Source organism: Amblyraja radiata, chromosome 9 (assembly GCF_010909765.2).
Source record: "Amblyraja radiata isolate CabotCenter1 chromosome 9, sAmbRad1.1.pri, whole genome shotgun sequence".
Classification (NCBI taxonomy): domain Eukaryota; kingdom Metazoa; phylum Chordata; class Chondrichthyes; order Rajiformes; family Rajidae; genus Amblyraja; species Amblyraja radiata.
Window position 1 is genome coordinate 13,770,112 of NC_045964.1, and position 59,298 is coordinate 13,829,409.

A 59,298-nucleotide genomic window follows, 5' to 3' on the forward strand; every position below is an offset into this window, starting at 1 on the left:
AGGGGTGGATGTGCTGTCCGCTGGGGGAGCGGGGAGGGGAGGGGTCGGGTCCATTGCCCGGTGTGGGGCTGTTGTTAGGGGGTGGATGTGCTGTCCGCTGGGGGAGCGGGGAGGGGAGGGGTCGGGTCAGTGCCCGGTGTGGGGCTGTTGTTAGGGGGTGGGTGTGCTGCCCGCTTGGGGAGCAGGGAGGGGGTCCATTGCAATCACCCGTTGCCGGGACGATGGGGGAGAAGCCGGTGGGCGTGGTCTCTATGGCCCCCGTCACGTGAGGAGGGTGGTGTTCCTGTCACGTGAGGAGGGGGCGGGCGGGGCGCCGTCACGTATCGGGCGTGACGCTACGCCGGGCGGTGCGTGGGTCGAGGAGGCGCTGATCGGCCGGAGCATCGGCGGCTCGTTGTGAGTGAGTGAGTGTGGGGCCGGGGCGGCGGTCAGGCGGGCTGGCTGGGCCTCGCTCGGTACCGCGGCGTTTCCCAGCCGTGATCGCTTCGTGCTGGGTGCTGCGGCTCAGACCCGGAGCGGGGCCTCTCCCGGCCGGCAGCTTGGTCGCCGCGGCCCGCGGGGAAGGCGCTCCACCTCCACCGCGCTGCAGTGGGACGTGAGCCGGTGGGCTCGCTGCTTCCCCACTACCCACACTCTCTCCCACCCCCACCTCACACAACGCCCCGTCTCTCTCTCTCTACCCCATAACGCACCGTCTCTCTGCCCCACCGCCCCTCTCCTTCCTCCCCCACCCCCTGCAACACCCTTCCTCTCTGCCCCACCGCCCCTCTCCTTCCTCCCCCACCTCTCCCTCTTGCGGAGAAGGCAGGAGAGTGAGGAATAAGTGGAAACGTTAAATCACCATGATTGAAATGCGGAGTGGACTCACTGGGCCGAATGACCTAATTCTGCTCCTATGATTTATGAACTAAATCTTGCCTTGAATTTTTCATTCATTGACTATTCACCTCTGACTATAAACAAATAATCTCGGTAGATATGTTCTAAGTGTTTTGAATTGAGTGATCAAGCCTGTTGCGGGTGTAGGGACAGTGTTGTTACCTAGTTTTATGTCAACATGGAATGTAAACAAGGTACACAAAATTGCTGGGGAAACTCAGCGGGTGCAGCAGCATCTATGGAGCGAAGGAAATAGGCGACGTTTCGGGCCGAAACCCTTCTTCAGACTCCGTCTGGAATGTAAACAATTGGGTTTGGATATTACAGATTGGCACCAATTTTGAATGATGCGTGTTGAGATTTAGTTATTATTTTAAGGGTACAATTTTTGCACGGCTTTGCCCATGTCATTTTTACACATGTTACTGGCTGGTGTGCTCAGGAAACAGAATAATGAAACATTGATTGTTTCTTTTGTTCCTGTTGTAGCAGGATGTTCTGAATTGATAAAGTGAAGCACTTGCTTTCACATAACCTGTGTTCCATATTCTGTTGTGTAGGAAGGAACTGCAGATGCTGTTTTAAACCGAAGATGGAAGCAAAAAACTGGAGTAACTTAGTTGGACAGACAGCATCTCTGGAGAAAAGGAATAGGTGACGTTTCGGGTCGAGACCCTTCTTCAGTCTCTGAGCCTGTTCTCCAGAGATGCTGTCTGACCAGCTGAGTTACTTCAGCTTTTTGTGTTTATCTTCCATACACTGTTGCCTGCCGTGTGCCTTTAATGTGCTCCAGGGAGACTGGAGGAAAACTGAAACCTTGTCTATCCATTCCCTCCATATATGTCCTGTGATCTGCATTTTGTTTTGATCAAGATTCCAATATCTGCAGTTCCTTATGCCACTATTTTCCTCTTGGAGATTTATCCTTGAGCATTCTGCCACTCCAAATTCCTGCCCCCTCCACAACTTCCTTTTCCTTAAACCCTTGGATTTAGTGCTTCCCAAAGTCCCAGTAATCCTCTCCTACCTGGTTCAGTCATCCCCTTCATGTTGTTTCACCTGTCGCCTACCAGCCTCTGCCCCCTGTCCAAACTGGTTCTGTCTTCCCATCATCCCTGCCCCATCAGTTTCCATGTATTGGCTAAGAGTCTCTGTTCCCCCACTTAATCCACACACTGCCTCTTTTATTTCCTGTCCAGATGGGTCTTTACCTGAATGGAGAAAAACCATACACCTTTTTCCTCCACGGATGCTGCTTGATCTGCTAAGTTCCTCCAGCCTTCTGTTTTTATTCTAGATTCCAGCATCTATGGTCTCCCTTGCCTTCCCAAATCCACTGGAATGATGGACGTTTCCTTGAAGCAGATGGGGGACAGTACCAGGCTGAGATGCAACCTGTCAGAATGCTTTCTGTGTGTAGGAAGGAGCCGTGGATGCTGGTTTATACTGAAAATAGACACAAAAAGCTGGAGTAACTCAGTGGGACAGTCAGCATCTCTGGAGAGAAGGAATGGGTGATGTTTCGGGATGAGACCCTTGTTCAGACTGAAAGTCAGGGTAGAGGGAGTCTAGAGATATGCTTTTTGCACCCTTCCCTATCTCTAGTCTTTCCCTCTCCCCTGACTCTCAGTCTGAAGAAGGGTCTCGACCTGAAATGTTACCCATTCCTTCTCTCTAGGGAATATTTTCAATAGTGCATCTGTAGAAGTACAAGAGAATCCTTGTGAGCAAATATCATTGGTGAATTTAAAGATCAATTGATGCTCTGCATAGCTGCACAGTCATGGGTTTGTCATGCCATTAACAGTTCTTCAAAGCACTTTGTTCTGGTTAATGTTAGACCTACTGTAGTCATTGAGGCACCACCTCTTTATGGAGACTGGAATGATGGATGTTTCTTGAAGTGGATGGGAACAGTAGACTTATAGTGTGAGGTTGCAGATAGCGATGAAGCTTGGGGCCAGTTGATTGCATGATTTCAGAACCTGGTCAGGGCCTCCATCCGGGCCGGCTGTTTTCCTAGAGTCTTCCCTAGTGAAAGTGGATCGGACCTGCCACTGAGATGCGAGGGACAGAACTGGCAGAGAGAATGAGGATACACCTTGGTGGAACTTTGCCTGTTCAAAACAGACAAAAGGGATTGAGCTCATTCGTAGAGATGTATTTTGTCAGTGGTAACCCCTAATTTTAGCTAATAGTTCATGATGGCATCCACTTGACTGAATTGATCGACTCTCTTCTGGAATCATCACACAGATCAGCCCTTACCCCATCTACACTTCATGCTGCTTTGGGAAAGCAGCCAACATAATTTAGGACCATTCACACCCCAGTCATTCCCTATCGCCTCTCTCCTGTGGGAAGAAGATAGAAGAACACTAAAGCACGCACCACTAGATTCAGGAATGGCTTCTCCGCTGTTATCACACTTCCGAACATTCTTCCCATAAGCTGGGATCTAGTCCCAATTTTCAAACCTTATTTTTTTTCATCTGCATTCTCTGTAACTAATGTTATAATGCTGCAACACTGTGCTCTGCACTCTGGTACTTTTCGGTTTGCACTACTATTGTATTTGTGTATGGCTTGATTTTACTTATGATATAGTGTATAGTGTGATTTGGACTAGGCAGCACGCAAATAAAGTGAAAAAGCTTCTCGCTGTATCTCGGTACATGTGACAATTATAAGCCAATGCTGTGATTGATTGAGAAAACTTTGAACAAAATGGTCTCCCCACCCCTGTTTGTAAACTGAGTGCCCCTAAATTCAATCAATCTTATTTTATGTGCACTTTCAAGCTTTTTGTAATACACTGTCTTTCCAAATTTTCAATTAATTAGTTTGTTTTAGGTAATTCCAGGTATTTTAAGGCATGCAGACTAATTCTCACTAAGATCCTGTGTTGCTTTTGCTTTGTATTTGTCCACTTGGGCATAAGTCATTGCAGTAACGGACCAACGAGAACAGCCTTGTTATACCTTTTCAGGATGAATAGCACCAATAGCACACTTCTGAGGCATTGATTCCTTGCCTGTGGATTTGGAGATGATCTGACTGTCTTTGGTGCATCTGTCTATGCCAACGAGTTATTGCAGATAGACATAAAATGTGGGGGTAACTCAGCGGGCCAGCTGAGTCCCGATCTCATAGAAGTGTGTAAGGTCATGAGATGAATAGATCGGGTAGATGCACAGTCTCTTGCCCAGAGTGGGTGGATCAAGGACCAGAGGGCATAGTTTAAGGTGAAGGGGAAAAGATTTAATAGGAATCTGAGGGATAACTTTTTCACACAGGTGGATGTATGGAACAATCTGCTAGAGGAGGTAATTGGGGCAGGGACTATCCCAACATTTAAGAAACAGACCGTTACATGGATAGGACAAGTTTGGAGGGATATGGACCAAATGCTGGCAGGTGGGACTAGTGTAGATGGGACATGTTGGCCGGTGTGGGCAAGTTGGGCCGAAGCGCATGTTTCCACAGTGAAGAAGGTCTGAAGAAAGGAATCGACCTGAAACGTCACCCATTCCTTCTCTCCAGAGTTGCTGCCTGTTACTCCAGTTACTGAGTTACTCCAGCATTTTGTGTCGATTTTCGGTTTAAACCAGCACCTGCAGTTCCTTCCTATGCATACGAGTTATTGCAGATACTTACAGTGGCTTGCAAAAGTATTCATACCCCTTGAACTTTTCCACATTTTGTCACGTTACAACCACAAACGTAAATGTATTTTATTGGGATTTTATGTGATAGATCAACACAAAGTGGTGCATAATTGTGAAGTGGAAGGAAAATGATACATGGTTTTCAAATTTTTTTACAAATAAAAAACTGAAAAGTGTGGCGTGCAAAAGTATTCAGCCCCCTTCACTCTGATACCCCTAAATAAAATCCAGTGCAACCAATTGCCTTCAGAAGTCACCTAATTAGTAAATAGAGTCCACTTGTGTGTAATCTAATCTCAGTATAAATACAGCTGTTCTGTGAAGGCCTCAGAGGTTTGTTAGAGAACATTAGTGAACAAACAGCATCATGAAGCCCAAGGAACACACCAGACAGGTCAGGGATAAAGTTGTGGAGAAGTTTAAAGCAGGGTAAGATTATAAAAAAATATCCCAAGCTTTGAACATCTCACGGAGCACTGTTCAATCCATCATCCGAAAATAGAAAGAGTATGGCACAACTGCAAACCTACCAAGACATGGCCGTCCACCTAAACTGACAGGCCGGGCAAGGAGAGCATTGATCAGAGAAGCAGCCAAGAGGCCTATGGTAACTCTGGAGGAGCTGCAGAGATCCACAGCTCAGGTAGGAGAATCTGTGCACAGGACAACTATTAGTCGTGGACTCCACAAATCGGGCCTTTATGGAAGAGTGTCAAGAAGAAAGCCATTGTTGAAAAAAAAGCCATAAGAAGTCCCGTTTGCAGTTTGCCACAAGCCATGTGGGGGACACAGCAAACATGTGGAGGAAGGTGCTCTGGTCAGATGAGACCAAAATTGAAGTTTTTGGCCTAAATGCAAAATGCTATGTGTGGCGGAAAACTAACACTGCACATCACCCTGAACACACCATCCCCACTGTGAAACATGGTGGTGGCAGAATCATGCTGTGGGGATGCTTTTCTTCAGCAGGGACAGGGAAGCTGGTCAGAGTTGATGGGAAGATGGATGGAGCCAAATACAGGGCAATCTTGGAAGAAAACCTGTTAGAGTCTGCAAAAGACTTGAGACTGGGGCGGAGGTTCACCTTCCAGCAGGACAACGACCCTAAACATACAGCCAGAGCTACAATGGAATGGTTTAGATCAATGCATTTTCATGTGTTAGAATGGCCCAGTCAAAGTCCAGACCTAAATCCAATTGAGAATCTCTGGCAAGACTTGAAAATTGCTGTTCACAGATGCTCTCCGTCCAATCTGACTGAGCTTGAGCTATTTTGCAAAGAAGAATGGGCAAAAATTTCAGTCTCTAGATGTGCAAAACTGGTAGAGATATACCCCAAAAGACTTGCAGCTGTAATTGCAGCGAAAGGTGGTTCTACAAAGTATTGACTCAGGGGGGCTGAATACTTTTGCGCGCCACACTTTTCAGTTTTTTATTTGTAAATAAATTTGAAAACCATGTATCATTTTCCTTCCACTTCACAATTACGCACCACTTTGTGTTGGTCTATCACATAAAATCCCAATAAAATACATTTACATTTGTGGTTGTAACGTGACAAAATGTGGAAAAGTTCAAGGGGTATGAAAACTTTTGCAAGCCACTGTAAATCATTAGGAAAGGTTAAATTTATTGTACATCTTAATGGTGGGTAGATAATTTATTGTATGATTTTCCTGGGTCTCATACAAACAAGGTTTTTCATTATCTGAGTGCATGTGACAATAATAAACCAATATCAATTTACAGATGAAGTAGTATTGATGGATAACTAATCATTGGTATTTTTCCATATGTTTCAGTGAGAAGGTGTTGCACACACTTTGACGCGGAAGACTGATTTGTTGCAAAGGATATCCTAAATGTCGGAACTATCTGCTCAAATTGTGCCTGCCTTTCAGGCTGGGCAACCAAAGGAAGCTACCTCAGAAAGCACTCAGAACAATTCGGTGAGATCCCTCCTTCCTGATTTAACGCTTTGTTTCCAGCAGTCGCCAGCTTAAGACAGTGAACAGAAAATGCTCTGTCGTCCATTCCTTCTCTCCGGAGATGCTGCCTGTCTCACTGAGTTACTCCAGCATTTTCTTTCTATCTTTGGTGTAAACCAGCATTTGCAGTTCCTTCCCACACTAAACAGAAAATAGGTGGTCGAGGTGGGTGGTGACTGTGAAGATGAGAAGAACTTGTATCTTCAATGATCTGGAATGCACTGCCTTGCAAGTGTTAGAAGCTGATTCAGTGGAGGGTTACATAAATAATTGATGGACAAATATTTTAAATATTGTGTGGAAAGAGTGGGACAAGAGTTGCCCCAAATGCTTATTACTAGTGTGAATGGGTGGTTGGCATGAGCCAAAGGGCCTGTTTTCATGCTGTATCTTTCAATCAATCTATTATTTAATATTTCTACGTCCCAGTGCATGTGCTAAGATTTATTCCTCCACGCGCATTTACATGCGTTATGTTGTGTATGGTTAAATTAATAGACTGCTTATTCAGAGACACTAGTTTTAAATTCCAATGTGGCATCTGTCGATTTCACATTTTGTTAATAAGCTAGAATTTTTAAAGAAAAAAACATAAACACCGATGACACGAATACACCTGACTGTTATAAAACCAGATGCAATTCACGAATGGCTTTCAGGAAAGAAAATCTGACTTCTTAAACCTGGTACATAGTAAGTCCAGACCTACCAGTGTGGTCAACTGTTAAGCACAGATAGTCTCCAAGTTACGACAGGGTTCTATTCCTGGGAACTGTTTGTAATCTGAACTGGTAGTAAATTGGACAGTAATAGTAAAAACAGCGTGTTAGAAAGGATCACAGAAACTGCTATAGCTGACAAGGTGAGGGCAGCGGTCATATGTGATGGGAATAGAATTAGGCCATTCGGCTCAACAATTCTATTCCGCCATTCGATCGCGGCTGATCTACCTCTCCTTCCTAACCCCATTCTCCTGCCTTCTCCCCATAACCTCTGACATCTGTACTAATCAAAAATCTATCTATCTTTGCCATAAATAATATCCACTGACTTGGTCTCCACAGCCTTCTGTGGCCAAGAATTCCACTAGCTAGATGCAGGAAGATTGTTCCCGATGTTGGGGAAGTCCAGGACAAGGGGGGGTCATAGTTTAAGGATAAAGGGGAAAGCCTTTAGGACCGAGATGAGAAAAACATTTTTCACACAGAGAGTGGTGAATCTCTGGAACTCTCTGCCACAGAAGGTAGTTGAGGCCAGTTCATTGGCTATATTTAAGAGGGAGTTAGATGTGGCCCTTGTGGCTAAAGGGATCAGGGGGTATGGAGAGAAGGCAGGTACAGGATACTGAGTTGGATGATCAGCCATGATCATATTGAATGGCGGTGCAGGCTCGAAGGGCCGAATGGCCTACTCCTGCACCTATTTTCTGTGTTAGCGGTGAGCCACTGGCCTGTCTCATTGACTTGGCGAGTCTGCTTAACACTCCCAGCTCTGGTCGGTTTGACCCAGCCCTCGATTGTCCACGGGAGGGTGGGGAGAGAAGACGTACAAAAATGCTTTGTTCCCACCCGGCAGAAGATGCCCGCAGCCCCACAACAGCTGGCAAATCCATCCTGCTGGTCTCGCAAACGCTCACTTGTATATATGACTGTCTATAATTTGAGAGCTTGAAACTCTCCAAATTGACCTAGCAAACCACATGATTCAAGGGCTATTAGGGATGGGCAATAAATGCTGGCCTAGCCAGTAACGGCATTGTCAAAATAATGAATATATCAGTTGTAGCTTTACACAACAACAGAATTCCTGTGCGTGCATATTTTACCTGGATCTTACCTGGACCCAGTATGCCGATGCAATTATAAAGAAGGCACTCTACTTCCTGAAAAGATTACGGAGATTCGGCATGTGGAAGAGGATTCTTCTAAACTTCTACATGTGCACGGTTGAGAGCATTCTGACTGGTTGCATCGTGGTCTGGTTCGGCAACTTAAATGTCCAGGAGCGGAAAAGACTACAAAAGATTGTGACCCTTGCCCAGTCCATCACTGGCTTTGACCTCCCCACCGTAGAAGGGTCTCGACCCGAAACGTCGCCTATTCCTCCGCTCCGTAGATGCTGCCTCACCCGCTGAGTCTCCAGCATTTTTATCTACCTTCGATTTTTCCAGCATCTGTTGTTCTTTCTTAAATAAGGGATCTATCAAAGTCGCTGCCTCCAATGCAGCCAAAATCATCAAAGACCCACACCATCCTGGCCACACACTCATTTCACCATTGCCATCAGGAAGAAGGTACAGGAGACTGAAAACTGTAACGTCCAGGTTCAGGAACAGCTTCTTCCCTACAGCCATCAGGCTATTAAACATGACAATAAATAAGCTCTGAGCTCTGAACTGCAAAATACTATTATTATTGCACTATATTTGTTATTTATTGACCTTTTTTTCTCTCTTCCCCCGTTATGTACTATGTTTACATATTCACATATTCTGTTGTGCTGCAGCAAGTAAGAATCTCATTGTCCCATCTGGGACATATGACAATAAAAACACTCTTGAAGGTACACAAAATGCTGGAGAAACTCAGCGGGTGCAGCAGCATCTATGGAGATATTCTTCAGAAAGGTTTCGGCCCAAAACGTTGCCTATCTCCTTCGCTCCATAGATGCTGCTGCACCCGCTGAGTTTCTCCAGCATTTTTGTGTACCTTCGATTTTCCAGCACCTGCAGTTCCTTCTTAAAAACACTTTTGACTTGACTCTTAACTGTGAAGCAGTTTAATCAAATGGATAGAAATGATGTGTACACCTCTCATATTACTGGTCTGGCATCGCTCAATCTGCCTTGGTTTACGTGATCTCCCAGTTGCAAACGCTTGAACTCCCCATCCCATTTCCATACTGACTTTTCTGTCCTGGGCTGCCTACATTGTCAAAGTGAGGCCAAATGTAAATTGGAAGAACAGCATTTCGTATTTTGCTTGGGGAGCTTCCAACCCAGCGGTATGAGATTTGATTTCTCTAACTTCAAGTAACCCATGCATCCCCTCTATCTTTGTCCCGCCCCTACCCTAGTCTTCATACTAGTTTTATTGTCGTCCTGTTGAGTTCCACTCTGTATAACTCGTTATCGCCTATCCAGCAACAAACAATGGACCATTGTGAGCTCCACATTTCCTTCATTATTGTTGCTTTTTGCACATTTTCCATTCATTTGTCCTAAGTACCGTCTATATCTCTAGTTCCCCTTTCCCCTGACTCAGTCTGAAGAAAGGTCCTGACCCGAAATATCACCTATTCCTTTTCTCCAGAGATGCTGTCTGACCCGCTGAGTTACTGGAGCTTTTTGTGCCTGTTACTGGTATGGCAGTACTTTGCCAGTACTCAGTTACACTGAGAGAACTTTGTGCTTGTTGTGCCACGTCTGTGGTTGGTGTTATCAATTAATGGCTCTCCAGGTGATTGGGCTTGAAATGTTTGCTTTGATGAAGAATGGTTTTATGAAACAACCAGCTCGTTTCCTTGACTGCTCCCTGATTATTTTTGGTTTCTCTGTTTATCGGATCTCTTCTCCAACCAACCTTTGACCCTTAGCGAAGTCTTGTTTAGTATGGTAAATAATGTCACATTCTGTCTCGGACTTTTCTGCACTAAACTCCACATTGGGAGTAGAACCCAGGAGTTTTTTGTTCAAGTCCTTTACATTTATAAAGACAGTAAACTAATCAAACAGCACAGCAACAGACCATTTGACACATTGAGTCTGTGCAGGTCATCAAAGACGCATTTCCACTAATCCCACTATATTCTCCCCACATTCCCATCCACTCTACCCAGATTCTGCCATTTGCTCACACTAGGAGCAGCTCACAGTGGCCAATCAACACATCTCCGGTATGTGGGATGAAACGCATTTTTGTAAGGAGTGTGTGCAAACTCCACACAGATAGCAGCCAAGGTCAGGATTGAAAGCTGCATTGCTGGTGTTTAGGCAGCAGATTCACCAACTGCCCACTTACACATGGATTTACAAGGGAGCAGCAATGCTATCTGAAATTTTGCCACTTAAATTGAGACTTGGGGGTTGGGCAGCTTAATGCCAAAATGTAGTTTGAACCCTTGTCTTTTTTGAGAATGTTTGTACCGACTCAACTGTTGCGGAAAATCGGTGCAATGTTCTGGAGTGCTCTTAATGTGCAGGATTAAATTGCTTTTGTTTCCCAGTTAAGTGCTTGCTGTACTCCCGTGCCCTGTTTTGTTACCTGACTGATGAAATGGGGTCAGTTGTTGAGATCTCGCTCTAAATATATATCGAGAACTTGTCCCTGCAAGCAAGGCACGGGAGTACAGCAAGCACTTAACTGGGAAACAAAAGCAATTTAATCCTGCACATTAAGAGCACTCCAGAACATTGCACCGATTTTCCGCAACAGTCGAGTCGGTACAAACATTCTCAAAAAAGACAAGGGTTCAAATTACATTTTGGCATTAAGCTGCCCAACCCCCAAGTCTCAATTTAAGTGGCAACATTTCAGATAGCATTGCTGCTCCCTTGTAAATCCATGTGGCTCAGAACAGTTATCCCCAGTGTCTGGATTCAGTGAGAGAACTAGGTTTTGTTTATGGAGCTGTGTGCACATCCTTGAGACATTGAATGCCCATGTAGTAGAAATTGACTCGATGACGCCAATAACTTTTCTGGGGCTTGCAGTGTGAACTTTCCTTGAAATGTCTGAGAGCTAGCTTTCTTCAAAAACTTGTGCTGAATGCTTACATACATATTTAACACTTTTACACTTGTCTTCACTTTTCTCCATTATCCATGATTTCCATTCATTCTGAGCCCAGTTGTAAGTGCTGGCCCAGCCTCTGGAAAGAAGTGTTTTAACCTGCTTTCTCCTTTTCCCACCTCAGAATGTTGAGGTCTATGTTGGGTTGCAACTAATTGTATTACAAGGAATATCTCGTAAATCACAGTGTCTGTTTTGGTGGCTGCTCAGGATAAACTGACAAGGATGCTTGCATCTTTCACCAGACCCTATGAACAAAGACTTTCTTCACAGAGGTAGGCAACCATCTCCTCTCTCTAGCAGCCACCCTGGCAGTGTGCATTGTGAGTGAGATTCCAATAGTACTGAAAGGATCTGACTGGCTCCTCATCACCAGCCATACAAGGCCGTAGTGTTTGTTGGTGAGTTCTAGCGATGAGGCATTCTGCCAGGTGATCTGGGCAGTCTGCTGAGTGAACTACCTCACTGATCTATTGACTCCTTGTACTGCAGTGCCTGCTGGATATTCTTACTGGACACTAGTGCAACAATGGCCAGAAGACTGGCACATTGCGCGGCAACAGTGCCAGGCCCACACTTGGCATCACCGGGGGCAGGTAGAACGTCACCATAAAGTGACACTTAGTGCCCATGTACCTTGTCTCTAAGCACAGCCATACACATTTCGGATCAGGACCCTGCAAGCCAAATAGCTAGGAGAAGAGGTGAGGGGAAAGGATGAGTCAAGAGCTGGAAAGTGATGGGTGAATCCAGGTGAGAAGGGGTTGATTGGTAGATGGATCGGGGGGGAGAGAGAAGGGTGGAGATGGTAGCCAAGGCTGGAGGTGATAGCTGGAGAAGACAAAGGGCTGTAGATGGTGGAAACATAGAAACATAGAAAATAGGTGCAGGAGTAGGCCATTCGGCCCTTCGAGCCTGCACCGCCATTCGATATGATCATGGCTGATCATCCAACTCAGTATCCTGTACCTGCCTTCTCTCCATACCCCCTGATCCCCTCAAGGGCCTCAAGGGCCACATCTAACTCCCTCTTAAATATAGCCAATGAACTGGCTTCAACTACCTTCTGTGGCAGAGAATTCCAGAGATTCACCACTCTGTGTGAAAAATGTTTTCCTCATCTCGGTCCTAAAAGATTTCCCCCTTATCCTTAAACTGTGACCCCTTGTTCTGGACTTCCCCAACATCGGGAACAATCTTCCTGCATCTAGCCTGTCCAACCCCTTAAGAATTTTGTAAGTTTCTATAAGATCCCCCCTCAATCTTCTAAATTCTAGCGAGTACAAACCGAGTCTATCCAGTCTTTCTTCATATGAAAGTCCTGACATCCCAGGAATCAGTCTAGTGAACCTTCTCTGTACCCCCTCTATGGCAAGAATGTCCTTCCTCAGATTAGGAGACCAAAATATCTGAATACAAAATTAAGAGTAAAATGTAGGATCTGAATACGAAATTAAGAGTAAACTGTAGAACCACCAGTCTGAAGAAGGGTCTCGACCCAAAATGTCACATTCCTTTTCTCCCGAGATGCAGGCTGACCCACTGAGTCACTCCAACCTTTTGGGCCTGTTCCTGTGTTATACTTTTCTATGGTAACGACCCAGAGGAGGGTCAGAGTGCAAGGTAGCCAAGTTTGATAAAAAATAGGTGGAAGAACATATTGTAATGAGGACATTATATTTCTACACAAGATATAGATTGAATGAGCAAGTGAAAACTTGAAGCGCTGATGTTTAGAAATAGGCTTTGTTACCATTGTACAAGACTACACATGGAGGCTGTGCATAGTTTTGGTTCCCTTAAGAACAGAGTTTATGTTGGTATTCTGGACAATCCAGAAGAGATTTGCTTGGCAAGTTCTTGGAATGAGAGGATTCTCCAATCACAAGTGGCTAACAAAATCAGATGTGAATTCTTTGGAGTGTAGAAGAATGCAGGGTGATCCCACTGTAACAGAAGAATCTTAGGGGGCTTGATAACTTAAAGGTTGAGATTTCAATTTGTGGATGAGATATAAGTGAGCAGACATAGAAAATAAGTAACTTGTCATTTAAAACTGAAGTGTGGAGAAATAACCTTGCAGAATGTAGTGATTCTCTGAAATTCTGTCCTTCCAAGGGTTGTGGAGATAGAGGTTCGTGTAAAGAGGGAGGAGATAAGTCTGAAGTAGGGCTTCGACCCGAAACGTTGCCTATTTCCTTCGCTCCATAGATGCTGCCTCACCCGCTGAGTTTCTCCAGCATTTTCGTCGACTGGAGATAAGTCTTAGAAAGGTCTGCACTAATTGAGGGCTCCAGGGAGCTGAAATAGAAGAGATGGAGCTGAGAGAGGTCAGCCATTGAATGGCGGCTCTGGCTTGTGCTCAGCGGCATATTCTTGTTTTTGTGTGAGTCAACATCTATAAATATTACCAGCTACTGGGAGAGTTACCAGCTTCTGCCCTACCCAGAAAATACCTTTATTGTGCAGTTACACAATTGGAAGGGGGCAAGTCTACACTGGTCAGAAACTGAAGTTGTTCAGCTTGTAGAACGGAGAGCTTTTCTGTTGAAAGGTGTTCGCAGACTCTCTTTGATTGCCAATTTAATTCTATCAGTGCTAAATAGTGTAACAGCTAGCTAACATTGAACTTTGATATCTGTCTGTGTTGCAGGGGCAGTGCTTGGTCCACAGTGAACTGCGCTTGTTAATTTATGTCTTTTAAGTCTTTGTCAGAACAGTTTGTTTAATGCTCATCCAAAGGTTTGATGAATTTGATATAATTTGTGTTTATGTTCATGAAGTTTGCTTGATTTTGTCTTCTAATTCCAAACTCTTTCTGTGAACATGTTAATTATTATCCCTCTGTGCTGTGTTTTTGCAATAGGATGTTAAATACAAAATCCCAGTTGAAGTGCTAATTGCTTGCATTGCTTGTCTGAGCAAGAAATGTTAAACATGCAATTTTGATCTTGGTTCTATTTATGGTCATGTGTAAGGTTACTGAGGAGATTTCAGTTTTGAGTGACTTCATTCTGGATTACTGACTACTGCAGAACTAGAAACTGGCAAAGAACGCGTTGCTGGAAATGTTGTGTAACTCAACAAGTCTCTGATGGCAAACACTGGATTGTACGGATGGGAAATTTATAACTGAGAGAGGTATTTGGTCCAGTGTATCAATGAGCTATCCAGCCTCTCCCCACTGTCCATCACTTGGTCCACAACCCCGCAGGGCACGGGACTTCCAGGTACATGCCCAGCTCAAGGTGTGGTGAGGTATCTGCACCACTGCTCATAAGGCTGCGAGATCCCGAACTTCCAGCATCTACTATGTGAAAATATATTTCCTTTTCTCTTCCCCCCTCAATCTACCAAATACTTTAAATCTATGCATCTGTTACTATGATCCTCGGCTTAAGGTGTCTCAGCCTTTCAACATTTTACACACCCATATCACGTCTCCTGTGCTCCACAGAAATCTACCCCAGTCTATCCAAATTTCCGTTTTATCTGCAATTTCCCAGTCCTGGCAGCAACCCCATAAATCTTTCCTGCAACATCTTGTGTGTGGTTATACCCTTTCCGTGATGTGACTGGAACTCAAGCACTAGCAGCTCTGGCATAACCTCCCTGTTCTTATATTCTGTACCTTGGTTAAAATGTAAAGCATCGTGTTTGCCTTTTAACCAACTAGTTGATTGACCTGTCATACCAGCAATGATTTGCGGATATACACTAAAAGGTTTGTTTGTTTCTTCTAGCCCTTCAGTATTATGTGTACCCCCTTGCATGGTACCTATTTAAATGCATTATCAGACACTTATCTGCCTTAACATCAGTTTGCCACGTTCGGCCCAAGTAACTGGTATGTTGTCTTGCATTCCCTAGCTGTCATCTTCATTTTCAGCCACACCGCCAATTGTAGTATAATTTTCACACCGGTTTCTCACGCCTTCTACATTTGGATCTACATCACTCATTTGCACTGTAGAAAACAAGGGACCAAGTACTGGGTCCAAGTACAATGGATTTTACTGCTAATAGTTGTCCAGCCGAGAAACATCTGTAAGCTGCCATTCATTCTTCTCTTTCTGCTTTAGCCAGTTTTGGATCCGTCTAATTTAAATCTCATGGAGTTTTACTGTGCCCCAGCTGTCAAAACCCTTTTGTGGTATTGTGCCAAACTCTTTCATACTTTTCCAGTTCAGCTGCCAAAACTAGTACATGCTGTGTTTACATTTGTGCCCATCTGTTGGAGGGCAGTATGAAATGGAAGAATAACACACCTTAATTAATGATCTGATCAGCCAAAATTCGCATGCTCATTCCTGGGCGATCGGACCCATAGGTCGAGAGGGTTTTGTGGAACCACGCACACTAGCCATAACAGATTGAATCGCTGGGCACCAGGGCAGTGTTCCGCCGTGAAACAGAGATAGTCAGAAAAGTATTTTATTCCTGGGTTAATGTGGTTAAGATGGAATCATTAACCTCACCTCCTATCTTTCCTCCTTCTGTGATAGCTGTGTCTCACCCCCACCCCTCCTGCAGGTTTTCTATCCCCACCCTCCCCACTTCCCTTCCATCTCTGCCTCTTCTCCCCTCCCACTCCTCGCCCTTCTCTCTTCCCAACCCTGCCAATTCTTGCAATCGCCCTTAATGAGCCCCTCTCTGCAGGCCCTCACCCCACTGTCCCCACCACCACCACCTGCCATCAAGAAGCAGGCTGTCGTGCTAACTGGAAACTGTATTTTGTCATTTGAGGGTGAGTAATTGCCTGTTCACATTTCCTCCTTCCCCAAATCTCTTCCAGTCCAACCTGGCCCGCAGGGGTCCAGATGAAGATGATCGTTGTATGGAGAGTAACGGTCAGTCACAGAATGACACACGGCAGACCCAGGAGGAGTTTGGCGATGAAGAGGAGCTGTCCCTTAAATACGGAGCCAAGCACGTCATCATGCTCTTTGTTCCTGTCACTCTGTGCATGGTGGTGGTGGTGGCCACAATCAAGTCGGTCACTTTCTACACTCGGAAGGACGGACAATTGTAAGTATTTATTTGCTCTTCAATATCTAGCATTGTTCTTCAATATCTAGCATTGCTCTTCAATATCTAGCATCTAGGCGGTGCTGGCTCAAAGGGCCGAATGGCCTCCTCCTGCACCTATTTTCTATGTTCCTTTTGTAAAATTTTCCCCACCTCTGCTCTCAAACTCTTGGCAATGAAGTTGCAGAAGCAGCATCTTTAACTTTGTGAAGCACTGCAGAGTGTACAGACCCAAGCAGAAGCATATTGTTTTTTTTATCTTCTGGAGGAGTCCCCTCTCACTCCTCCTAACATCCCTTTCCTATTTGTGTTTATCTTCACTTGATCTATCTATTAATACACCTATACATGCTTCCTTTTCTTTCATAAACTTCCCCTGTCTTGCTACTGAATGAAGTTTCTCTTGAATCCGTCATTGGTCTTATTAATGTTGAAGTCAAGTACCTGACTTGATTTTGGAAACCAAGTAAAAAATCACAACTGTCTATAGGTGAATGCATGGCCCGGTGCATTGTGAAAATCATTCTTCTGCTCTTATTTTGCAAACACTGGCACCAAGCTGACTTCCAACATCACAGCCTGGTCTGGGGAAGTTGAACGAAGCGGTGAAATTGAATGTGAATTATGTTTGACTTCGAGGATTCATAAAGCTGCTTGCAGTGTGGGAATGGACCAAGTTGTGAAATGTGAACCTAGCTTTATTCCGAACATGCTTGGCATGTTAAATTAGATTAAAGAAAACTGGAGATAGACACTAAAAGCTGGAGTAACTCAGCAGGACAGCCAGCTTTTCTGGAGGGAAGGAATGGGTGATATTTCGGGTCGAGGCGCATGTATTTTAAACTATGTGACACTCATCAAAACAAAGCAAAACACACACATACTCAATGCTTAAAAAAGTGGAAAAATTATATTATGGGGACTCTGTTTTAAAATTACCATTAGATCAATCAGGCCTAATGATAGGAGTCGCCTCTAACTGCAAAGATTGTAGATTTTGTATGCCCTCCTTCACCTTTACCCAGTCCACCGAATAAAGCTGGAAATTTCCAACCTGATATGAGAATATTGCGTAAGGGTGGTATGGGCGTCTATTGGTGGGGATAGCACCCATCAGGTAATGGAAATGAGAAGGCAATCAGATGTGAAGGCTGGTGAAAAACTCTTATTTTCATACATACCGCAGTCCCCATCACAGATCTTCCTTTTTGTGCCGTGTCCATCTTTCTCCTGGCTTAGCAGTGATTACAATTCTCACCTGGCAACTTTGATGAAACGCATTAACTTGAAATATTTAAGTCATTAATCACACTCAGGCCATTTTTTTTTTGGGCGACTACAGGCGACTGCCGCAAAATGTTCAACATGTTGAAATTTGTCCGGCGACAGTGGCGACAATTTTTGCTGTCGTAGGTGAATTCCATTGAAACTAATCCCTGGCAGTCGCCTAAAGAGTTGCCCAAGTGGGACAGGCCCTTAACTTTGTTTCTTTTCGTCTCTATCACTGCTGGACACCTGAGTGCAACCATTTGCATTTCCGACACCCAAATACTTTTCATTCAGTCCGCGATTTAATCTATTAAATGAAATATAAAGTAAAATGAAATATAAAAATAAAATAAAAACATGTAGTCTTCTGATCTATTGGATTTTTTTGGTCCTTTGTTAGATAGCACAGGATATATTTTTACTCCCTTTCCAAATGCTACCAGGAGATGGCACACTTGTATCATGTAGAACTTGTAAGAGCAAGATAATTAAAGATAATTAATGAGGAATGGGAGAGATGAGAGTCAGGTGAAATAAACCAGAAACATTTACAGATAAAATAGAGTACAGTGGGAAGCTGTGAGGACAGTTCTAGTCCAGGAGAAATATATCCCATTTAAAAGCCAGAACAAGCTAGGCAGCAATAAATTAAGAGACTTCTTGTGGTGAAGCCTAAACTAATGAAAATACCATGCACCGAGTCCATTGGCAGTAAATAATTATCAAGAAAGGAGGGAGAGAGAAAATGGAGAACCATAAATGAGTTTGCCTGGCTTCAGTTAGTACCGGAATTGCTACAGAGGCAGGATCAGGATATTTGGAAAGCAATAACATTTATTCACTTGTCAACATTCGTACCACTGACGCGCGAACCCTAACAAATCATTGGAATAGGAATGGTGCTGGCTGAGAAGGATTTATTTAAATACTCCAAAATAACGAAGAACAAGATAAGCATATCGTGCACCGGCTTGCTTAATGTGACGAGGAGGATAATGGAGAGATGCAGTCAAGTTGTCAGGGCAAGGACTCTTCATAAGAACAAGGGGCAGCACGGTGGTGCAGTGGTAGAGTTGCAGCAGTTACACCCAGTCCTCATTCAGTTTTCCCCAATGCAGAGCAACCACATCTTGAGCACTGAATGCAATTCACTGAACCAATGAATGGCCCTTGTGCTCTGTCCTGAGTTAGTGTCAGCTGCTTTAACTCTTCAAACCACTCCCATTCTCATCCCTCTGGACTCATTTCATTGCTCCATTGATAGCCATTGTAAGCTCAGGAAATACTACCTCACCTTCTATCTGGGTGCATTTTTGGACTCATTGTCAACTTCAGGTCACCATACTGTACCTCTATTTCACTCTTTCTTTTTCTTTACCATCTTCAACTGCTGGTTGTCATTGATTTGCACCTTATCAAAGACATGCAACTCTTTGCAACTTAAAACACTTCTCACTTGCTTTCTCCGTAATTAACAAATTTTGTTCAACTGCTTATTGCCCAAGAAACTTCATGAAACTTTTTGAAACTTAATTAACCTAATTTACCTCAAAAACTCTTTAGGGAAGTAAGCTTCTGATTTATACCACCCTTCGTTTGGCAAAGGGGCTTCCAGCCACCACTTCTAAATGGAGCCTGAATTATAATGATTTCTCTTTCTGGACTTGCCCACCAAATGAAATAATTATTGCATATTTTGTGGTTCACTGCATGAACTTTCCACTTTGGCTAAATTAATTGGCAACAATACCAGGGAAAAAACTATGGTAATTGTTCAATTCAAAAGTTGTAAGATATACATTAGACTTAAGGAGTTTTAATTGAAGAATATTTTTGGAACACTATCTCGAGGGGAAAGGACAAATAACTGGGAATATTTCATTTCCTGTATCCCATCTTTATTGAAAAAACTTTGTATAAATTCTACAAATTTGCGTTAAAAGCATGAAATAACCATGCACTTAAATTTAAATATTTCAGTTTAATATATAATGCTAGATGGAAAACTAGAGTTCTAGATCATAATTAAAGTGAGTGGCCTGGCCTCGCAGCTTTTGCTGCTTCAGGAGTGAAGTACAGAGCACAAGTGATCTTTTCATCCAAAAGTACTCGTGCAAGGTAAGATCCTGAACGGTTTATAAAATCCATTGTACCCCAGCCTGGCATTGATTTTGTGTTGACGAAAGCAGGAAAACGCTCGGGTTGCAGGGAGAGTTGAAAGGGAATCTTGGGGTGTGGGTGGGCCTGGCAGAGTTCCAATCTTATGGTCAACTTTCCTGTCAAATATCTTTTGTAAGCTTGCTTAACATTGTTGAATAATGATGTCATAAATTGGAAAGTTAACAAGTCAGTTAAAACAGAGGGCGTAGTCAAAGTGGGGTAGTGGTCGTAATTAGTACTGTGAAGATTTATCCTTGTCTATTGCGTTGCCCATTATGAAGTTTTGAAGACATTTTGTCATTGATTACTTACTGTGCGAACAGGTGTTGAATCAGTACATTATCCAGGTGGAAGTGGTCTGACATTTGTGGGGTGTTTTGTGTCTTCAGATTGTACACACCGTTTACAGAAGACACAGATAACATTGGACAGCGAGCTGTGAACTCCATTTTGAACACACTCATTATGATCAGTGTCATTGTGGTGATGACCCTGATTCTTGTGCTTCTCTACAAATACAGGTGCTACAAGGTATGTGCCACAGATTTTCTTGCTTCACAAGGCACACATTTTGATATCCTTTTCCAGAGAACAAATTTTTAACTGATTTAAAACATATCCGAAGTAAAATGCCAGCACATTTGGGGAAATTATACAAGTAGTTGTTTCAGAGGCACTATATCCGAATTTAATCTTATTTTCTAAGTTTATGTTGTTTCATAAGCTGTTTTTCCCTTTAGATGACCATGGATGAGATCCAAACCATTTCTGCTTGAAGAGTACTTGGTTGGTGCAGACAGGGTTAGGCCAAAATATCTGTTTTTATGCTCTTTAATTCACTGACTTTCCAAAGGGTGATTGCATTGGCGTCTAGCTCTTGCATGTCTAATCTTCATAGAACGTGTATGAAGCTGGTGAGGCCAGTTACCTCTTGTGTTGTCTTGTGTTCAATTTCTTCTTTAGTCAATGGCTTGCATTTGTTCACATCAATGACCCCAGCTTATCTCTCCGACTTGCAGAACCTTTGTTCATGACCAATCAGTTATTGACATCCACCCCTTGCTCTGACAATGTCCCAATCTTTGCTTCATTCAATTTACTCTCCTCCATTAAGCACCATTTGACTTGTCTCAAAACTACATGTGGCTGAGCGTTACATTTATCCGATGTTCCTCCCATGAAGCACCTTTTGGACACTTATTTTCGGATGGGGGCACAAACTAAATGCATGTCAGTATTTCTATGTTCAGTACTGCCACAACATCTACTGTCACTGCATGGGGAAAAATTGGTGTTATCAGAAAATTTATATTTTTTCAACTCCCAATGATTTGTTTGCAAATTAGATTGCTCCAGTCCTTCTCCCAAGTGCGCCTCCCTCCTGACAATTTTCCCTCTGCTCAATTCTGGCTTTTGTTGATGGGTTTAACTATCATTCTATCCGCTCAAAACTTTCTCTCGGCCATCCTGTGTTTCTAGTTCATGTAGACTAATGAGGTGCACTTGCTGAAACATTTATAGAAAAGCTTATGCAGAACTCTCATGGCTGACGGGATCAGTCATTGGTCATTGAATGAGTCAAGATTGTGGAGAGGTTGACTTGTGCAAGGTGGGTAACCTGGAGTCAATGCCCACTAGGGAAAGGTTAACATGCTGAATTTGGGGGGGGGGGGGGAATAGCGTGCGATGGGATTCCAGGGTGAAATGAGGAGGAGAAAGAAGATGCACAGAACACACAGTGGTGCAGCAGCTAGTCCTGCAGACTGAGCACCAGCAACCAGATTCAACTTTGGTGCTCTCCATGTGGCGTTTGCATGTTCTCCCTATGGCCACATGGGTTTCCACTGGCAGCTCCACTTTCCTCCCACATCCCATGTGGATTGTTGGCTTAATTGGTTGCTGTAAATTATTCCTGGTCAGGTGTGTGATAGGATCTGTGGGCTGTTGAGGGGAACATGTGAGGATTCCCCAAGATGTGACGGTTAGTTGGGTTAATTTGCTTCTTTAAATTGCCCCGGGTGTATCTGTGGATCGTGGGAGAAACAGAGTGGTATGTGGGAGAGCTTACAGTGAAACGGGCAATAATGGGACTGATGGGAATGCATTACGGTCATCATAGACTCTGGGCCTCCTTAGTTTAAAGAGAATATAAAAGTGCCCTGTCCATTTTCTTATCGTTGTCAGGAAAATTTGGTGGTGGGGGTAGGGCATGTGAGAGATCAAGTTTTGTGGACATTTGTGTTTAATAGAGCAAGCGTGGGCTCTGGGTCAAATGGTTTGCTATGTTGTATGGAAATATGACTGATACTAAATGAGGACCTGGAAAGATAAAGAGCATTACAGGCCTGTGGTGTTTTAATATCTCATATACTCATGTACTTAGGCTCATATACTGTAAAAGGATGTAGTGACAGTAACAGTTTGGGAACTTTGTATTAGTTTAGTTTAGAGATACAGCGCGGAAATAGGCTCTACGGCCCACCGAGTCTGCGCTGACCAGCGATCCCCGCATATTAACACTATTCTACACACACTAGGGACAATTTTTACATTTACCAAGCCAATTAACCTACAACCTTTAGGTCTTTGGAGTGTGGGAGGAAACTGAAGATCTCGGAGAAAACCAACGCAGGTCAAGTATTTTTCTTGGCTGTAAAATATTCAGAATATTTTGGTGGGAATGACAGGTTTGATCAAATGTAGCTCCTGATAAAGATATTTTCAAAGTAAAACCGGATTCCGCTTGATAAGAATTCAGCAATGCTGGTGATGCTGTTATGAATTGAGGATTCAGCATGGGTCAAAAATAGCGTAAAGAGAGAAAATCATTTGTGGGGAAAGAAATCTCTGTTACAGGATTCACTGTTGCGATAATTGGGGAGGAGCTACAATTTTTCCAGTATTGAAGTATGAAAGTCATTAGCAGTTGGGTAGGAATTGTATGTCATAGAGCTTCATGCTTTGTCCTGATCCACTGAGGAAGCAAGTAGTGTCAAATCAGGTTTGAGGGGATAAGAATAGTTTCAGTGGGACCATTTTGGGAATCTGATCATATTGTTTAAATAATCAAACCTAAAATTAGTTTGTTCAAATTAGTTCTGACCTAGGTTGTTTAAATTTAGGATGGCAGGTAATTGAGCAATGGTGGTCTTCAAATAGGAGCTGGCTCATACACAAGGAATACATTCCTTTGAGTGAGAAAGGAAGGCATCCCAAAGATATGATTCCACAAATCATGATTTAAAGAGGCAAGGTGATATAAAGACAGAAAGAATTATAACAAAGATCAAAAACACATAGGAGGGTCAAGTTGTACAAGTATCAGAAAAATATGATGAGGAATGAAAGGATGCAACAAGGCGAGATTTGTGTAAAGTAGGATGGGTCGGAAGGAACTGCAGATGCTGGTTTGCCAAAATTCAGGTCTTATTGTGGAAGCATTGGGCACTGTGAAGTGCTACTGTGCAATTTCCATCCAACATCTTGGGAAATAGGAATGCTGCCAATTGAACTGATGAAGACAGTAACAATACTGGATAGAAAAAGGCAACACTTCTCAAAAACAAAATCAACAAATCCAAATGGCATGCATCCAAGGTTATGAATGAAATTAATGTGTAAATAGCAGGGATTCTGGCCTCAATCTTCATACAACTGGAGGATGGTAAATATTGCTGCCTGTTTAAAATTAGTGGTGAAGGATAAGACTTGCCATTGTAGGCCAGTCAATTCAATGTTGTTGGTACAAAAAAACACCATAATCTGGAACAAAATGGAAAAGTATTGGGTAATATGTGAACATTAGCATCAAAATTAAATTGTTAAAAAGCAAATTGCATGTAATCAATGTGATTGAAAGTACGTTAATGAGGGTGTTACAGCTGCTGTGCATGAAGATTTTAAAAAAGAGTTTAACAGATGGAAATGATTACTTGTGGAATTATTGGTGCAGTGGCAGCATGGATACAGACGTGGGTGAGGAACAAATATGAAGTGAGTTGACGGTTTTCCAGACTGGAGGGACAAAAACCATGGCATTCCCCAGGGTGGGGAGCTGGAGGGTCAGTGGGAGGCCACTGCATTCCTGCTTAGATAAATAGGATGTAACTTCAAGGTTTGCACCATGTCACAAAAACATGGTGCTGGCGTAGCTCAATGTCTCGGGCACCGTCTCTGGAGGACATGGGTAGTCGATATTTGGGTCAAAGAGTTCTGCCCTGATACGTTGCCTATCGATCTGAAGAAAGATCAAGCTAAAACGTTGCCTATCCATGTCCTCAAGAGATGCTGCCTAACCTGCTGAGTTACTCTAGCACTTTGTGTTCTACATGAGATTTTAGCATCTGCAGTTACTGGTGCCTCCAATGCACTGAAATGGGTGGTGATACACTTCAGGCGGACATGGGCAGAGAGGTGATAGGGCACTGGAGAAAGAATTACAAAATAAACAATTACAAACTAGAAGTAGTTTTGTAGAATAACATTATGGAAGAGTAACGCATTGAGTGGAGAGGCTGGGATTGTTTGTCTCAGCATTCAAGAGTGGAGATTTACTGGAGGCTCTGAGAAACTCTTTTGCAGAGTGAGGAAGGAGAAATGAATTGCAGATGGAACGATGAATAACTGGGTTTAAGGTGGTCTGTGGATTAGTTGGAGAAGAGGTACACAAATGTTTTTATCAGTGTGATCTTGAGTCTGGTTAGGGAGCCAGATCAGTTTTAGTCTTCAATATATATTTGTTGGAAAATTCTCAAGCCTATGGAGAGAGGAGAGTGTAGTGGAGTTGTGCGGCAGTCAAAGAGCTAGCACAGACAGGTATGTTGGGCAAAACGACTCCTACATCAGTGCTTACCAACCTGGGCTGAAAGACTCCTTTGGGGTGGACCACTAATTAGTAATGTTGAAATAATTAGAAAGGGGTGTAGCGGATCGATGGGGTGTGAAATTGTAGGGGTTTTCATTTCTAGTCATCTATTAACATTATTGTGTGCTGCCAGTAGAGCATCAAACTAATCCAGTACTTGTTCAGCATGATTGGACTGCAAGAAGCATGAGCATTGACCTAAACAGTTCTGTGGTGATGTATATCTGCAAAAAGATAGTTGCACTTCTATGCGTCATATTCTCGGGATGATCATCAGAAGGGCTTTCTAGCCAGTGTTTCTTCTGAAGTGTGGCTGTTACGATGCAAGGCACATGACACCCAATATTCACACAGCATGTGCCCCACAAGAAGCCACTGCATAATAAATGGGTAGTGCATGATGTTGGTTGAGGTGTCTGTGTGACTAGGTCATTCGAGAAAATTGACTCTTCGCTAAAGGATCTTTTGCATTCAATTTAGGGGGCAGGTGGGCCTGATCCAAAAGGCAGCACTCCTGACAGCACAGTAGTCCCCACAGACCCCCATCACACTATTTAGCTGCTCAAGGCTCATGAAAACCGCTTGAGGCCACAGCCTTTTGACACTGTCGAGCTTGCTACACACTGATTCATGGCCTGCAATCAGTAGGTATCTGGAAGGTGATCAGTACCTCAATGTGACAGTGAATAGTGTCCCGTTCCTAACTTTATATTATATTAATGTGTGTGTGCGCCTTTGGAGAAACAAAACACACCTCGTGACTTAAACCTTATGATTTATCTTGGTTTTTTTTTAATAGGTAATTCATGGATGGCTGATAATTTCATCGCTCTTGCTCCTTTTCTTTTTCTCCTTCATCTATTTGGGGTAAGTAACTTTTTTGAAAATGATGCTAGTATTATTTAACAATCTGTCTGGTATAAAGGGTCAGCTGACATTCACCTAGTAGGTAGCAAGCCAGAACAACCAGTCTAAAAACTGATACTGATGTAATAATCCCAGTGGTTTCTGACTGAGCACGATGGGAGATGACAGAGACAGAAGCCTGGCTGAATGAATGTAATAAGGAGTTGTACAGGGACTGTTTCAGCCAGCAAACCAAAGTCCTGTGTATATTTTTTTCCCACAGGGAAGTCTTTAAAACTTATAATGTTGCCATGGATTACTTCACATTAGCAATCTTGATCTGGAACTTTGGAGTGGTCGGAATGATATGTATTCACTGGAAGGGGCCACTTCGATTACAACAGGCCTACCTGATCATGATCAGTGCTCTGATGGCCCTGGTTTTCATCAAGTACCTTCCGGAATGGACTGCATGGCTCATCCTGGCTGTGATTTCTATATACGGTAAGATCTCATTTTGCTTTGATTCAAATAGCATTCTGAAGTTGGAACTCGGTAGTGGGTTCAGTAAGTAAGCAGGTGTGATGCTTTTTTTACTTGTTCAATGTAGGTTCTGATATTAGTGCATCATGAAGCCATGCCTTTTAAAAAGTGTGCAGGCGTTATGATGGTTCAGGCTCGCAACAAGGGAGGAATAGAATAATTGTGGGGACATACAAGTCCAAAAGACAGGTATTTAACAGTTACTGTACAAATAAATTCTGCTGATTGCCCATTAGGATAAATCAATTCACGAAACATTCTGAGCAATGAGGAATCTGAGGAAGGACATTCTTGCCATAGAGGGAGTACAGAGAAGGTTCACCAGACTGATTCCTGGGATGTCAGGACTTTCATATGAAGAAAGACTGGATAGACTCGGCTTGTACTCGCTAGAATTTAGAAGATTGAGGGGGGATCTTATAGAAACGTACAAAATTCTTAAGGGGTTGTACAGGCTAGATGCAGGAAGATTGTTCCCGATGTTGGGGAAGTCCAGAACAAGGGGTCACAGTTTAAGGATAAGGGGGAAGTCTTTTAGGACCGAGATGAGAAAAACATTTTTCACACAGAGGGTGGTGAATCTCTGGAATTCTCTGCCACAGAAGGTAGTTGGGGCTAGTTCATTGGCTATATTTAAGACGGTTAGATGTGGCCCTTGTGGCTAAAGGGATCAGGGGGTATGGAGAGAAGGCTGGTACGGGATACTGAGTTGGATGATCAGCCATGATCATATTGAATGGCGGTGTAGGCTCGAAGGTCCGAATGGCCTACTCCTGCACCTAATTTCTATGTTTCTATTCATTCTTTCCATAGATGGAGCCTGACTTGCTGAGTTTTTCCTGAATATTTTTCCCCCACAAATCAGTTGTTACTGTTAGTGGTGACTGCAAAGTTCTAACTCATTGACATGATTATCTGTAGTGGGCTTGTGCACAGTGCCCTCCATAATGTTTGGGACAAAGACCCATCATTTATTTATTTGCCTCTATACTCCACAATTTCAGATTTGTAATAGAAAAAAAATCACATGTGGTTAAAGTGCACGTTGTTAGATTTTATTAAAGGCTGTTTTTATACATTTTGGTTTCACCATGTGGAAATTACAGATGTGTTTATACATAGTCCCCCCATTTCAGGGCACCATAATGTTTGGGACACATGGCTTCACAGGTGTTTGTAATTGCTCAGGTGTGTTTAATTGCCTCCTTAATGCAGGTATAAGAGAGCTCTCAGCACCTAGTCTTTCCTCCAGTCTTTCCATCACCTTTGGAAACTTTTATTGCTGTTTATCAACATGAGGACCAAAGTTGTGCCAATGAAAGTCAAAAAAGCCATTATGAGACTGAGACACAAGAATAAAACTGTTAGAGACATCAGCCAAACCTTAGGCTTACCAGAATCAACTGTTTGGAACATCATTAAGACGAAAGAGAGCACTGGTGAGCTTACTAATCGCAAAGGGACGGGCAGGCCAAGGAAGACCTCCACAGCTGATGACAGAAGAATTCTCTCTATAATAAAGAAAAATCCCCAAACACCTGTCCGACAGATCAGAAACACTCTTCAGGAGTCAGGTGTGGATTTGTCAATGACCACTGTCCGCAGAAGACTTCATGAACAGAAATACAGAGGCTACACTGCAAGATGCAAACCACTGGTTAGCTGCAAAAATAGGATGGCCTGGTTACAGTTTGCCAAGAAGTACTTAAAAGAGCAACCACAGTTCTGGAAAAGGGTCTTGTGGACAGATGAGAAAAACATTGTGGACAGAAGAATAACATATCAGAATGATGGCAAGAACAAAGTATGGTGGAGAGAAGGAACTGCCCAAGATCCAAAGCATACCACCTCATCTATGAAACACGGTGGTGGGGATGTTATGGCCTGGGCATATATGGCTGCTGAAGGAACAGGCTCACTTATCTTCATTGATGATACAACTGCTGATAGTAGTAGCATAATGAATCCTGAAGTGTATAGAAACATGCTATCTGTTCAAGTTCAAACAAATGCCTCAAAACACATTGGCAGGCGGTTCATTCTATAGCAAGACAATGATCTCAAACATACTGCTAAAGCAACAAAGGAGTTTTTCAAAGCTTAAAAAATGGTCAATTCTTGAGTGACTAATTCAGCCTTTCATATAACTGAAGGGGACCAGCCCCCAAAACAAGCATAAGCTAAAGATGGCTGCAATACAGGCCTGGCAGAGCATCACCAGAGAAGACACCCAGCAACTGGTGATGTCCATGACTCATAGACTTCAAGCAGTCATTGCAGGCAAAGGATATGCAACAAAATACTAAACATGACTACTTTCATTTACATGACCAAAACATTATGGTGCCCTGAAATGGGGGGGACTATGTATAAACACTGCTGTAATTTCTACATAGTGAAACAAAAATGTATAAAAATGGCCTTTATTAAAATCTGACAATGTCGGGATTGTTGCCCAGTGCGCGTATGGCTGTGAGTTCGGTGGTTAGATCCGAGTGGGTTAGGAGGAGTAGAGAAATCAAGATGGTTGATATCACTCCTGCAGTTAGAAATAAAAAAGTTCCAGAGAGGGAAGAAGTCTGTCAGGGGAGTCCACGAGAAGGGGAAATGTTGGAGATGGGTGCTGGGGTTGTCACTGGGCAGTGAGGACTCTGTACAGAAAAGAGGCTAGAAGTGGAAGCGACAGAGAAAAGCGGTACATAGCGGGCCCGGAATTAATTGAGGTGGGGCATAGGGGTGAAACGGTAAGGCCTCTGAGGACTGACTTGTGTATCGGAAAGAGGGAGGTCAGGAGGGATGGTGAAAATAAGACGGGTGAGGGCAGGGGTCAGAGGAATGGAAGGAGGCTCGGATGAGGGACTGTGGGGGGGGGGGGGGGGGGGTGATGATGCGTGGAGGTTACTGTGGGTTGGATAATGGGGACTGAAAGGGGACTAGGGTGTGAGGATTGGTGTATGGGTGAGGAGTAGAAGGAACATGGTTTGAAGAGGGGAAAGGGCAGCAAGACCATTACAGAAGTTGCATAATGGAAGGGGGGAGCAGTAGGAACCAGGGCAGTCATATTGCATTGTTGGAGCTGGCAGCATGGGGGCTCTTGGCCTGGAACCCAGGTGGATAAATGGCTTTGGCCTGCTGGTGGATAGGGGCGAGGCAAAGATCAGTGTTGTGAGTGACCCCGGCCGGCGTGAGGCCGGAGTGCTGGTAAAGGTTGATGCATTGCTGTGCCTGGCCTGGGCGGCGGTGAGGGTCGATGGAGGCAGTGGCTTCGGTGGCCGCAGCCAATGAGTGGCCAAGGAGGTGATGAAGTTGGAGAGGCAGTGATGTTGGCATTACTCCCCCCTGCAGCGATGGTCAGAAGTACTTCATTGGCTGTAATGTGCTGAGTGGAAAACATCTTGTAGAAGTGTTTCTCCATTCTCTGCTGATCTAATGAAGTATGTGTGACAAAGACCACCTATTGATCGCTTACATGCAATTAGGTGACGAGTCTGCATGGAGTGAGTTTCATTCTTGATGCTTATCTTGGAACGGATGCTGCCAAGAGGTCTCCCAGTGTGGTCACGGTGGCGCAGCGGTAGAGTTGCTGCCTTACAGCGAATGCAGCGCCGGAGACCCAGCTTCGATCCTGACTATAGGTGCTATCTGTACAGAGTTTGTACGTTCTCCCCGTGATCTGCGCGGTTTTTCTCCGAGATCTTAGGTTTCCTCCCACACGCCAAAGACGTACAGGTTTGTAGGTTAATTGGCTTGGTAAATGTAAAAATTGTCCCTAGTGGGTGTAGGATTTTGTTAATGTGCAGGGATCGCTGGTCGGCGCAGACCCGGTGGGCCGAAGGGCCTGTTTCCGCACTATCTCTAAAAAAAAGAATGGAAGCTGAATCCGACAGGTCAGCCAGATAATCCTTCCCGCAGTTGATGATTAAACCCTCCGCAGTCACTTCCCTCTTTACTTTATTGTTATCGTTAGATGTCGAGCTTCAAAGCAAACTCTGAACATTTACATTTTACAGTTTGCCTCTTCCCCATCCCTAGGGATATGCTGGGATTTTCATGAGGAATTTTTGACAGCCACAAAAAAGACTGCATAGAAATTCTAATTCGGGATGCATAAGATTCTGAACAGCAGGTCCCATGCATCAGGAAATGCTGATTTTGTGTAATTAATTGTGTATGGTTAGCTGCTGTGACTGGGTTCAAAGGGGGCCAGAGTTGGGGTGTGTATTTTATTCTTGCAGCCATTGTTAATGACAGCTGTTGTCGGAAAATTAAACCAAAGTAACGGCCAGACTTCTCTAATAACAAGAGGGAATCATGTAACAATTTCTGGTATACTTGAAGTACACTGCTGAGGTGATCAAGGAACATGGGGAGGTTGGGAGAAGGAAGGAACTGAAGTGAATGATCAGCCCCAATCACATTAAATGGTGGAAGAGGGCCAAGTGATCCACGCCTTCATTTTCACGCATTTTCTGTCCCAGATTGTGAAAACAAATCATAACATTGATTCAAAGTTGCAGCATGGAACGGGCCCTTCAGCCCACCGAGTCCATGCCCACCACTATTTCTATTATCCCACTTTCTCTCCTACTCCCTACACACCAGGTACAATTTACAGAGGCAAATTAAACTACAAACCTGCACGTCTTTGGGATGTGGAAGGAACTCCACAGTCACAGAGAGAACATGCAAACTCCACACGGACAGCGGCCGAGGGCAATATCCAATCCTGGTGTCTGGCGCTGAGGCAGCATCTCTACCAGCTGTGGCTGTGCTGCCCCATGTAGAGTGTATTCCTGCTTTTTTTTTTTCAGGCACAGGTTGTTGTGAAGAGCTTCTGTGATTGGGGCTCTGATTTTTTTTCTATTAAAAATCTCAAATTTTGGAGTACAGAGACAAATAAATAAATGATGGGTCTTTGTCCCAAACATTATGGAGGGCTCTTTATAATTGACCATATGAGTAATGAAGGATTGATATGAGATGCAGTGGTTAAAATTCCCTTGGTGGATATAGAATTCCAGATGCAGCTTGACAGGGAACACCACGGGACCAAAACCATTATCTTAAACTTAAATAGGAACAGTTACAATGGTATGAAGGTGGAGTTTTGGGGTGGACTGGGAAAATAAGCTCAGAGACAGGTCATGAGATGGAAATGGTAGATATTCAAACAGCTGGTCAAACACTTGGTAGGAATTTGTCCCAATTACCTGGATTTCATGAGAGGGATGCATGAGAAGGAGCAACGATTATGTTAAATAGAAAAGTAGAACATAGAAGTAGAAGCTGGGATGTCATGTTGCAGTTGTATATGACGTTGGTGAGACCACATTTAGAATATTGTGTTCAGTTCTGGGCACCATGTTATAAGAAAGATATTGTCAAGCTTGAAAGGGTGCAGGAAAGATTTACGAGGATGTTGCCAGGACTAGAGGGTGTGAGCTATAGGGAGAGGTTGGGTAGGCTGGGTCTCTATTCCATGGCGCGCAAGAGGATGAGGGGAGATCTTATAGAGGTGTACAAAATCATGAGAGGAATAGATCGGGTTGATGCACAGTCTTTTTGCCCAGAGTAAGGGAATCGAGGACCAGAGGACATAGGTTCAAGGTGAAGGGGAAAAGATTTAATAGGAATCCGAGGGGTAACTTTTTCACACAAAGGATGGTGGGTGTATAGAACAAGCTGCCAGAGGTAGTTGAGGCTGGGACTATCCCATTGTTTAAGAAACAGTTAGGTACATGAATAGGACAGGTTTGGAGGGATATGGACCAAGCGCATGCAAGTGGGACATTGTTGGCCGTGTGGGCAAGTTGGGCTGAAGGGCCTGTTTCCACACTGTATCACTCTATTACAAAGTGCCAAGGCCAGGTGGTAGGGCAGGTGGGAAGTTTTGGGGATTCAGAGCGAATGTTTGAAAAGCTCATTTTAAATAAAAAGGGAGAAAGGTGATTTTGAGAGAAAATGTGTGATATCAAAATAAACAGTGAGAGCTTTTATGGATCAACTTACCATCAGCTATGGTAAGTGTGGGACTTGTCGAGACCCAGGGCTGGTGATTTAATCAATAGGAAACAAACAAGTCGTATTTTCTTGCATCATGGAAACAAGCCCTACTCCCCATCACCCAACGCTGACCATTGGGCACCAATCTGTATTATGGTATACTCCTATTTATCGACTATAGCACCAACTTCGAAACCATAATCCCATCCAAACTCATTGGACCTAGGAATATGCATCTACCTCTGCCTCAAGATTTTTGACTTTCTGTCCCACAGACCACAGTCAGTGAGATATAGGTGACAATGCCCCCACAATAACTCTCAACAATGCCCCGCCCCACCCCTCCCGTAAGAATGGGTTCAGTCCCCTACTATTCTCCCTGTGCACTCGTGACTGCTGCCAAATTCAGCTCTAACTGCATCTGCAAGTTTGCATATGACACCACGGTGGTGGGCTGGATCACGAATAATGTCAAAGTTAAGTACGAGAGAGAGAGAGAGAGAGAGAACCGTATCATGATGACAGGATAACGTATTCCTCAATGTCAGCAAGGCGAAGGAGCTAGTTATTGACCCGAGGAAGGCTGGTGGAGTACAGTGAACCTTCGCAATAACGGATCTAGATATAACGGATTTTGGTATATAGCGATGGTTCGTTGCCCCCCCCCCCCCCCCCACTTCCGGCAGTTACCCAAAGAGCTGGCGCCACGTGGTGTTGTTCTGGTGGCGGGAGTGGAGAGAGCGAGCAGCATGAAGGTGGCATTAGTTCCGGACATGTCTGTAGTGCAACGCATGTGGGGCTCTGCGCCTCCCCAGCCTCTGGGTTCCTGCTTGTTTAACCACCTCCATGCCGCACTCTCCTGGCCTTACCCCCTTACTCGGTTATAGCAGACAATCGGCAATAACAGACATTATCCACCCCCCCCCCCCACCATGGTCCGTTATTCTAAGGGTTTGCTATGCATGTCGCAATCAGAATTAATGGTGCCAAAGTGGAAATGGTTGAGTATATCAACATTAATATTAGCAATGATCTGTTGTGAACTAAATACGTTGAAGTGACTGCCAAGAAAGGTACACCAACACCTCTACATCCTCAGGAGACTGAGGACATTTGGCATGTCTCCAATGACTTACAAACGTTTGCAAGAAATTGCAGAGAATTCTTTAGGTAGCCCAGTCCATCATGCATGCAAAACTGCCCCCACCATTGACTCCATTTACACTTCATGCTGCCTTGGAAGAGCCATCAACATAATCAAAGACTTGACCTGCCCCAGTCATTCCTTCTCCCTGCTCCCGTCGGGCAGAAAGTACAGAAGCTTTGGAGCATGCACCACAGGAATGCTGATGAATGGTCTTTTCATAAGCTAGGGTATGGTCTAATTCATCACTACCCCATTGTGGACATTGGACTTTGTCTCTGGAACTATTCTGCTCTAATGCTCAGAACTATATTCTGCACTTTGTATCTTCCTCTTTGCTCGACGTTTTGTACTTGAGTTTGATTGTATTGTATTTTATTATCTGATCTGATTGGGTAGCAAGCAGAAAAAAGCTTTCCACTGCACCCCGTTACACTTAATAAATTAATAAACATAAGACATTAATAAACTTAAACCATTCCCAAGGTCTTGTGATCTCTCTTCTGCATCTTTAAACTCATTAGACCTCCCTTTTTGCTCCTCCTAGGCTTGCTGTTGCTTAATTTATAAAAGCCTGTCCATCTCCCAACAATTCAAATACTAATGCCACTTTATATTCTACAATGTAACCATGGTTGCAGCTCATATTGGTGCATTTATCCTTGAATATGAAATCTCTGGTGGGGTAGCTCATTAGCTTTGTCCAGCGACTGAATTGAAGCAAAGATTTTAATATAGCCCGTGTGTTCAAAGAGTGCATTTCTTTCAGTAAGATGACTGCAATTTTGTAAATCTGAGGATTGTTTGTTACTCTCCAATCTATGTTTGAGTACCTCTTTCATAGGAAAAGAATTGGAAAAAGTGGGTCAGATGATCTATTTTAGTTATGGTCCTCCAGTTCTGTGTGATAGCTTGCCTAAATCCCCTTAAGGCCTTGTCTGTCCTCACCTTTGCAGCTAGCTCTCCATTCACCACTGCCGTGACTAAAATGATCATTCATAGTCGCGTCCCTCTCTGTAATCTCCTTCAGTCTTGTAACCCTCCTGAGGTCAGACTCCCTCCAGTCCTAACCTCTTTAACCTCTCCCTAATCTCCAGAATTTCTTCAACCCCGTCTGACTCTTTCCTCTAAGATCATGCTTCCTCCTTGAGGTAAGCTTTAGCTTATCCACTATAGTATCTCCTTCAGCCTCAATTTCCCGGCTGATAATACTTCTATGAGGCAATGTCACGTGCTTGCCAAGTTAAAGGTGCCGTGTACATTATTTAACCTTGCCTCTTGTATGTTCGCCCCTCATCCTGAGTCTGAAGAAGGGTCCTGATCCAAAACGTCACCTATCCATGTTCCCGATGGATGTTACCTAACCCACTTAGTTACTCCATCATTTGTCTTTCCTGCATACTTGTGTTCATTCCTTCAAATGGGAGAACTAGTTTCCTTTCTCTATCTCTCTCTCTTCCTCTACTAATTATTCTTGCCAGTCTTGCTATGTTTTTGATGCCATATCGAATAAGACTTGTGGACAAAGTTGCCTTCAGGGCATCTGTAAAAGCTGAATCCATTCCTTACCTGGGGATAAGACTGTAGGGAATTAATTTTTTTTTTAAACACGTTTTACATTCAAACAACAGCTGGAGTGCAGTAAGTCAAAATAAAGAACTATCCATGGAAATGTAGGTCAAGTGGAGTTAAGATATGGATTAGCTGTGATCTGATTGAACATTGTAATGAGTTCAGTAGCTGCCTGGGCTGCTCTCCTACGCCATCTGCAATTCATTGGGCTGTTCTGCCATCTGTAGCCACAGTCACATTGTCAATGCTGTATTCAATGTGATGTTAACATAGAAAGGAACAGCAATATTCTGAGAATGTCACCAAGGTATTAATGTATTTCAATTTTACTTTACTAGTGATGGTCACTTACATGGTGCATTGTCGGTGTGTTCTGACTGTAAAATCTATTGAATTTGCTTTTTTTTTTTTACAACTTTCAATTGACGATGCAAAATTTATAATGAGTGATTGTTATTGTTTTCAGATCTGGTGGCGGTTCTGTGCCCAAAAGGCCCCTTGCGTATTCTAGTGGAAACTGCCCAAGAAAGAAATGAACCGATATTTCCAGCTCTGATCTATTCCTGTAAGTTGAGTGGTTAATTTTTGGTTCCTTAGCTGACAGTCGCTGTGCACCCGATTTAACTCTTGTATTTGGTCTGATGTAGCAACGATGGTCTGGCTGGTTAACATGGCGGATGTCGATCCAGAGGCCAGGCTACCCCCAGCAAATGACTCTGATTCTGAAGCAAACAGTGAGTACATTTTATTTGTTGATCTTTATAGAAAATGTTAAAGTAAAGTAAAAATATTCATTCTGTAAGGAGCGCAACTGGAGTAGCCATGACTGTGGTTAGCAGTTCGGGTCAGAAGCTGGATGAGGGTACAGTGAGTGACTGACTGACTTCCTGATGCCCCAAGGGCTTTCAGCAACTGCTAGGCACGAGTCAGGAATGTGATGGAACAGTGTAGGAAGGAACTGCAGATGCAGTTTAAACCAAAGATAGACACAAAAAGCTGGAGTAACTCAGTGGGACAGGCAGCATCTCTGGAGAGAAGGAATGGGTGACGTTTTGGGTTGAGACCCTTCTTCAGGAAAAAAGGTCTCGACCTGAAACGTCACCAATTCCTTCTCTCTAGAGATGCTGCCTGTCCCACTGTGTTTGTGTGATGGAATAATTTTCACTTGCATTAACAAGTGTTGCTCCAGCAACTCTCAAAGCCTGATGCTATCCAGGATAAAACTGGATTAAACCAAGAAAACTGGATCCAGTTTGCTTGGTGCCCCATCCACCTCACTATATCTTTGTTCCCGCCTGGTTGGGCCTGAAAATATTTTTTGCAAAGACTAGTCTTTGACACTTCCACCCTGGTTCTGACAATCCACCCTATCTATGCCCCTTAAGTCTCCCTCAACTTCCAGTACTCCAGAGAAAATTGTCCAAGTCTAATCTCCCCGTGTAGCTAATATCCCATAATCCAGGCAGCATTCTGATAAACCTTTTCTACACCCTCTCGAAAGCCTCCACATCCTTCCTGTAATGAGGCGACTGGAACTGCATACAATACTCCAAATGCTGCCTAACCAAAGTCTTATCGAGATCCAGTTCAACGTTAATTGATGTTTTTATAAACCGAGTACATAAATTCCACGTGAAATAACATAGGCATTTTATTTTAAAATAATAGAATAGAATAGGATGCCTTTTATTGTCATTCAAACAGACAAGGTTTGAACGAAAATTCATTCCTACAGTCATGACATTACAAAAAAAAACCCAAGACACACACTTAACACAATTTACACAAACATCCATCACAGTGAATCTCCAACACCTTCTCACTGTGATGGAAGGCAAAAGTCTTATCTTTTCCCTTTGTTCTTCTCCCGCGGTCCATCAGTCCAACTGCAGCGTCGAGACGACTGGGGCTCACGATGTTAAAGCCCCCGGCGGGTGATGGTAAGTCCCGCGGCCGTTTAAGCCGCGCGGGGCGATGTTAGGCCCCGCTCCGGGTCATTTAAACCCAGCGATTCCGGCGGGAGAAGTTGCCGTTGTGGAATCTCCTAAAAGAGGGCTCCCACCAGGGACCTGCGAGCTCCCGATGTTCCTGTCCACCGGGCCTGCGGCCGGAGCCTCCGAAGCTCCGAAGTCGGGTTGCAGCCGCCCGCCACAACAGCACTCCGCGCCCCGAAGTCAGCCAGCTCCGCGATGGGGAGTCTGCAGGCTCCGCGACTGGAGCCCTCAGGTTGGTTCCGGTTGGAGGCCGCCGCCGGCTCCACGATGTTAGGCCCAACGACACTGGAGACCTGACGGAAAAAGTCGGGTCCCCGTACAGGGAAGAGATTAAATGGTTTCCCCCACATATATACTGCTAAAAAATAATACAAATTAGAACCGAAAACATGCATCTAACGGGACAACATTTTAAAAAAGACAGACGGACTGAAGTCGAGCCGCTGCTGTTAGGCACCGTCACTCCAAAATAACTTCTAGATTCAGATGCTGGTAATTAAATGACTGTTTTGAAAAGAGATTATTTATTCCGTGACTTGCTATTTGTTTTCCCTTTAAATGATTGTAGGCTTGTGATGTTTTTTTTACTCTTATTGGGTGATAAATACCCCAAAGGCACAGCTGGTTCTGAATCACTCCAACTTTTTCACCAAAAGCAAAAAAATCCCTCTGGATATTAGAAATCTCAAGTAAAAACAACTGTAGGTCAGGCAGTATCTGGCGCTGTAAGGCAGCAACTTTTCGCGGGGCTGGCGATGCCTTACCGGGGGTCGCCGTCTGGAGCCCGGAGTGCTGGACCTGTGGCACCGACATCATGGAGCTGCGGTTTGCGGAGCTCCCAACGCGGGAGGCGCTGATGGACAGCGCGGGGTCCTGCGACTCTGCCCGGCTCGGCCTGCGGACTCGGGAGCTGCGGACTCCGGCTGCAGGAGACGGCTGATCAGGAGGTCCGGGCCGCTGAGGAGGAGGATGTTCACCGTCGGGGTTCGGTGTCGACGTTCCACCAGCCCGGCGTGAGGGCCTGAACATCGGGCCACCTGGGGCGGCGACTGCGGGTGCTAGGAAGGCCTCGACCACGAGTGAACATCTGGGAAGAACGGAGGGGAGGCTGGCTGGACTATGGTGCCTTCCTCACCTTGGTGCCACTGTGTTATATTGTGTCGTGGACTTTCAGTGTTTGTGCTTTTTTTTAAATTCTATTTTATTTTTAATATGTTTTATTATTTATTATTATTTATTTTTAATTTTTATTTTTATGATACTGCCTGTAAGGGAAATTCATTTCGTTGTCTCTAACTGAGACAATGACAATAAATTTGAATACAATACAACTCTACCACTGTGTTGCCCAAGGTTAACTAAGTGAAGAATTGAATCATTGGATTTTGCAACTGAGAAGGTCATGCTTTGGCCTCACGGAAGAACCAGTCCCTCAGTCTCATTCCCTTGCTCTTTTTGCAAAGCCCTGCAGATTTTCCTTTCCGATCATTTACCTAACTCCTTTACGAACATTTACTGTTAAATTTTCTTCCGCCATCTTTCCACCAGTGCCTTCCAGTTCACTGGGCGGAACGGTTGTCAGATTGGTCCGTTGCACAGGGCGTGCAAAATCTAGGTTACAAGGAAACTGGGAACGGACATTGCTCTGGGAGCCAGCATAGACTCAACGAATGGATACAAATGTATGAAATATGAATATAAAATGCTCTTTTAAAATAAAATACACTTCCAAAGTTTGTTGTCTTGAAACTAAAAGTAGTGTGCTTCGTGTTGTAACTCATTGCTCAGCCAAGTATTCACTGAGTGGTAATTCAGCTCCTTTCCGTAACTTCATCCAGCCGTTACACTGACCCAGTGTCCTGATGACGGTGTTGTAGAAACAGATGATGGAGGCTTCAGCCAGGAATGGAGAGAGACCAGAGACGCCAGGTTGGGCCCGATGGAGTCGACGCAGGAAACCCGGGCCAACGTGCAGGCCTTGCCGAGCCCTCCAGTGGCAACGGAAGATCCAGAGGAGAGTAAGTTACACATGGCCAGCCTCCTTCACCCATCACTCCTGTGTTTGTTGACCACCTGGTCCAGCGACTCTGTTTAAAATTGTTTTCAAACGGCTTATTCTCTGTAAGCACCAGTGAGTAACACAGATCTCAGTGCTGCTCCAGTTCTGACCCCTTGGGCATCCACTGTTCAAGTCTCAAGGATACCGAGGCATCTAGCCGTAATCCAGGAGAAATGACTCCCTGCTGAGCACACTGATGATGCGAGACTTGCTTACCACGTTGAGTAGTTGAGACTAATTGTACTGGGTTTGTTTGAGACGAGTCGAAAGGGGAGAAAGCAGGAAGTGGGTGCATGTGGAAGATTAAAACCTGTGTGGGCCAGTTGGGCAAGGTGGGTTGTTTCTGAGCTGGGCCATGGCCATTCAGCGTGGAGACAGGCCCATCAGCCCACCAATTTCACATTGGCCAGCGAGTACCAATTTTGTACCCGTGCCACACTAACCCGTTTTATTCCCACAGCACTCCCATCAACTCCCCCCCCCCCCCCCCAGATTCTATCACTCGCATACGTCCTGAGGGCAATTTATAGCAGCCGATTAGTTAACCATCCACCTGCCAATCTTTGACAGCAGACTCACCAAAGGAAATGCACGCATCTCATTCCAGGGAGAGAGTGCAAACTCCCCACAGTACTCAGTCAGGATTGAACCTGAGTTGCTGCAGCTGGGAGGAGGTGACTGCACCACTGTGCAGCTGTTTTACTCAGTAACATTTGCACTTACTGCAGATTACATTGGCACTGAGTGCATTAAAACTGCACTGAGCCAGTCTGATTAGTCTTTCCGTTAGTGCACAGTTTCCAAACATTTTATATTTGTGATTAAGGCATTAAAGAGGGAGTGTTGCAGTTAAATGTCTACCGTGATCTTAATGTTCTTCACTTTTCCCCTTCCCCCCCCCCCCCCCCCCCTTTATCTCGCTCCCCCTCCCCCTCCCCCTCCCCCTCCCCCTCCCTCTCCCTCTCCCTCTCCGCCTCTGGTCCCCATTTCCGTTTGCATGGGGTCGCTGTTCTATTCACTGCTGTCGATCTGTTTCCGTTTCAGGGGGTGTGAAACTTGGTTTAGGCGACTTCATATTCTACAGCGTTCTTGTTGGAAAAGCATCAGCAGCGGCAAGCGGAGACTGGAATACAACTCTGGCCTGCTTCGTGGCAATACTAATTGTGAGTATGTCGCGGCAGTTTAGCAGTGCAGCCTGGGAGTACACTGTGTAGTCACTCCCATCCTATTTAGAGTGCACGATGCAGAGGGTCCAGACCTCGCTGAGCTGCATCACTGCATCTTATCCACATTGAGTGTGTTGGGTGAATGATTTGACCTGTGAGGGTGCCTGAGCTGGAGATACTTGCACTCTGGCCTGCTTTCTCATATGATCAGCAGATGCCATGTCCAACTAACAGTTTGGCAGCAATCTGTTGTGAGAAGTTGGTAGACACAAGGCTGCAGTAACTCTGGGTCAGACAGCATCTCTGGAGAAAAGGTATAGGGGACGTTTCAGGTTGAGACTCTTCTTCAGCTTGGTGTCACTTTAAACTTTGATCCCATGTTGTTTCCATTGGTGACAGTTCTGGAAAGGTCAGGTCTCTGGCATTTATGTAATTGGAGGTATTGTTAGTTGTTTGGATGTGCACACAACCCTCAGACAATGGCAACATTGAGGCTTTTCTTTGCTTCCATTTAACTCCATCTGGAACTTTAGGCACCCTTCTGCTCCTTGGTGCTCAGCCATCTGAGCCAACTAGTGGCACAGCGATAGAGTTGCTGCCTTACAGCGGCAGAGACTCGTGTTCGATCCTGACCATGGGTGCTGTCTGTACAGAGTTTGTATGTTCTCCACATGACCGTGTGGCTTCTTCGAAGCACAAGTTTCCTCCCACACTCCAGAGCAAATCCGTTGATTTGCTTTGGTAACGATTGTAAATTATCCCTAGTGTTAGTGTACGAGGATTGCTGGACAGCACGGACTCGGTGGGCCAAAGGGCCTGTTTCCGCACAGTATCTCTAAACTAAAAACGAAATCTCTGCGGTGTCCCCAAGTAGCTGATTGTCGTTGCCCAACGTGTGTTGTGGTTCCAGCGACACTCCTTGGGAGGACAATCACACAGGAAAGGTTACTTCCATGTGGTGTTCAGCACTCAGGCCGCATGGACGTGCATCTCCGTTTCTACCAAGAGTTTATCTGACAATTTCCTTCACCAAGGATAAAAATGTTTAATTTCTCACTCCCAATTATTATTTCACCTCTTACATTTTTTCCAATATTTTTTCAAGTACAGTAGAAATTTAGTGTAGTGTCAAGTCAAGTTTATTTGTCACATACACATACAAGATGTGCACAAGTACAGTGAGATACCGGTACAATGTAAACCTTGCTTGCAGCTGTATGACAATCATATAGCCTCAGACAAAACACAAATATGAATTCTAGATAAATTACACAATCACAGTAAAAAGAGACTGCAAATAAAGAATGGTTTAAAACACACGTAAGATGGCTCTGAGGACATGATTTTTTTTTGCAGCAGACACAGGTTTAATGTGGGAATGGCTTCCTTTTGAAATACCTTTAGAAGATTTTTAGTTTGGTTTCCAGCAATTCTACGTACCCATTCCTTATTTCTTGCTTCTCCTTTGATGAGGTTCGAAACTTTAACTTGCAGACCAGCTTACCGTCTGGTACTCTGTCAAAGACCTTGCTAAAGTCCATCATACTGTTCTCACCGTCCTTTTGCTCATCTCTTCAAAGATGTACTCAAATCAAATTGGTGAGACACTATTTCTCAGGCACAAAACCATGCTGACTGCATCTAATCCGACCTTGCCTTTCCAACTGCTGGGAGATTGCCTCTCAGAATCCACCTACCCGTATCTTTACCTGGCCTGTAACTCTCTGGCTTATTCCTGCTGCCCTTTGCAAATAAAGCTGCATTATTAGTCATCCTCCAGTTTTCTGATATCTCATGGCGATATAAAAGATTCTGCCTGAGCTCTAATTTCTTTCCTCCTCTTAACAGACTTGATCAGGCCCTGGGGTTTTATTCCACCTCTTGTGCTTCAGGACCACTGACATCTCGTTCTTCGTAATGTTGATGTTCTCTCGGATATCACCGGCCTCTCCCAGGAACTCACCAGCTTCCATGTCCTTCTCCATATTAAATACAGATTTAAACCCCTCCCATTTCCTGGAGCTCCACACATAGATCACCTCACTGATCCCTTAAGGGGAATCACTTTCTCCAGCTACCGTTTTGCTCTTAATAAATTTGTAGCATCTTTTAGAATTACCTGCCAAAGATAACTCTGGTCTTATTTTTGCGTCATAATTTCCTTGAGTGTACTCCTACTCTTCAAAGGACACACTTGATCCCAGCTGCCTGTCCCCAACATATGCCTCCTTTTTTATTACCATACCTTCTATATCCCTCGTCAGTCAAGGATCCTCCCTTCGCTCTGACAGTACTCGTGGGCCCCGAACTCACCCAATCTTACTCGAAGCTGTGCAATAGCTTGGAGACAGCCTGTAGTTGTGAAAAGCACCTTTTGATCGCAAGTATAATCCATTGTCTTCTCGGTGTCTATTGGAGGGACTGAGCTGCAAGGGAGTAACAAGTCTTTTCTTTGTATTTCAGGGTTTGTGCCTTACTCTCCTGCTGCTTGCCATCTTTAAGAAGGCTTTACCAGCTCTTCCGATCTCCATCACATTTGGGCTTGTTTTCTACTTTGCTACAGACAACCTGGTGCGTCCATTCATGGACCAGCTTGCCCTCTATCAGTTTTATATATAGGACTGACTGCCCTTTCCACCGAGGAGATTGCAGATGTACTGCAAGTCGTGTTCAGAACTGGAATAGAGACATCTTGTAATTTGTATAAACATCCCAGATTAGGGAAAGTAAAGCTTTATGGAACTTGGTGTGGATTATCATTTTCTACCCAATTCATCATCTTTCTAACCAGTGACATCTGAGGAAAATCCACCTGGTGTGATTTGGACAGGAAAAAAATTTGGCATCTCGCAACGGAGTGGTGGCGGGACTAGGGAAAGGTTCCTGTCTGCGCTGTGCTTGTAAATAGCCTCACAGTGCAAAGACAGCAAATGGGCTCCAAACACACTCCTCCAAATGTGGATTTGAAATGTTGCTTCACTGAGCTACTTTATGACTCTGTAAAAGGTTCTTGCACTTCAGAAAGGTGGTGGCCTCTTCTATGTAAACAAGCCTCTGATAGATGCACCATAAACTTTACTTCACCCTGAATTGAACTTTTTCTTTCAAATTTAACAAAAAGATTAGTTTTGAAATGGAAACAGGAAATGCCAGGGCAGAGCAGGTCAGCATGCAGCTCATGGAGGGAGGGGGCAGGGGTAATGTTCCCAGTCATTGACCCTTGTGTGTCCTGCAGCAACTTCATGTTTTTATTGCAGACCCCCAGCAGCTTGTACTGATGCTTTTTGTACTGATGTACTTTATTTTTTTAAAGTTATTATAAATACGGCACTGTGGAATTTGTGATGTTTTGAAAGAATGCCTACAAATGTATTGAACTTTTTTTAACAAAATAATTGGGTTCTTAATGACCAACTGGCTTCTGTCTGGTCCCTGATTCAGAGTGATTAAAGGTTAGTGATACACTGGAGTTTCGCTGCTTGTTTCCTTTTGTTGATCAAGACGCATGTGGTTTGAGGGAGTTGGCAGGAAACTCTGCAAGCTCCCAGCTGCCTGCTCACCCCCTGGGACATTTGGCATTTTCCTGCCAGAGATGTTCAACGATAAGTGTTAGAAGAAACTACTTCCTCTGGAGGAAGAGTCTTGGCCAAGCCTGGAATAATTAGAGCCAGGATATTTGCAGGGACGTTTGGAGTTAGTTATCAACAGGAAAGCCCTCAGTGAACTCCCGTAATGCATGGAGCAAGGACTTGGATCAGCTGGTAAAAAGGAAGACTTGTGGTACAGAGGACCTTTGGTGCACTCAAGAATTCTTTGCCCCTGTGAAGAATCTTTTGAAGTGTAGTTATTATTATAATCTCCCCTATTTCCTTGCAACATTCAGTGTATGCTGGTTTTCAGAGCAATCCCATCACTGCACTTTCCTGCAACTTGCCCTTTCTCTCATGTCTGTTAACTCTCCCCCCCCCCCAACCCCACCACCATTTTCCTCCCACCATCTAGATTTGGATTGCTGGCGCACAGCTGCCTTGCATCTGAGCTTTGATGCTGAATGTGTGACTTCCACATAGTTCTTTGACTTTCCAGGCCAAGGGGGGCACAAGCATCGGAGGTGAGATTGGAGTGGGTAAGGGGAGTGGAGCAGTCAAGGCTGTTCATGTCGCGCCGGCAGTCGGAAGAGAAGGTTCCAGAGAGAGTAGGCGGAGTCCGTGAGGAGGAGGAATGCTGGAGATGGATGAAGGGGTCATTGCTGACGGAGACGATACAATAGGAGCTCAACATCATGACGGGCCAAGAAATCATTAAGGTCTCCTATCACCAAATGTCCAAACATTAACTTGGGTCGCTCGACTGATTGGTCTCTAATGGCAACCGTTCAACACAATCCCACTGTCGTCTAGGCCCACAATCTCACCCAGAGTTGGGTTGTTGAGTTGCTGTGTGCAAAGTGCAAACAACACAAAACCCTTTTAAATCATTTGCTCAACCCCATCTGGAGTCTGTTTTCTGTTCAGGATCCCGAGCTTCACGAAGAATCTCGAGGTCTTGCAGAGGAAGTGATTTAAGGGCCTGTCCCACTTTCACAACCTAATTCGCGATCTTTTTTACTCGTGGACATTTTTTCATCAGGCTAGAAAAACGCCCCGACCTACTTGATGTCACGAGTACCCACGACTAGCATCACAACCTGCTACAACCTACCTACGACCTCGTGATGACCATGCTGCGAGTATGAGTCAAGGGCAAACTCGGCAGAGGTCTTGAATTAGGTCGTGAAAGTGGGACAGGCCCTTTACCAGCATGGGAATTGGATTTGAGGAACCATAGTGTGGGAAATGTGGAGGAGGGTCTCTGCGTCTCCACAGGGAATGTGGCATGGATTAGGGTGTTCCAGTCACTGGATAGATTTGGTACTGCAATGTGGAACTGTGAGGCTGCAGCAGAATATAGATCAGCTGGGTAGATGGAATGTAATCCTGACAAGACTTTAGAGAAGTCTGAAGAAGGGTTTCGGCCCGAAACGTTATCTATTTCCTTCGCTCCATAGATGCTGCTGCACCCGCTGAGTTTCTCCAGCATTTTTATGTACCTTCAATTTTCCAGCATCTGCAGTTCCTTCTTGAAGACTTTAGAGATACAGCGTGGAATCGGGCACATCAGCCCACAGAGTTCGTGTCCACCAGCGATCACCCCCGTACACTCGCACTATCTTGCTCATCATGTGAGCTGTTATGTTGTCTGTTAATGATGTCTTGTTTATTCTTCTGTACAGCACTTTGGTCAACATTGGTTGTTTTAAAGTGCTTAACAAATAAAGTTGGATTGGATTGGATCGGACCAGGGACAATTTACAATTTTACCGAAGCCAATTAACTTGCAAGCCTGCACGCCTTTGGGATGTGGGAAGAAACCGGAGCACCCGGAGTAAACCCACGCAGTCACAGGGAGAACGTTCAAACTCCATAGAGACAGCACTCGTGATCAGGATCGAACCCAGGTCTCTGGCGCTTTACCGTTGCGCCACTGTGCCACCCCTGCCCGACAAGTGTGAGGGCATGTATTTTGGCCATTCAAATAGGCATGACATTTCTAGTAATTAGGGCACTAAGGAATGCTGGTGAACAGAGCAACTTTGGGGATTGAGTCCATAGTTCCTGGAAAGGGGCAACAGGATGTGAAGAAGGTGTGTGGTGTACTTGGCCTCGTAGGTCACGGCATAGAATATAAAAGTTAGGACTTTATGTTGCATCTTTACAAAACTGAAAGAGACACACAGTCCGTGGGCCAGGCAGCATATCTGGATAACGTGGATAGGTGACATATCAGGTGCGGCCCCTTCAGACAAGACACTAGTTCGGCTGAACTTGGAGCACTGTGTGCATTTCTGTTCTCCACACTACAGGAAGGATATGGTTGTAATGGAGAGAGTGCGGAGGAGATTCACCAGGAGGTTTGGTGGATTGGAAGACTTTCGTTACATGGACATTGGATAAGCTGGGGCTGACGTGAAAGAATTCTATAAGTTTGAGTGGCATAGATTGGATACGTAGTCAATATCTTTTCCTATGTGGGGGCATCAAAAACAAGTGGACTGGGGTTTAAAGTGTGAGGAAGGAGTTTAAAAGGGATCTGAGGGGTAAGTTTATTTGTAAAGAGTGGGTGTTAACCTGATGTATTTTTTAAAATCGCTGTTTGAGGCACTTAGACACTTAAATAGGTGAAGTGTAGAAGGATTTGGTCCTAATGCGGTGAAATAGCATTAGTGTGGATGTGCAAAAAGCCCAGCATGGTGGTCTGAAGGGCCTGATTCTACCCTGTGCAAGCCTGGGGGGGGGAGGGTGGGTGATCAAAAGGCATACATTTAAATGCATTGGCAACAATACCAAGCTGAAGGACTTTTTGCAGCAGTTTTACTGCATGCCCGCCTTAAAAGGTGGTTAAACCAGATTTAGCTGTAACAATCAGAAGGGAATTGGGAGTGAAGTACTTGCAGGTGTGACTGCGGCTGGGATGTTGGTAAAGTGCGGAGGTAGGAAGCGGGTCGCTCATTGAAAACCCTTTCCTATCCAGTGATCAATGTACGAAACGGACCAACTTCTAAATGCCGCTGTACTGTTGAAGTCCCACGCCCAGCTCAGTCCCTCCCACTCCTTGCCTCCCTTTCTTCACCTCTCATTGAACCGGGCAAGGTCATGGATGATCCTCCTTAAAGCAGATTAAAGTGCAATCTCCTCGCACTGTTGGTAAGCACCACCAGCAAGACTGAAGCTGTGTTACTGTCTCCCACGTATTAAACATATGTTTAACAAAACGTAATCTTCAATTGCAGAAATTTATAAAGCTAATCTTGTTAATTAGGATATATTGAAATGTTACTAAAGTCATAAAAAGGAGGAACCAAAGTAACAAAAGAGAAGGATACAACTGAAATAAACAGTGGTTTAAAATTAGACGGTACCATAGATAATTTAGTTTTAAGTAAACTCAATGGTAGTTTTAGTTCCCGTGTCAGATCATCCCAAGGTTTGGTTACTCATAGTGCAATGTGTTTGAGATAATTTGGAATTTAAATTACAATCAGGAACTGCCCTGCAAATTTACAACAACTATCACTGGTCACAGAGTCAGAGTGAGGTACAGCCCAAAATGTAGCCTTTGGCCCACTGAGTTCGTACCAACCAGCAACCATCCATTTGCACTAAACCCACCCAAACCTATTTTATTCTCTCCAGATTCTACCAATCCGCTTTACACTCGGGGTCGCATATAGCAACCAATTAACTAACCAAGCTACAAGTCTTTGGGATGTGGGAGGAAACCGGAGCACCTGGAGGAATCCAGGGAGACCATGCAAACTCCACACGCACAGACAGTACCAGAGGTCAGGATTGCTGGCGCTGTGAGGCAGCTGTGCAGAGCACAGCCCGTCACACAAACCTACCTCCTGGCCATTGACTCCATTTACACTTTGCGCTGTCATGGCAAGGCCACCAGCATGATCAAGGATGAGGCGCACCCCAGTCACTCCCTCTTCTCCCCTCAAGCAAGAGGTACAGAAGTGTGAAAACGCACACTTCCAGATTTAGGGACAGTTTCTTCCCAGTTGTTATCGGGATGTTGATAACCATCCAATCAACAGCTAGAGAACAGTCCTGAATTACTATCTACCTCATTGGAGACCTTTGGACTTTACTGGCTTTATCTTGCACTAAACATTTTTCCCTTCATCATGTATCTGTACACTGGGTGGCTCAATTGTGATCATGTATTGTCTTTCCGCTGACTGGTTAGCACGCAACAAAAGCTTTTCACTGTACCTCGGTACACGTGACAATAAACTGAACTCAAACTCGGCTGTGCCACCTGCACTACTGTCCTCAAGGGTTTGTGGGGGCCTACACCATCTTTGCTACAACTAGAGGTCACGTGCTGTACAGTGGCCCCGAGTGCTGCAGACCCATTCTGAATACCTTAAGCTGATTAAGCAGGAAAGGAGATGGTTTTGCTTTATTGGTTTATAGAGATAGACGTCAGTTGAAGGTATTATCAAACGCGTTGACTGGGACATTCAGATTTGTGCTGCTGTTGGAATCGATTGGGAAACTGTCACCATGTCCGACGAGAAACTGGAATTCTTGGTGAAGAACATGGAGATTATGTTGTCTGAACTGGAACAGATGAAGGCTCAATGCTCCAAGCAAACCCTGGAGCTGCAGCAGGCAGTTCAGGAACTACGTCGAGAGAACAAAGACCTATCAGAAAAATACATTCAACTCTCTCTGGAGCTCAGCACAGCCAAGGAGGTCATAAGTCAGCTGCAGGACACCAAGTCTGCTTTTGAAGCCAAAGAGCGTCAAGCCCAGAAACTCAACCGGCAGCTGTAGACAAGGAGAAGATGGGAGCCTGTGATTCTGACGGTCTAACATAGCAAAGCGTCTGCACCATGAACCAGAATCAACTCAAGAAACCGCTGGAAATTACAGAGGACCTTTGAGAGTCAAGTGTTCTTACGAATGCGAACTTCCCACAGATTTGGTTTTGAACAATGATTCCCAGAGCTGTATCTGTAGTCTCAGACTCTGCTCACACCATCACTGGACACAGAGGCTTTGATGTCTGTTTCTGCTGCTGAAGCCTCTGCCTGTTACAAGCAGCTGGTCTTTGTAAATCAGGTAATCTGCGCGAAACTTGCTGCATGTTCCAACATCATGTTTTGTGCACGTAAATGTATTAAATATGGTTGGAAACCAAATGCGAATGTTTTGTTATTTATTGATCACGGGACTGGGAGTGTATTCGTTTATTGACCATCCCTGATACTCCTGCACTGAGGAGACCGTTCAGAAACAACCACGTTGATGGGCATGGAGTTACCGACAGATCAAATTGAGTAAGGATGGCAGATTACAACCCCTTAAAGAACCAGACGGTCCCATCACAGGCAGACCGTTCCCTGGGTCAGATACTCCACTGCAGACGGACATGTCTCTGGGTCAGACACTCCACTGTAGACTGACATGTCTCTGGGTCAGACACTCCACTGTAGACTGACATATCTCTGGGTCAGACACTCCACTGTAGACTGACATATCTAGGTCAGACACTCCACTGTAGACTGACATGTCTCTGGGTCAGACACTCCACCGCAGACGACATGTCCCTGGGTCAGACACCCCACTGTAGACTGACGTGTCTAGGTCAGACACTCCACTGTAGATGGACCCATCTCTGTACAGACAACCCACTGTAGACGAACATGTCTCAGGGTCAGACACTCCACTGCAGACTGACTTGTTGGGCCTCTTGCATTGAAGTAAATGCAAGTTAATCCAGCAGTCATTCCTCACTCCCACTCCCATGCTCCTGCCTGTCTCATCTATTGAATTTGCTGTCATTGATGGTCCTGACCCGCTGAGTTACTCCAGCACTTTGTGTCTATCTTGCTGTCATTGACTTCTGTATTAATTTCCAGCTTCCCACCAGCCTCACTGCTGCTTGCCTCCTGGCACCTTGCCAATCTAGTTTAAACCCTGCCCTACTCACACTTGCTTATCTGCCCACCAGGATAACGGTGCTCCACTGGGATATGCAGGGAATGAAGGGATTATGGATATGGATCATGCACAGGGAGAGTTTATCTTGGCATTATGACAGGAAGCAAAGAGTAGGAGTAAACGGGTCCTTTTCAGAATGGCAGGCAGTGACTAGTGGGGTACCGCAAGGCTCAGTGCTGGGACCCCAGCTATTTACAATATATATTAATGATTTGGACGAGGGAATTGAATGCAACATCTCCAAGTTTATGGATGGCACAGCCATGATCATATTAAATGGCGGTGCAGGCTCGAATGGCCTACTCCTGCACCTATTTTCTATGTTTCTACACCAGTAATGGAACAATGAAATTCTTACTGCAGATTTACAGGCCCAGTAACACAACAAATAAATAATTGAATCTGAAGAAGGGTCCTGACTCAAAACATCACCTGTTCATACCCTCCCCAGATGCTGCCTGACCTGCTGAGTTCCTCCAGCATTTGTGTTTTACAAATATACAAGAATCAATAATACAATATATTATCAATTATACAAGGTAACCCAACCATAGTAGTGCAAACCAAAGTATACAGTGCAATCTATACAAACTCCATAGTGCATCGCTGTTGAGGTAGGTAGGGTAGTGGTTAGGGTTGTGCAGTGTGGTTCAAGAGCCTGGTGGTTGTTGAGAAGAAGCTGCTCTTGGAGGTCACAGTTCTCATGCACCTGTATCTTCTTCCTGATGTTAGCAGCAAGATAACAACTTGGTCAGAGTGGTGCGAGTCTTTGATGATATTAGTTGTCTTATTGAGGCAGCACTTCCAGTAGATCCCTTCATTGGTCGTGAAGTCAATACCCCTGATGGACCAGGGAGTGTCCACCTTCTGCAGCCTCCTTCATTCCAGGGCATTTGATCCAGGCCGAGATGCACCAGTCAGTATGGGACTAGCTTAGATGGGACATCTTGATTGACCTAGACAAGTTGGGCCGAAGGCAGTATGTTCTCTGGCAGTACGTTCCATACACCAACCACTCTGTAAAAACTTGCCCCGCACATCCCCTTTAAATTCACTCCCCATGAGCTTAAACCTATGCCCTCTTGACTTTAATTTCCACCCTGGGAAAAATATTCAGTCTATACCCCCATCAATACTTCTCATAATTATATAAACTTCGTCTTCCTTTAACCTCCAATACTCCTGAGAAAATAATTCAAGTTATCAAACCTCTCCTTATAACTCATGCCGTTTAATCCAGGCAACATTCTGGTGAATTTCTTCTGCACACTTTCCACAGCCTCTGCATCCTTCCTGCTAAGGGGGCGAACAGAACTGTATGCAATACTTCAAATGCAGCCTAAATAAAGGTTTGTGAAACTGCAACATGACTTCCTGACTCTGATACTCAGTGCCCCGTCGCTGTAGGCAAGCTGGGAACGATGGGGGAGCAGCTGAAGCAGGGTGTGGCGGGATTGGGAGGGGCAACTCCCCGGCTCATACTGTTGCAACCGTTCATGATCAAAAGACAAAGCAAGGCAAGTGCGCAGCATCTCTACAAGAAGGAACACGCTGGCAGTCGCCGAGATCCAGGCAATTTTACACACCAAGGTGAACCAGACTTTCCACAGATCCCCAGCACACAGTGGTTATCGTCTCCTTACAGACCGCTCGCTGTCTGGTCAGCCACTGTAATGGTCCAAGTTACCACTGGAGGCTTTGCAGCCAAACCCAGCAGTTCAACTGGGGAAGGTGATGCCTGCAGCCCCAGCTAATCATGTTCCTCCCCGCTTGTCCGAGCAATTTACACTGAGGAGATTGAAGCAGGAAGCTTTATATAGTCAAGAGTGTTTGATTGTCACATGTCCCAGATAGATCAATGAAACTCTTATGTGCAGCAGCACAACAGAATATGTTTGAAGACGGGCCTCAACCCGAAACTTCACCCATTCCTTCTCTCCAGGGATGCTGCTTGTTCCGCTGAGTTACTTCAGCTTTTTGCTTAAACCAGCATCTGCAGTTCCTACCCACAGAATATAGTACTCTGTAAACAATATAACATACACCGTAAATGGCTCAAATGTAATGATGTATTGTTTTTCTGCTGACTGGATAGCGCACAACAAAAGCTTTTCACTGTACCTCAGTACACGTGACAATAAACTAAACTGAAGTATTCTCCCCACAATCACCCCCACCCACCCACCACAGATTCTAGCATTAAATTTATAACAGCCGATTCACTTCCTCTGGCGTGTGGGGCTGTGGAACTACTCATAGAGTCATACAGCACGGAAACAGGTCATTTCGATCAATACTTCTGTGCTGACCAGGTTGCCGATTTAAGCTAGTTCCATTAGCCCATATCCCTCTAAACCTTTCCAATCGATGTACCTGTTCAAATGTATTTTAGATGTCAACTACTTCATCTGGCAGCTCGTTCCATATACCCACCAGCTCCTGAGTGAGAAAGTTCCTATTACATTTTTCTCTTCTCTTCTTAAACCTTTGGCCTCTTCTTCTCGAATCGTCAACCCTGGGTAAAAGACTCCGTGCATTCACCCCATCTATTCCCCTCATGATTTTATACACTTCTGCAAGATAACCCTCAACCTCTTGTGCTCCAGGCCACAACGTCCCTGCCTGGCCAACCTCTCCCTCTCACTAGGCCACTGCACCCACAGCTCCCACACTGAGCAAACCCTGCTGCAGTACTTCCTGGAGTCGAGTCAGGATCAGGGATCACTCCCACAAGTGCAAACAACGGATGATAAAAGATGGGGAAAGGAGGGGCTGGGACAATCACAATAATACTTTATTAGCCAAGCATGTTTGGCTACATACGAGGAACTACATTTGCCAAGTCAGTTAGACAAATAAAAAACAACGGGACACACAAAATACATTTTAACATGAACATCCACCACAGTGACTCCTCCACATTCCTCAGTGTGATGGAAGGTGAAAAAAAGTTCAGTCTTCCCTTTGCTCTCCCCCCGGTCGGGAGCCTCGAGCCTTCTGTTGACAGGACAATCTTGACTCCCGTAGCCGGCGGTCGGGCCGCATCAGGGGGTCTCAGCTCCTGCATCGGGGGGTCTCAGCTCCCCCGCGCCGAGCGATCGGACCCCGGATCGGATCAGGATTATTCATAAATTACAGTAGAATAGGCCATTTGGCCCATCGAGTCTACTCCGCCATTCAATCGTGTCTGATCTCTGCCTCCTAATCCCATTTTCCTGCCTGCTCGCCATAACCCTTGACGCCAAGATCGAATCAAGAATTTGTCTATCTCTGCCTTAAAAATATCCACTGACTTGGCCTCCACAGCCTTCTTTGGCAATGAATTCCACAGATTAACTACCCTCTGACTGAAGAAGTTCCTCTGCATCTCCTTTCTAAAAGAGCAGCCTATAATTCTGAAGCTAAGACCCTTGCCCACATATTCCATCTCTCACCTCACCCACTCACCTCCCCATCTCACGTACCCCTCCCACAAACCTGCTTCCCACCCAGTTTTTCTCCTCTCCCTCCTCCCGCTCCCTCTACACACTCCCCATCCCCTCAACCTCCATCCACACCCCCCCCCCTCCCCACCACAAACTCTCTCCTTAACTTCCTCCTCTACCTGCTCGCCTCCATCTGCCTCCCTCCCTCTGCCCCCGCGGCGCTGGGGACTGTGCTGGGCTGGGGCTGCGGCAGCGACGGGGCGGTGCCTGGACCGGGGAGGGAGAGGGAGAGGGAGAGGGAGAGGGAGAGGGACAAGATGCTGCCTCTCCGGCCGCTGCCGCCGCTGCTGCTGCTGCTGACTTGTGTCGCCGTCTCGTCGGTGAGTGTTCAGCCCCGGGCTGTGGGACATGGGGACCCGGTGGGTGCGGGGAGAGGGTCCCGGGACCCCGGTGTCCACCGGCTGGAGTTGTCTCCGCGATCAGGGCGGGAGGTGCCGGCGTTTGCGATCGTCGGAGTCGCGACCGCAACGCTGCGGATGCTGATCACTCCCCAAGACCGCTCGGCCCGTCGGGGAATATGTTGCTCGACACAGCCCTTCCCTCTTTCCCTTCCCTTCTACCCGACCCTCCACCCCCTTCTATATCTCCTTCCCCCCTTCTATCCCTCCTATCTCCCCTCCTTCGATCCCCCTCCTCCTACCTTTCTCCACCCCCTCCTTCTGTCCTTCCACCCCCCCCCCCCCCTTTCTCTGATCTCCCTCAGACCTTGTACCTCTTCCCTGTGCCCTCCAGTTTCAGACATCTGTTAAAGGGAAAGGTTTGTCCTCTCGACATCATATATCAAGTGTCAGGAAAGTTTCATTGTCATACCTGCTGACAATGAGACTTTGACATCCTTACTGAACAGACGTGTAAACACAGAGAGAAATAATCAAAAATATAGTAAATGAATAACCATAATACCAGGTAACCATAAAGCTGCAAATGCCAAAGTCTGTAGTGCATTCAAAGGCACAGCCCATGGATGATCATAGTTGCTGAAGTTAATGCTGTGTCCAATGAATCAGTTCAACTTGCTCAAGATTAAGCTCAATTTGCCTCCTCTGCCCAGCGGACCAGACCCTTCTGTCTAGAGGAGACCCTTCTGTCTAGAGTAGACCCTTCTGTCTAGAGTAGACCCTTCCGTCTAGACAGACCCTTCTGTTGAGAAGTAGCCTGTAGCAGACCAGTGCAGAGTAAATGAGATGGGCAAATGCTGGCAGAAAATGTGGGAGCATGAGGGATCCATTATGGTTTGAAGGACAAGGAAGGTGATGAGAAAACTCTGAATTAAGTGGGGGTATTAGGTTAAGTATTGGGGCAGCACAGTGGTGCAGCGGTAGAGTTGTGGCCTTACAGTGCCAGAGACCCGGGTGCTGTTTGTACAGAGTTTGTACATTCTCCCTGTGACCACTTGGGTTTTCTCTGGGTGCTCCGGTTTCCTCCCACACTCCAAAGACGTGCGGGTTTTTTAGGTTAAACAGAACCCACCACCATAATACAAGACAAACAAATATGCTACTATGTTACAATCCTTGTCAAGGATGCATTCAACCACCCGCGGTGCTCAGCGGTCCCGGGAACCCCCCAGGGTGCCCGTGGACAGGGCGTAGTCCCTTTCCTAGACCACCCGGGCACGGACGTAACCCCGGGAAAGGGGCAGGCAGCACATTGGCATCTGAGTAAAGTGGGGAGAAAAAGCAGCGGCAGTGACCGGATTAATCTGGGCTCACAGCTCCGGTGTGGGATGGGAGCGTGGCTTGTGCGGAATGACGGGCGGAATCTTTGGCTGGGACTCAGTACCGTGATGGCTGAAGCCACTGTGGCTGTGTTTGGGGACGCAGAGCCGGGTCAGGGGTGACGGGGCAGAGGTCACAGGCATCGAACGGCCGGGAGCAACAGGCGGTGGCAGGAGTGACCAGACCCGGGAGTGGGATCGGACTGTGTAACTCCCAACAATGCCAGGGCAGACAGAGTGTGAAATAAATCCCAGCTAAGCTTGCAATCCTGGTGCAAGTCCTTGATGAGTAGGATTACGTCTTGTTGAAGAGTTTAGCAGCGATGCAGTGTGATGTATTCAAGAGAGAGTTAGATTTAGCTCCTAGGGCTAACGAAATCTAGGGATAAACAGGAACGGGGTACTGATTTTGGATGATCAGCCATGATCATATTGAATGGCGGTGCTGGCTTGAAGGGCCGATTGGCCTGCTCCTGTACCCATCTTTTCTATGTTTCTTTGAAAGGGCGGCCGGCCGGCTTAAGTGAATGGCTGGACCAATTGTGCTGACTCACCTGACAAGTGAGGTGAGTCAGCTCGATTGTGAGTCAGGTCATTGAGGATCACGTGCTCTCTGCCAGTGAAGGGAAGCAGAGTCACTACTGGTGGAAAATAGTGAAAGGCCTGGATAGAGTGGATGTGGAGAGGATGTTTCCACTAGTCGAGGACCAGAGGTCATAGCCTCAGATTTAAAGGACGCTCCTATAGAAAGGATAAGAGGAGGAATTTTTTTGTCAGAGGGTGGTGAATCTGTGGAATTCTTTGTCACAGAAGGCTGTGGATATTTTTAAGGCAGTGAGAGATATATTCTTGATTAGTACCGGCGTCAGAGGTTATGGGGAGAAGGCAGGAGAATGGGGTTAGGAGGGAGAGATAGATCAGCCATGATTGAATGGCGGAGTAGACTTGATGGGCCGAATGGACTAATTCTGCTCCAGACATTTATGAACATGAAATATTCCCACACTACCAACATTGATCCAGCAGAGGGAAGCTTTGTTTGGGCATCTGGGATGTGCTTGGGATGTTAGGGCCAGAGGTTCAGGATTGTGACTGTACTCCTGAAGGATCAGCATGCTGGGTCAGTACAGGTTGGAGTGGAACTTGAAGAGCCTGCTAGCCTTGACTTTCCGTGTAGCAAAGGTTGCAAGATAGGTTCAGGTTAATTATTGTCACGTGTGCGACACTATCCAAACTAGATACACCACACGTGAATACAATCGTCAAACTCCAGTACACTAGGTAGAGCAAAGGGGCACAGAATACAGGGTACAGAATATAGTTCTCAGCATTGTTCCAGAGACAGAGTCCAGGGCCTTAATGGAGTAGAGATGAATGGGACAGTGCCCAAACATTTGAAAGGACCGTTCAGATATCCGATAACAGGGGAAGAAGCTGTTCCTGAGTCTGGTGCTGCGTACTTTCAAGTTTCTGTACCCTCTGTTGGACGGGAGCAGGGAGAAGATGGAAAAACCAAAGTGGGATATATCTTTGATAATGTTTAGTTTAGTTTAGTTCAGAGATACAGCACGGAAACAGGCCCTTCGGCCCACCGGGCCTGTGCCGACCAGCGATCCCCGCACATTAACACCCACTAGGGATCATTTTTACATTTACCAAGCCAATTAACCTACAAACCTGTACATCTATGGAATGTGGGAGGGAACCGAAGATCTCGGAGAAAACCCACGCACAAACTCCGTACAGACAGCACCCGTAGTCGGGATTGAACCTGGGTCTCCAGCGCTGCATTCGCTTTAAGGCAGCAACTCTACCGCTGCGCCACCGTGACTGTTGGCTGCTATTCCCAGGCACTGTAAAGTGTAGGTGGAATTGATGCTGTTAAGTCTGCACGGTGAAGGACTGGGGTAGAACCACAACTCTCTGTAATTGGAGTCTTGTGCAGAACTGCTCCCAAACCGAGCTGTAATGCACGCCGACAGTCTGCTTTCTAAGCTGCATCTATGAGGTGTTGTCAAAAATCCCCCAGCGGGTTATTGCAGAGCACCCAGGACAATGCACTCTGCAGCAGTGGTGGTGGGGGGAGGAAGATGGGGCTGCCAATTGTGCTCTGACTTAGATGGTGTTGAGCGTCGTGACACAATTTGGCACATTTGCCTTCATTAGTGGGAACATTGTGCAGAGCAGTCAGGAAGTCATGGTGCAGATTTATAGGACTGTGGTTTGGGTTGCATTTGGAGTATTGCGTGCAGTTCTGAAGAAGATGTGGAGGCTTTGGAATGGGTGCAGGGGAGGTTGACCAGAATGATGCTCGGATTCAGGATATTGGGGCAAAGTGTTGTATTGTTTTCTCTGGAACGCCACCAGAGGCTGAGGGCAGATCAGGGAGCTGGTGAGTAACGTGTGGAGGGAGATATGCTCTCCGATGTGCTGTGCTGACAACTCAGTTCAGCTTCACTGTCGATGACCCCAATGCTGTTTGTCCTTCCTTCCGCTGAGACCTCTTGCAAGCCAGGACCTACACAATGAATAGCAGGGCTCTGGGGAGTGTTGTAGAGCAGAGGGATCAAGGAATTCACATACATAGTCCCCTGAAAGTAGCGTCACAGGTAGATGATAAAAATTGCTGGCGGTACATTAGCCTTCATCAGTCAGGGTATTGAGCATAAAAGTTGGGATGTTATGCTATGGTTGTCCAAGACATTGGCGAGGCTGCAGTTGGAGTATTGTGTTCAATTTTGGTCTCCCTGTTATTGGAAGGAAGTTGTTCAGCTGCAAAGAGTGCAGAGATTTTTGAGGATGTGCCAGGACTTGATAGACTGAGATGTAGGGCGAGGTTAGCCAAGCTAGAACTTTATTCCTTGGAATGCAGGAGGCTTGGCAGTGTATAAGATGCATAGAGATGTATAAGATCATTAGGGGAATGGAACGAGCTGCCAGAGGAGGGAGTTAAGGCAGGTACTATAACAATATTTAAAAGACATTTCAACAGACATGTGAATAGGAAAGGTTTAGAGGGAATATAGAAACACAGAACTGTAGATACTGCTCTATACCAAAGACACGGTGGCGCAGTGGTAGAGTTGCTGCCTTACAGCGCCAGGGACCCGGGTTCGAACCTGACTACAGGTGTTTGTCTGTCCAGAGTTTGTACCCTCTCCCCGTGACCTACAAGGGTTTTCTCCAGGATCTCCGGTTTCCTTCCACTCTCCAAAGACGTACAGGTTTGTAGGTTAACTGGCTTGGTACGATTCTAAATTGTGCCCAGTGTATGTAGGATAGTGCTAGTGTGTGGGGATCGCTGGTTGGCGCACACGGTGGGCCGAAGGGCCTGTTTCCGTGGTTGTAAATACGAGATACACACGATATGTAATCCAAGATCATCTTTAATCCATATACAGACTTTAGCAGTACAGTAGATTGTTAGTTGCCACTGCATCCTGACTGCTACCCGAACTGCCTAGTGTAGGAAGATGGTGTTAATATAAATGATATAGTAAGGTGGGATTAGTGATGCTAACCTATGTATGATTGGTTGTCATGCATAAACCAATCTACAGTGGTTTTTCTCTAAACTAAAACTACACTAAACTAACAGACACGAAGTGCCGGAGTAGCTCAGCGGGTCAGGCAGCATCTCTGGATATAAAGGATAGGTGACGTTTTGGGCCGGGGCCCTTCTTCAGACTTGGAGGGATATGGGCCAAATGCAGGCAGATGGGATGTGTGTAGATGGGGCATCTTGGTCAACATGGGCAAGTTGGGCTGAAGGGCCTGTTTCCGTGACTCTAGGAGTACGGCATTTGGACTTCCCTGTCAAGTGGCAGCTTATGCTGAGCTATCTTTGCAGTGAAAACATGCATTCTTTTGTAACCGATAGCAGACGTGCGGTCGTAATATTTCCTTTAATGACCTTGAGAATGTTAGTAGCCCCTCAGCCCCCCCCCCCTCGACCCCCCCCCCCTCCTGAAGACATGGACCTTAACCCTTCAGCTGCCCACGTTAGAGGAATTGTCCTTGCGAGCTGTGTGGGTGGAGTTGGTCTTGAGCTGCAGTGAGAGCCCACGGTGGGATTGTAAACATTACCCGTGCGGTCCTGATAGATAAGCTGATTCCGAGTGGGTTTTCTGAGATGTTGTTAATAGTTGTGTCCGTTCCAAGGGCAGTCTGTGAGCATTCCGTCCGCTCGTAAAAGCCAGGCAGAGCCAGCGAGCTCCACAGGGGCCAGATCCCACGCATCCCTCGCGCTGTACAGGGGGGGAGGACGGTGTAATCCCACCCCCGGTAAGTGCCGTAACCCTGGCACCGGTCCTCCCCGGTCATCTCTGCCCATGTGATCACTGTGGCTCGAACCTATTGTCAGAGACCCTCAAGGACAGTGAAGCACAGGTACTGTGTGTGTAGGAAGGAACTGCAGATGCTGGTTTAAACCGAAGACAGACACAAAATGCTGGAGTAACTCAGCGGGACAGGCAACATCTCTGGAGAGAAGGAAAGGAATCAGGCTGAAGAAGGGTCTCGACCCGAAACATCACCCATTCCTTCTCTCCAGAGATGCTGCCTGTCCCG

At 45.3% G+C, this 59,298-nt stretch overlaps 2 protein-coding genes across 9 annotated transcripts in view; both read left to right on the top strand.

The window, feature by feature from the left end:
* Positions 1-290: 290 nt before the first annotated feature.
* psen1 (presenilin 1) lies at positions 291-43,442 on the top strand. 5 transcript variants are annotated; one of them, XM_033026725.1, is made up of 11 exons: positions 291-400; positions 6,350-6,496; positions 16,121-16,353; positions 20,172-20,313; positions 25,446-25,513; positions 25,776-25,996; positions 35,221-35,319; positions 35,402-35,488; positions 38,587-38,766; positions 39,852-39,970; positions 42,437-43,442. In XM_033026725.1, the coding sequence occupies exons 2-11, from the start codon at positions 6,410-6,412 to the stop codon at positions 42,590-42,592; spliced, it is 1,392 nt and encodes a 463-aa protein (XP_032882616.1). In that variant the 5' UTR covers positions 291-400; positions 6,350-6,409; the 3' UTR covers positions 42,593-43,442. The 5 variants fall into 5 exon arrangements, with proteins under 5 accessions (XP_032882616.1, XP_032882618.1, XP_032882621.1 ...); XM_033026727.1 differs by having other exon boundaries at positions 310-404; XM_033026730.1 differs by having other exon boundaries at positions 315-400; positions 38,590-38,766.
* A 9,734-nt stretch (positions 43,443-53,176) lies between these two features.
* The window catches only part of papln (papilin, proteoglycan like sulfated glycoprotein), a 61,391-nt gene continuing 55,269 nt past the window's right edge, over positions 53,177-59,298 (top strand). For all 4 annotated transcript variants that reach the window (XM_033026731.1, XM_033026734.1, XM_033026732.1 and 1 more), the window contains exon 1: positions 53,177-53,332. In XM_033026731.1, the coding sequence (XP_032882622.1) occupies positions 53,270-53,332 (63 nt within the window). In that variant the 5' untranslated portion in view covers positions 53,177-53,269. The remainder of the gene's footprint in view (positions 53,333-59,298) is intronic.

Excerpts from the sequence above, each read along its gene's own strand:
- psen1 (XM_033026725.1), top strand. The coding sequence starts at position 6,410 with ATGTCGGAACTATCTGCTCAAATTGTGCCTGCCTTTCAGGCTGGGCAA. Across the intron at positions 25,514-25,775 it reads TTCTCCTTCATCTATTTGGG|GGAAGTCTTTAAAACTTATA; the intron begins GTAAGTAACTTT and ends TTTTTCCCACAG. Across the intron at positions 39,971-42,436 it reads GCTTCGTGGCAATACTAATT|GGTTTGTGCCTTACTCTCCT; the intron begins GTGAGTATGTCG and ends TTTGTATTTCAG.